Source organism: Miniopterus natalensis, chromosome 16 (assembly GCF_054644295.1).
Source record: "Miniopterus natalensis isolate mMinNat1 chromosome 16, mMinNat1.hap1, whole genome shotgun sequence".
In the NCBI taxonomy this organism is placed as follows: Eukaryota; Metazoa; Chordata; class Mammalia; order Chiroptera; family Miniopteridae; genus Miniopterus; species Miniopterus natalensis.
In genome coordinates, this window is record NC_142096.1 from 32,876,094 (window position 1) to 32,938,584 (window position 62,491).

The 62,491-nt window shown below is 35.6% G+C and overlaps 1 protein-coding gene across 3 annotated transcripts; it reads right to left on the minus strand.

Moving 5' to 3' along the window:
- Positions 1-2,215: 2,215 nt before the first annotated feature.
- On the minus strand, positions 2,216-55,997 carry ATAD2 (ATPase family AAA domain containing 2). 3 transcript variants are annotated; one of them, XM_016216041.2, is made up of 29 exons: positions 55,724-55,997; positions 47,202-47,350; positions 43,295-43,344; positions 40,983-41,148; positions 40,583-40,685; positions 40,247-40,334; positions 38,678-38,860; positions 37,962-38,079; positions 29,964-30,071; positions 27,959-28,067; positions 27,586-27,701; positions 24,717-24,891; positions 23,765-23,853; positions 20,016-20,175; positions 18,974-19,064; positions 18,039-18,353; positions 16,577-16,709; positions 16,041-16,227; positions 15,223-15,408; positions 13,135-13,270; positions 11,716-11,912; positions 10,998-11,157; positions 8,834-8,956; positions 8,539-8,682; positions 6,622-7,008; positions 4,957-5,090; positions 4,013-4,141; positions 3,257-3,308; positions 2,216-2,828 (listed from the first exon to the last, which is right to left on the minus strand). In XM_016216041.2, exons 1-28 carry the CDS (start codon positions 55,889-55,891, stop codon positions 3,264-3,266), a joined length of 4,149 nt encoding a protein of 1,382 aa, XP_016071527.2. In that variant the 5' UTR covers positions 55,892-55,997; the 3' UTR covers positions 2,216-2,828; positions 3,257-3,263. The 3 variants fall into 3 exon arrangements, with proteins under 3 accessions (XP_016071527.2, XP_016071526.2, XP_087681598.1); XM_016216040.2 differs by having other exon boundaries at positions 2,216-3,308; XM_087825472.1 differs by lacking the exon at positions 55,724-55,997 and adding an exon at positions 51,221-52,418 and having other exon boundaries at positions 2,216-3,308.
- Positions 55,998-62,491: the final 6,494 nt, after the last annotated feature.

The window sequence follows — 62,491 nt, forward strand, 5'->3', positions numbered from 1 at the left end:
GACCTTGATATGATCACTTTACTTTTGTGAACTTCCTCCCAAAATTCCAGTGCAGAAAAAAGACTAATTCCAATAGAGGGGCATCTTCCAAAATACTTGACCAATAGTCCTCAAAACTGTTAAGTCATCAAAACATCCACATCCATTACATCCATTGGCTCTTTTTATTGTTGTTTTTTTAATCCTTACCCAAGGATATGTTTTTTTATTTTATTTTATTATTTTTAATTTTATTTTTTATTATTTTGTTTTTATTTCATTTTATATATTTTATTTTATTATTTTTAAATTTTATTTTATTGTGTATATTTTATTTTATTTACTTTTATATTTTAGAGAGGAGAGAGATGTGAGAGAAACATCGATCAGTTGCCTCCCATATGAGCCCCGACCCAGGATCAGACCCACAAACTTTTTGGTGTACGGGACGATGCTCCAACCAAATAGCCCTTTTATGATAGTATCTGTAGAAAAAGCACAAATGTTTTATATTTTGATCAAGTCCTACTTATCTAATTTTCCTCTTGTTGCTAGTGTTTTTGGTGACACATTTAAGAAATGATTGCCAGATTTAAGGTCATAAAGATTTGTCCTTGTGTTCTTCTAAGAATTTTAGTTTTAGCTCTTAAATTTAGATCTTTGATCCCTTTTGTTAAATTACTTTGTATACAGTGTGAAATAGAGGCGCAGCCACATGTCGATATCCAATTTTCACAGCACCATTCTTTCCCCTGTTGGAAGGTCTTGGGCACCACAGTCAAAAATCAATTGACCATAGATATATGAATTTATTTCTGAACTCTCAAGAATATTCCATTGGTTTATAATGTCTGTCCTTAAGGCAGTACCATGTTTTATTTTTATTTTTTAAACAATTTTAAAAAAAAAAAAAATGTATCTTTATTGATTTCAGAGAGAGAAAAGGAGAGGGAGAGAGAGAGAAACATCAATGATGAGAGAGTCATTGATCGGCTGCAGCCTGCAACCTGGGCATGTGCCCTGACCAGGAATTGAACCCTGATTGCCTGGATCCTAGGTCGACGCTCAACTGCTGAGCCATGCCCGGCTGGGCACATGTTTTATTAATGTAGCTTTGTGTGAGTTTTAGAATGGGAAAGGAAGTGTGAGTCCAACTTTCTCTTCCTTTTCAAGACTGTTTTGGCTATTCAAGGTCCTTTGCAATTCCATTATGAACTTAGAATTGACTTTCCTATTTCTGCAAAAAAGGGCATTCAGATTTTAATAAGTATTGCACTACATCTGTAGACTTCTTTGGGGAATATTGCTATTTTAACAACATTAAGTCTTCCAATCCACGAATACAGAATGTCCTTCCATTTGTTTAGGTCTTAGTTTCTTTCAGCAACACTTTGTACTTCTCAGTGCATAGTCCTGCACTTCCTTGGTTAAATTTATTTCTAGGTGTTTCATTGTCTTAGATGCTACTGTAATATATAGCATTGCTTCCTTAATTTCATTTTTGTATTGTTCATAGCTAATGTTTAGAAACACAAATGATTTTTATGTATTGATCTTCTATCCTGCCACTGCCAAATTCGTTTATTATTAGCTTTAACAGATTTTTGTGGACTCTATAGAACTTTCTACATATAATATATCATCTTTGAATAGTTTTACTACTATTCCCATTTGGATGCCTCTTATTTCTTTTTCTTGCCTAATTATTATAGACTGACTGCACTTTCAAGCAAATAATGAGAAAGACACATTCCAGGCTTGCTATTTCAGCATGGTTTTGAAAGTCTACACAGGAATGTAGACAATACTACTACTTCCCATGTCTGTAGACAATATGTCAATATGTCATGAAAAGGACAGGAAGCACAGTAGTCTTTGTAGCTAAAAATCTATACCATATAATAAACATTCCAATGTCAATAGTATTATAAATTATAAACTAATAAATTTTGCACCTGTTTTGCACTGAATTATCTTTAAGACATTTAAAAATGATGAAATAGAGACAAATTTGAGAAACAATTTTCACATTTAAAATTTATTACAGAAATTATACATACAAAATGAAATCCTAGTTATAAAAGATGTATCTGGAATAAATTATAATAAACTTCAATAAAAATAAGCATATATATGTATGTGAGTATGAATCCAGGAATATATACATACTCAAATGTTATCAATGACTGGCATTGCTTTATGCATTACTGAAGAGAGTATCTATTAAGGTATCTGATTTACTGGGTTTTAGAACACTTTAAATACAATATCCAAATAAATCAACAAAAGGCAGCTTAACTTTGGAGCTACTGGAATCCAGAATCTCTCATTTGAGATTATTACTCCCTATCCCTTTTGAAAGTTTTCAACAGAAGCTATTTTACAAATATTAGGGTGGCTCCTAAAAAGAAGAAAAAGAAAAAGAATAAGCATGGTGGTGAATGGTTTATTCCTTTAAGAAAGAAATGTACTTTTGGTATCATTATTACAAAATTTATAATATTTATATAATTGTATATCAAAGATATCTATAGAATATAACCTAAACACAAATTTGAAAGGATATAAACATTTTTCAAATATAAAAACTTTGTGCTATTAAAAAGCTGTTCAACAAAGTAGTTATACATGTTTGTTGCATATAGTTATAAAACTTACTAAAAATATTTAAAATATTAACCCAAATTAGACTTATAAAAATGTTATCTAAAAAGCATTAATTTTGATATTCAAGTACAGAATTGTGGTGCAGCTAGGAATCGTCAGGGGCCCTCTAGCAAATCATGACCTGAACAACTGGATTTTGCGTGAATGGACAGGGAAAGCGAAGGGCAGATGAGAGACGGGCACTGAAGAAAACAAAGACAACAAAAAGGTTGGCAAGACATCATAGTTAAGTTTCTAGTCTCATACAGGAAACTATTACAAGAAGGGTAAAATTAAAAGTGCTTTAAACAAAAAATGTCATGTCACTAATTATTCTTCAACGCCATAAAACATTAGCTATCAATAGCTTTCTATTAAGAGTTGTCCACACTTCAATTACTGATATGCCACCATGCCATACGATTACCATAGTGCCTTGTTCAGTCAAACTCCCAGTACTTTCAGTTATCTCTGTAATTTACACATGTACATAAATACTAAAAAAATTTAAATAATTTTTATTTACTCTTTTAATTTTTTCCTTAAAGATGCAGGATTTCATCTTGCATCAGTTAAGTGAACATGACAAAGGTGAACTAAATAAAAACAGAAAATAAAGAATATTCGATACCATGACATCATGATCTGGAACAAATGAAGTTTTCTACCTCTTGCTCCATTTTCTAAATAAAGGGTAGAAAGGAAAAGTAGTAAGTTTCAATATAGACAGCTAAAGAAACATTACTCTATTGCTATTTTTTTCTTCAGTAAACACCCTTAAGAATTTATTACTCATGTATATATAGTATAGTGAAAACAAAAATTTAGTTCAGTACTTAAGACTATCACATAAACTGAGATCACTGATGGAACTTCATTATTTAAACCCCTTTTAAATGAGTCTGAGATGCGATCATCTTATGTTAAATTCAAATAGTTATAATCAAAGTACTGATGTATTTATAGATATTAATACTTTATGGGTACTAGTAGTACATATTACACCACATAGGTTCCCCAGTACACTTTAGTAGGTATACTAAATACTGTATATATACTAGTAGGTATCTAGTTGGTACCAGTAAAATTTACATTATACTATATAGGTATCATCCAACATCTGTTTTGGTTGGTTGGTTATTTTTTTTCTTTTTTCTAGTATCTATTTTTAAAAGTTAGGACTCTAATGCCCACAGTAAAGCTAGATTAAGTAAAAACAAATAGGTATATCTTAAAAAGGAGCTACATATCTTCATTAATACATACAGAAAATAAAGATTTTCCCATAACTTACTGATACTATATAGTTCCATTGTTTGCACATATTAAACAATGGTCTTTAAAAATTCTTACAAAATCAGTTAATTTCTTATACAGATTAGTTTACCTGAATAAGTGTTGTTTTGTCATAGTCCCTGCGATGCTGATAAATGCACTGGCTGATTACTGCATACAAATTTTCCAACTGAAAAAGATTGTATTTCTGACTCTTTTTAACAACAGTCTTCAAAAGATTCTAAAAGAAAATGTAAGTGTTTACATGTGAGAGATAAATTCTATGAGATATTTTAATTTAGAAGATTTAGAGAATTTTAGCATATAAACCAGAGAGGGGACCAAGTCATTTGATACGATACGGCAGCCTCTGACAGTGACTCTGTAATTTGGCTGTAGTTAACTTTATCAATATCCTATGATCCTGGTCTCTGCCCTAGGTACCTCCCACCCTAAAAACTACAGCTAAAGAGGTTGCCAATTTCAATTCTAGTCATAAATCTCTACAGACGAATTAAAAAATAATTTCAAACTAGATTAATGCGGGGGGGGGGAGCAATATTTTTGCAGGGTGTTTTATTGCACTAAAAGTATATAATAACTAATATCATTATGTGAAACAAAAGAGAAAGAACATATTTTGATGAATTACCTCACCACTTTAGGATTCTTTTTCTTACAGTGTTTTTTCTCATGACTAAACTGGACTTACTGGATTTCTGTGATTCTTCAAGTCTGGCCCTACCAGGATATGTTATTACCTCATAAAACATGCCATTACGGCTAAGTGAAAACTTACTAGTCATAGGTAACAGTCATAAAAACAATGTATGGGATAAATAATGCAGATGAGCCTGTTAAAACTATAATATCAACACACTAGCTACCTCCAACCACCACATTTATGAAAGTTATTCCATACCAAACTTATCCTTTCATAAAAGATCATTATTTATCACATGCCAAATTGACACAATATACCATACTGCAGTCCTCTTTTGGTGGGTTATATTACTAAGCTGCACAATGACAGCATTACAATTTCAATTTACATACTTTTAATCGCTCGTGGTCAACAACAAGTGAAGGTGTAGGCTGTGAAAGAATTGCCAAAGCCTGCTCAGCACTCATGAGCTGCTGTTGCTCTACTTGGGAACGTCTAGCTTGAGTCATTTGCAGAATCCACCTTTCTAGAATGAATAATTAAAGTTATTATTTGGTTCATGACATTATAATGCCTAAAATAAATACTAGGCAGATTAAATTGCAGGACATATTTACTAAAACACAAATACCAATTCTAGTATACTGATTCTCCTATAAGATTAAGATGCTGCCACTTACACACTCAAAAGTTAAGAACATTTGAGAAGTATTTCTCAAATTGAGTATTTCAGGGGATCCTCAACTATATTCTACTTAGGGATAAGACTCACATAATTCAAGAGCTGCAAGGGACCTCAGTAAATCTAGGAGTTACAAACCACCACCCACAGACCAAATCTGGCCTACCACTATAAATAGTTCTATTAGAACACAACCACCCCCATTTTACATATGCATATAAGTGTGGCAGGTTTGAGTAGTTGTGACAGATACTTGTATGTATGGCTAAAAATTTAGTATATGGCACTGTACAGAAAAGGTTTGCATATCCCTGATGTAGAACAACCTTCTCACTGATAAGAAAAATGAGGCCGAAAGGTGAAGAGACTTTGTAATACCTTGTTACAATAATCCCAGAAAAGAACTCGAATCCCCTGATATATAAACAAGTATATGTCACACTAAATAGTATCCTTTTAAAGATCATAATAAAAGAAATATAAAACAACTCTGAACCCAAACAAAGCATACTAAATTACATAGTCAGAAGATTAACACTTAAATTATCCATACTGGAAAGGCTGTATCCTAGTCCATTCTGCTATGATTATTCAAATACACTGGAACTCATTTCAAGACAGTCCTTGAAAAAGATTTACATACAGCATATAAACCACTGAAGAAAACCAGCCCCATTAACTTAACTTATTATTGACCAAAATAAATGTTTACCCTATTTCTGCTTTTTACTTTGTAAGAAGTAAATAATGTTTGCCTTTTCCAAAGATCAAACAAATCTACTTCCAAAGATCTAAGAAAATCCAGATGAAGACAATTCTCAGTGAAAAACATTGGAAGCAGGATTAAAATATATATAATCTTGGACTTAACCTACAATATGAATAGAGGAACGATGGGGAGTTACAGTTGTTTTACACCACTCATCAAGAATTACAGGAAACTGCTTATCTTGCTTAAAAATGAGAGGGTATCCTGCCAGCTTTTAAAAACTGCAGAGCCAAATCAGTTTGCTGCATGCTTTAGATGAATTATTTTATTCAACCCTCAAAATGTCTCATTACCCACAACTACCTACCCCAATTTTGCAGATGAGAAAACTGAGGTCGATAGGTCAAGAACCTTGCCCAAGGTCACAAGCTACTAAGTAGTGGACTAGGGGCTCAAATCCAGTTCCGTCTGATGCCATAGTATGCTTTTAACAATAGTAATCTATTAGCTTAATAGTTATTGAACAAAGATAATGCTATCTTTCCTAATGAATTAACACCTGCACTATGAAAGACAAGGGCAAAGTACTAAATTGAGGTGGTTAATTAGTCACTTAAGAACTCTGAGCAAAAATTTTTTAAAATTAGTAAATTGTTTGAGACTTACCTTTTGCTTCATTTTCATCAGAAACATTTATTTGAGAGCTAAAAGCGTCTCCATTGCATGCGACCTTATCTTTCTTCAATTCTGTACATGCGGCAGCCTTCCCAGATTCAAGTTCATTCTCCATACTACAGGTACTGGAGTTATTTCCCAAATCTATTTTGTTTTCAGAGGCACTGTGCTGCATCTCATTCTCTTCCATTGAAGACTCTCCTGTGTTTCCAGTCTCGATGTGGTCTACACTTGTATCATGATTTTCCTCTGTATCACTCTCAACTTTGTCATCTGTGACATTTTGGCTACCATCTTTTGTTTGTGAAATCTTCCTTCGTTTCGTTATGGTGCCCAAGTACCACTTCGACTTTTTGCGAATTTTTCTCTTCAACTGAGCTTCAGAGAATTGAAAGAAAGATAAAAGAATATTCAACAATTTTCTAAAGTCTAAGTAAGTGGGGGAGATACCTCCTGAGATATAAGAGGATACGAGTGTTTGAGAACCATCGTAGTTTTGAATGGCTGAAATATAGAAACAGAAGTATATAGTGCTATGAGAAGGTAGAGAAGTGGGCAATGAGTGACTTGTCATTCTGAGGAGTTTGAATTTTACCTTGAATACTTTTTTAAAAAAACCTTGAATACTTTTAAGGAGGGCAATGAATGATCTGCGTGCTGCATGTATTACAAAGAACACTGGCAGTAGTCTGAGGAATGAACTAGAGAGAAAAGGCAAGGTTAAAAATGGCTTACAGTTAAGTGCCTACCATATAGCAGGAACTCTTCTAAAAGTCCTTCATGTGTAATAAAAGTCATTGCAATTTCACTTTAACCTGATCAGGTTTGTTACCATTATCAATGTCATTTTACAGATGAAGAAACTAAGGTATAAAAGATTAAACTTTCTAACTAGACCAGACACAGTATATAACCATACTATAACATTATGCTTGGGAGATTCATCTATTCTGTTAAATACAGTTGAAGTTTAATCATTCTTACTGCTGTATAATAATCCACATTTTCCATTCTGTTGTAGATGGTCATTTGGGTTGGTCCAAGTGTTGGGCTACTGTGAGTATCTGTCCTATGAACATTCTTGTATGTGTCTTTGGCGAGCATAATGTATGTGATCCTGCTGGGTACATAGATGGAATGAACTGCTTTAAGGGAGTCATTTTTCATGTCCACAATTTATTTATTTATACACACACACACACACACACACTTGCTTAGGGCTGATTTGACTGAGAAGCTTCTGGTAGTGGAGGTCTCTTGCTAGTTTGCCTTTTTCATCCTTCTTTTCCCTCCTGCCTCTCCCATTTTTACAAAAGCAGGGCTTACTCTATCTATCTCAAAGCAATTAGCCCAGAATGGACAAACCTGCAATACAATAAGGGAAAATTCCAAGCCCAGTAAAATACACACACACACTTTTAAAATTTCTGTTTAAAAGCACTGGAGATGTAATAAGGAATTAAGACAAATCTGGGAAAACAAATGAAGAGCTGAGAGGCTAAGAAGCTGACAGTATCACATTCATGGGGCTTAAAGAACAAAAAATGGAATTAAGAGCCTACCAAGGAAGGGAGGTCTTTGGAAAATCCACAGGCTTTGGGTTGGTATACCCTAAAAAGTTATATCCTAAAAATAAGGAGGAATAGGAAATGACCAGGATTTTAAGGAAATGAAAATCAGTTTCAAATCAAGTCAATCCACAATTAGATGAAGGTGAACTGGGACTGCAAGTGGTACATTATCACAACCTGAATTTATTTCAAGAATACAAAGCTGCCTCAATATTAACAAAATCAATGTAATTCACTACATCAATATAAATAAAGGAAACTGAGGGAGAGTGTAAATGGCACTGGAAGAGCATAAAGGTTACAATTTCATAAGTAAAAATTACCCAAGTTCACTTACCAGGAGTGCTGCAAGCCACAGGACTATTGAGTGCCTTTAGCTTTTCATTCTGCTCTGGATCTGATCTTTTATCACCAGCAGGAGTGGAATTTTGCTTTGGCATCACATGGTAATAAGATGGCGCATATTTGGAGGAGCTACAACCTTATAAATAGATGTATGAAACATCAAATCAATTTTCCATATTTCAAAATTACCTGAAGGATTAAAAGGACTCACACAAAAAATAAATAATAAAAAAGGGACTCGCACAACATCAAAAGTATCTTTTTCTGATGCCAAGTAATTTTCCTACCTCTCTTCTTTCTAGATTCCTGAATTTCTTCACAAAGCTGCTCAAAGTCTTCATCAAGTTCTTCTTTAATTATTGCATAGGCAGTATCTCTTAAAGCACAGGCTCTGTGCCTAATAAGACGATCTGAGAAATGAATAAAGGATTTAAAATTTCTCCTTTTAATAATTTACCAAAAGTAAACTCAACATTTTGGGTTAAGATTGGAGCCATTAAAATTCCTTTTTTAATTTTATCATGAATAGTAAGTTACTAAAATTGCATAATTCTTTTCTTTGTGCTAATCTAGTGTTCTGCATATCTAATTCAATATGGCAGACTAAATCCAAACAATTTTATTGCTATGTCCTATCCAGATTCCTCTGAAATATCAGGAAGAAAAAAAAAAATCTAAGAATCAATCAATAGCAAAACTAAACATAATGACAAAACAAATAAAAACAAAACAGAAAGGAAGTCTATTAGTGTCATTAGTGAACCAGAATGTAAAATCATTTTGGAAGAGATACAAAGAATATTAATGAATTGACAGAGAAATAAAGCAAAGACCATGAAAGAGCACCCTACACAGGAAACAGTGGAAAAAATCCTCAACTGAGTCTACCTACTGTAAACTGGAATATGCTGAGGCAGAAGGCAGATAAGAAAATACAAGATTGACTGAATGGTTGTATAAGTCCCTCTCACAGAACAGTAGGCTGCAATATTCACACCCAAGTCAGTTGACAGCAACAGGTACCATATCTGGGATGTCGGAGGGGGCTTCTAACATGGCATCTGGGTCTGAATAAAGGAAGAGCAAGGTTGAAGCATTGGTTTCTGAAGTGTGGGAGCACGAGAATCACCTAGGAACTTGTTGGAAATGCAAATTCTTAGGCCTTACCTTCTATCTATAGAATCAGAAACCCTGGAGACAGGGTCCAGCAATCTGCATCGTAACAAGTCCTTTAGGAGATTCTGATACTTGATAATTTGAACACAACTGGTCTAAGATAATTTTAGGCTGCCACATGAACAGAAAGGGAAGCAGCAGCAGCCTGACTGCAACCAAAAAGAAAAAACCCTCTGCATCCATGGTAAATGCTTCCTTCCTTCTAGTTAAGGGGCATTCCCATCTTGGTAGCCCTGTTTCCCACTACTTACCACCAAAACTCTGAACTATAGGGAAAAACCTAGGGAAAGTGAAGTGGAAGACAGGTGAGCTTTTCAATCACACTCAGTAGGTCCCTATGCTAATCAATCTAACTTATAAGCACTACCAACTGTAAAAGTCAATGTACTGGAGGAGAATTAATGCAGCAAACAGACTGTTAAAAAATATACTATCATAAATTTAAAAAATTAATTAAATAAAATGTAAGAGGAAATGTAGCCATTTAGAAAAAATACACACACAACACTATCCACTGAAAGTGTTAAGGACACTGCATCCATTAAAACAAGAGGAAGCTAAAAAAAAAAAAGAAGCACTTGAGAAAAAATATTTTTGGAAATAAGTTTATCTCAAATATACAGATATTTGAATGCATTATGTATATAAACAAATATATAATTTTTAAAAATTATACTTTATAAATTTAGTTTTAAAGACTATAAATTTTATTTTTAATAGGTTGGGTAAGTGAGAGTAGAATGGGTATATGCATATAAAAGGTCCGGAAAGAGATCCTCAAACTTAACTGTCCACCCACCTCTGAAGAAAGAAAATGGAGTTTTTAAAATATTAGCAGGTATTACACTGTATTACTTTTGTAATAAAAATTACAATGGTCATAACCAAAAAATTCTTTCAAACCTATTTTATTACAGAGTGTGTTTATTTTTCCACTTTAAGAGCATTGATATACAAAGGAAACAAGCTAAGCTGCTATGCAATGCTGTGTCTCATTAAAGGACATATCATGTAATAAACACAAAGATTTTGGAGTGAAAGAAACCTGCATTCAAATTCTGCCTCTGCCACTTCCTGGCAGTATAACCTTTAATAAGTTTTTTAACCTGGCAAAACTTCATTTTCCTCAATTGTAAACTAAGGGTTAAGGTTGGTAGGAGGACTAAATGGCACTGTGAACTTAAAATGTTTATAATATAGCACCTGACATAAAATCAGCCCTTTTAGTTAGCAACCCCCATTCCACCCCATGAAAACCCCCCAACTAATGCTTACCTCCAGGATCTCTATCTGGATTGTATTCTAAAGCATTACTACAGATTAGATCAATATCACTCAAATAGTCTTTCACAGTCAGATACTTGTGGAGATCAATTTTACTGATTACAGATGAAAGGTCCATTGGTTGCTTTATTACAGTCACATAATCAGGAACCTAAAATTCAAGCAAATGACCAAGTCACCAAGTCACTAAGTTAACTCTAAACTTAAAAGTTTCTTTGCCAGGCAATATAGAAGAGAGAATAAATACATAAGAGAAATGATAATATATTAGTATGAAATCTTTGACTCTATTGGAGGCTTGTTTTATTTTGTATTTTTTCTTATTCTTGGGCAACTATATCTCCAGTATCATCCTATACCTCTTTCCTCAACCAAACACCATCCATCTTTCAATATAAACTTAAAAGCTCGCTCTCCAGCTCACTCTAACTGTGTATGTAATAATAATACATAGCATTATGACATTTACAAATTGCCTCTAGAATGTTTGGGTTGAGCAGACAAATTTAGTTGTCTATGCTCTGTAGGAAAGGAAAATGTGTTAGACAGCTCTGGAAGTTTCCATATGCTTAGGACATTACTTCGTACATTTCCATATAGAAAAAATAAGTTCAGAGTGTAGGCAGAGAACCACATAAACTACTTAAATAGTCTCTAGTTTTGAAGCATTAGAGTTTATAACACATTGATCCAAAGATTAAATTAATACCTCATCAGGGTCAACAGGTTTAGTAAATACTCTGAATCGCTTGTCAATAGCAAGCCTATGTGTAACATTTCTTAAAAAAATCCTCAGTTCTCTAAATGTATCTTCTTCTTGTTCTTCTAGTCGTTTCACTTCTTCTGCTGTCAATGGTCTTGGCTCAGGTGGTGGTGCTACTGGAAGTACCTCCAAGGCCTGCAAAACTTCACACAAATGGAAGACTTCAGTTTATTACCCTCCCATCATATCGAGTGTGATAAATGATTCAGTGCACATATTAGCCAGGCTTTTGGGGCTTATCCTCCTTCCATGTACCAGGAATCAGGCTTTGGAATACTGAAGTGGATTACATCCCCCCCAGCAAAAACTGGTAACATGTAATGTGGAATGCTAACTCCCAAGTCACTGCCAGGACAAAAAATGTTCTAACTATTAAAAAGTCTTGCCTACTGGGTGTGGCTCAGCGGTTGAGCATTGACCTAGGACCCAGGAGATCGCAGTTCAATTCCCGGTCAGGGAGCATGGCTGGGTTGTGGGCTCAATCCCCAGCAGGGGGCGTGCAGGAGGCAGCCGATCAATGACTCTCTCATCATTGATTTCTCTCTCTCTCTCTCTCTCTCTCTCCCCCCTCCCTTCCTCGCTCTGAAATCAGTAAAAGATATATTTAAAAATTTTTTTAAAAAAAGTCTTTACTAGTTAATTTTTGAACTAATGAAAAACTGGTATGTTTCAAATATAACAGAAGTTTCATTTTGTTTCAAGAGTACTGAGTACTCGGGACAAAAATAGGAATATGAGAGTACTGCTCCAATAAGTTGGCAATCTATTATTAAGGGAGTAAGAGACATAATTACAACATCAATGTAATATCATATTAGTAAGAAAGAATATAAAATTAAATTTGCCTAGGTGTGTCAAGGAAGGAAAACTGAGTCATACTAGGAGAACAAGGAGTTTCTTAGGCAGAAATGGGGCATGAGGACAGAAGCATTACTGACAGAGAGCAAGCATGAATGAACTTATGAGAAGGCAGAAATATGTCCGTATGGTTTAAAGATAGAATGCTTTGTAAGGAAAGAAGTGGGGGTAAGTGAGAGTAGAATGGATATGTGCATATAAAAGGTCTGGAATGATATCCTCAATAAGTTATGGTACATTAACAAAAATGCCAAAAATGGACTCAGGAAGACAGATTTGAGCTATATTATGAATTCAGGCTCAAAGCACACACAGATTGGAGCTATACTTGAAAGGCTGTGTGGGCTTTAAGAACTTCAGTCTATTTTAATGGAAACAGATTTTTAAGCAGTAGAGGTATCAGCCTCATACCAAGGTTTTCAGCTTATATTATTATAAGGCCATTACTAATATTTTATTCCCACTTTATCAAAATTATTATATATTAACTTTGATATAGCAACTAACCTGCTTTCTTTTTTGATATAGGAGGCTTAGCAGCTTGTTTTAGAATTAAATCTTCAAAAAATTTTGCCCGTTCTTCTTTACCAGGTAACTGGACATGGAAAATTTCTCCATAATCATGGATAAATAATTCTTGCACCTTAAAAATAAGTAAATGCAACAGTACATTAGTATACACATTTTTTATGACAATCTAAACTGCTTAATAAAGAAATGATTTTTAAAACGAATCTTTTACATATGCTGATTTTATGAATAAACCAGGTATGTAACAAATTAAAAACCAAAAAAAATGAGATCTTCTTTAAAACTTAAGACTCTGGTAACTGACATGGTAATATTTTACTTAAAGGGTTTTGTTGAAATCAATTCCTTTTCACAGCCCAAAGAGAGGTATGAGAATGAGAAATTGTTCAATAAGAATAAAGGTTGAAGCCCTGGCCAGTATGTTTAGTGGTTAGAGTCACAGGTTCAATTCCAGGTCAAGGGCATATACCTACTGAGTTGTAGGTTCAATCCCCAGCCCTCATCGGGGTACTTTGGGAGGCAACCAATCAATATTTCTCTCTCCCTCCTACCTCCCTCCCACTCTCTAAAAAAAAAAAGAAAAAAAATTATAAAAACCAGAGCCACGAGGGACATCATCTGGTCCTTTAACAACTCTGACCTAATTTCCTTCTACTCTGCCCTTTACTCACTCTGCTCTTGCCACCTTAGGCTTCTTGCTATTTTTCCAACACACCAAACATACTTTTTTTGCTTCAGAGCCTTTGTACTTGCTTCTCTTCTGTCAGGAATCTTTGTCCCGTGCATACTCATATGGGTAAGGATACCTTAACATTTTTCAGGTCTTTGCTCAAATGTCATCTTCTTAGTGAAGCCTTGCCTAGCCTATTTAACACTGGCATCCTGCCACATTCTTTTGGCACTGCTTAGCTAAATTTTTCTCCATAACAATAAGTTAGTATTATATATTTATTTGTCTCCCCCTCGACTAAAACGTAAACCCTAAGAGGATACAAATCCTTGTCTACATATTTCATTGCTGCATTCCCAGTGCCGAGAATAACTCCTGACAGAATAAGCACTCAGTAAGTACTGTACTTCTAGAGAGTGATGGGCAGAGGAGCTATTGCTGCAACTGAGAAACTAATCAGTGAGGCCTCTCTGAGATGATATCTGAGCAGAGACCTGAGAAGAATAAAGCATCATGCTAGGAAAATATTTAGAGGAGTACTCCAGGCAGAAGCAGCATGAACTTTTGTTATTGGTAGTTGTCTACATTGGTGTAAACTTGGATAGTCATTTGGTACTATCAAAAATGTTCAATTGGCCCTGGCTGGTGTGGCTTAGTAGGTTGGAGTGTCTTCCCATGCACCAAAGGGTTGAGGGTTTGATTCCCAGTTGGGGTGTGTACAGGAGACAGCTGATGGATGTTTCTCTCTCTCTCCCCCTCTTCCTCTCTCTGTAAAAACAATAGAAACATATCCTTGGGTGAGGATTTAAAAAAAATGTTCAATGTGCATACTTTAACTAAGCTACAGTTATTTTACTTTTAGGAGTGAATGCTAGAAACCACATAGTAATGCTCACACAAATTAAAACCCAAGGATACAAAATGAATGAATGAATGAATGAATGAATAAATAAATAAAACTCAAGGATGTTCACTGTAGCAGTTCAATAGAAAAAAACTAGAAAACAACCAAATATCTATGAACAAGGATTTAAATAAGTAAGTTATGGTACATCAAGACAATGGAAAAAACCATGTTGCTCTTAAAAAGAGTAAGACTTATGTATTGAAGAATATATAAAAAAATATAAAGCCAATTGCAGAATAGTACGCATCATATAATTTCTTTTTTGGAAGAGAAAATAATTTATAATGTTACCTTAGTATACACATACACATATACATACACCATCCTGCCTAACAAGCAAATATACCAATAGTTAACAATGATATCTTTGATAAAAAAGTTATCATTTTATTAACTTCTGAAGCATTTGGAATTCTTACAAGTTCTTATTTTAATACAAATAACTTTCTTTTTAAGTATAATAGTTCCCCTCCCCCACACAAATTACCTCTTCTGGTAGAGCAGAATGGGGTTTGTCAGAAGTTGCAAGTAGTAAAACTGGAGCAAATGAAGGGATATTCTGTAATAATGTGGTAAATGTGGCTTTGAGTGTTGGTCCAACTATTTCCCACCACAAGTGGATATGAGGAATATACACTATACTTGGTGCTGCTCTCTTAGCTTCACGAATCATCTAGTACAGAAAAAAATTTGCATTCAGTTAGAGTCAGCATCAGCAATGCTAGCTTTATTTGTCTGGAACAATGTTTAACTTCCCAGAATTATAACATAAATCCATCAAATTTTTAAAATTTTTGCTTCCCCTAATCCCACAATCTTGCTTATAAATGTTTTGTCTCGTTAGAAAACATAATTGCTTTAAGCAATTAGAAAACAACTCAAGAAATATAGAAGACCTTTCTGCTATAACCAAGGTTAAATATAAAAATACATATTAAAAACTTTTCATTTAAAAATTTAAATAGCAAAACCAGAAGCAGCACAGAATATCTGAGTACTTACAACACAGCAGTCACTGTTTTAAGCACAATTCTCACAACAATACAAGGTAAATACTATTATCTCCATTTTGTAAATGGGGAAAGTGAGGCAGAAAGATCTAATAACTTTCCTAAGGTCACTTAGACATTAAGTGGCAGAAATGAGATTTAAACCCGTATACTTTAATGACTAAGAAATTATCCATTAGTTTTATTTTTTAAACCTAAAGTTACAAATCAGTAAACAAACAAAAAAATGAGGCAATTCTAGATTTTGTCTCTGGAAGCCTCCTTTTTCTTACAGGTCTAGGCAACAATGAATTACCTGGGCACACGTTTCTTCAGGAGATGTAGCACTGACTCCAAAAAGAACAGGAATGTCTAATGTATATACTGCAAATTTTTCCAAAGCATGGATGACAGCTGGTGCCAAATGAGAACCTTGCCCAAATCCTGGTTCTCCCACTATCAATATTCTTGGCCGAAAAGACATAGGTTGATAACAAGCATTTCTGAAATAAATGAGTGATAAGCTGTTTTAGAAAAATAAAGTTTTTCTCCCAAATTACCAATTATGAACTTACATAGTCAAAAACTTTGAATGTTTTGTTGGCTAATCATAATTGCATGGCTAACATTAACCTCCACAGATTTTTAAGAATACTTATACAGTGGCATTTCTACTATAGTTACAATAGCAGCAACAAAACCTTTTTTAAAAAATATTTTAATTAAAAAAAAACAAAACAGAACAAAACATCAGTTGGAATCTTTTATCTTACAACCACCATCTAGTTTAGCTTTAGGGAATTTACAAACCAAAAAAATATATATATATATTCATTTGCAATGGAAACGTACCTATTCAAATGAAGAAAATTAAGATTTTCTTTTGCCTTATTAAAGGAATTTTGAGAAGGCCCATTTTCACATACTGATGGAATATCATCATCACTGTATGCCAAGTCACTTTCTAGCAGAGGACAAGAAACATCTAGAAAACAAACAAAAAATTGTACATTAGTAACTTTTCTGGATTGCAAAACAAATTTTGTGTGGTTAATCCTCACCAGAGGACATTTTTTCCATTGATTTTTAGAAAGAGTGGAAGGGAACGTGGAATCTAAAGAACTTAATAAATTGACGAGCAGAATAGATTCAATGACATGGAAGCATAGTTGAGACTGACCAAATGTCAGAGGGATGGAGGGGGGCGGGGGGATTGACGGGGAGAGAGTAACCAAAGAATTTATGTGCATATATACACAACCCAAGGACACGGACAATGGTGGGGAGAGTGACTGGGGAGGGGGAGGGAACGGGGGGGAATGGGTCATTGGGGAGAAAAAGGGACATCTGTAATACTTTAAACAAAAATAAAAATTATTTAAAAAAAAAAAAAAGAGTGGAAGGGAGCAAGGGAAGGAGGGGAGAAATTTGGGGGGGGGAGACGACATCAATATGAGAGAGACACATTGATTGGTTGCCTCCCACACCTGTGCAAACCCAGGCTAGGGATTGAACCAGCAACCCAGGTTTGTGCCCTTGACCAGGAATTGAACCCACACAGCCCACACTCTATCCAGTAAGCCACACTGGCCAGGGCACAAAGCAAATTTTTATGTAATGCTTCAGTTAGCACATCAGTATACTTCAACATTTTTTTGAGAATCAAAAATATTGTTTAGATATGAATAACAGTTAAGTCCTCACTTAACGTAGTTAATAGGTGACTTTAAGCAAAACAATGTATTAAAACAATTTTGCCTGGTTGGCGTGGCTCAGCTGTTGAGCTTCGACCCAGGAACCAAGAGGTCACCAGTTTGATTTCCCGTCAGGGCACATGCCCCGGTTGTGGGCTTGATCCACAGTGAGGGGCTTGCAGATGCAGCTGATCGATGATGTTTCTCTCTTATCAATGTTTCTATCTCTCTATCCCTCTCCCCTCCTCCCTCTCTAAAACCAATAAAAACGTATTTTTTTAAAAAAAAAAAAAGGTTCTGACTAAAAAACAAACAATTTTGCCATAAGCTAACTGATATAAATAAGAGTGTTCCTATAGCATCTCACCATTGTTATAATGAAACAATGTTGAACAAATCTATGTTATTTGAAGACCTACTGTAACTATAAAAATGCATTCCAAACTTAAAATAGATTAAGTTAAGGGCAATTCATGAAGTAAAGTTCCTTCAAATATCCATGCAAAGCATGACCAAATTCCTTTCAGGAGGCTGTGTATAAAGAAACATGTCTGGGATATGTAAAACATCTAGCTTTACTGATTATGAACATTAACTATATAATCAATCAAATTTCATACCAGAGTCTAATGCTTTATTTGTTCTGATTTCCGCATGTGGAAACACTCTCTGCAGGGCTTCTAAGATCTTGTGAACAGTGCTTTGCAGAAGTGGTTTCACAATGGTGGACAGTGCCTGCCCAGGTGATGTCACAGCTCTTTGGGAGGCTGGTATCATCTTTTGCATAGCTACCTCAAAATCCTTAGCTGAGATAGTAATTGAAGAGAGATCCAACTGTAGTTTCTCACTAGTGGTATAGATCTGCGGGTAGCGTCGACGCAGAGCACATAAAGCAGCCTCAGAGCATATTGACTTAATATCTGCACCACAGTATCCTATCCAAGGCAAAAAAAAAAGAAAAAAAAGTAAACTACTACCTTATTAGCATAATCATGGTTAAAATTAAGAATCAGCCTAATAATATAGCAGCAAAATATTTAGTAGTAGTAACAAGGCCTATGTGGTGGTGATAACCACTGACAAATCAACTTTTGTGATCGAAATAGGCAAACACTAATACAGCATAGAAGTCAAGAGCAAGAGTTTTAAAATCACAGAAAAGGTTCAAATTCCAGTTCATCATTTCCTAGATGTATGAGCTTTGGAGATTTATGCTCTGTCAGCCATTTCTACATCTGTAAAATGGGGATAGCATTACCTACTTTACTGACTGATGTGAGAATTACCTGAAATATATGCAGAATGTTCAACAGGATGACTAGAAAAATGTAAACAGCAAAAGATAGATATTACTGTCTACTTTGTTCTCAAAATCCCCAACAGCCAATTTGTCAAATACCTCTATTTCATATCGGGAACTTTGTAGGAACAGAACAGGTAGAGATGAGAAACAGATATAACCTTGTATTTCTTTTAACTATAACCTTGCAAGACTACAACTTGTTCCATCTTTGAAATGCATATATTTCTTTCAATGATTAAAAGCAATGTTTACCAACACAGTTTTCTGCTAGCTCTTCTAGAAATATGTCCAGTGGTTTAGGATTCCAATCCCTTGTGTGAATCTTTAGAATTTCTTTCCGAGCCTACAAATAAAAACATTTTTTTAAACATCTATAATAAAAAAGCGCTATTCAGATTAGAATTTCAATTTAGTATGTTTTTAATTATCTACAATGTTAGCTATCAATACCTAAAAAATATGAAACAGTAAAAAAAGAAGCATTTGTAAAAGTTTAAGGAACTTATATTAAACAGATGTACATTTATAGTACTCAAGTTCCATTATCATACATGAGAATGAGAGAAAGTAAATAACTACTGAACTATTGTTCATCCTGGTACATATTAAGAACTGTTTTTAAGAGTACTGACAGCCCGGCCGGGCGTGGCTCAGCGGCTGAGCATTGACCTAGGATCCAGGCAATCGGGGTTCGATTTCTGGTCAGGGCACATGCCTGGGTTGCGGGCTCAATCCCCAGTAGAGGGGTGTGCAGGAGGCAGCCGATCAATGACTCTCTCATAATTGATGTTTCAATCTCTCTCTCTCCCTCTCCTTTCTGCTCTCTGAAATCAATAAAGATATATTAAAAAGAGTACTGACAGCTCTACCATATTTTCTTGCTTGGTTTTCAAAAAGATTAAGTGGTTTTAAAATAACATGGTAGTACCCATGAAAAAGCCAAGGCTAACAAATTGGCTAAGGACTGACTGTTCATTAGGCCATGCGGTCTGAAGCAAAACAAAGTTGCATGATTAACATCCAAAGGCTGTTCTCAAATTTAAAGAATTTTAAGAGTAATTTTAGGGAGGCATTATTTATATAAAAAAATAATAGTAAATTATCTGACTTATTTTCCTTAAATAGAGTAATATCTCCCTAAAAATACATACATACATATTTGGGTGTTAATCATACAACTTTGCTTTAGAACATACAAAACTCAGCCTTCAAATTTTCAAAGTACCAAGACTTGTTCATGATAAGGGCAACAAATTTTGTCCAATTTGAGTGCTGTTAAGATGTAAATTCTTACATCTTTATCAGGTAAGCTGAAAAGGAATTCTCTGTCAAAGCGACCAGGCCTTCGTAAAGCAGGATCAATAGAATCCAGTCTGTTGGTAGCACCAATGACCACAATTTCTCCTCTGCTATCCAATCCATCCATAAGAGCTAGCAGTGTGGAAACAATAGAACTAAATTTAAAAATGAGAGAGAAAAGGTTAATCAATTGGATGCTGAATATATCATTTCTTCTTTTGGGTAAGAGTTAATACATTAAATGTGAACTAATCTTCTTAGGGTATCTCACCACTTTCAATAGATTTTTTTTTTAAAGTTTGTAAAATAACATATTCAATAATATGTTCAAATAAAAATCAATAGAAAACATAGAGGGCCTTTAGAATGCCATGAATGGATCCTGAAAGCCATTTCATAAAACACCATTTTTCAAAGGAACTTCAGAGTTTGCAAAGAAGGCATATCAAAAAATACTAGTAAGTACCAGGTAGACAGTTATCTAAAATTACAAAATGTTCCACTGCATACAGATTATCAAACAAAAGACTCCAAAATACAACTTGTAATCAGATCCAGAAGCTTAATGAACACAGGTTAAACTACTTGGGATAGCATATTTCATAGAAATATACCATGTGTTTCCTACAGTATACCTCAGGAGGTACATAATACCAGGCTTTCACTTAAGATCAGTGAGTTGGGTTTAAGGGAGGTATTGTCAGCTTTCTCCACTCACCATAAACTTGAATGTGAACCTTTATACTTTACTGTTTTAGCAGCTACTGATAGTTATTGCTTAGATAACTGTTTCTCAACCTTAGCAAAACTGACATTTTGGGTCAGGTAATTCTTTGTGGTGGAGAGCTGTCCTGTATATTCTCGGATATAACAGAATCCCTGATCTTCACCCACTAGAAGACAAGTGCTCCCCTCCCCACTCCACAGTTGTGACAATCAAAAATGTCTCCAGACGTATGTCGCCTAGGGGGCAAAATCACCAGTTGAAAACCATAAGTAGAGATTCACCTTTTCATAACTGGTTGCAAAATGCTGATTTTTTAAATTTAATAATTTCCTTTGCATTTATTAACTATAATTTTCCCATAAAGAACATTACTTCATCAACTATGAAATTACCCTGAATCATGGTTACAAAACAGGAAAAATAAATGCTTGATTCATTTTCTTTATCCAATTTTCAGAGTAATGAGTCACCGTCTTAGCAACCTCAGAGTAACCAATGAGTTTTTAAAAAGATCATTAAAAACTGACTTTTAAATGTACTTTATGCATTTCAATCTATAGTACTCATTATTATTTTTGATGTTCAAACTGTTCCATCTTTGGCCAATGGAAACTCCTTCAAAATTGGCTCCTATTTCATTCTGATAAGACCCTAACAGTCTTCAATTGCCTCCTTGCTTCCAGGCATGACGAGGTGTTCCAGACTTGTCTTGCTTGTTTCTTGTCTCAGTTCTGCAATCTATCATCTATCCTAAGAATGCTAGTATTTAGAGCCCACAATGTGGGTGGCTAGGGGTACGAATTGCTACTGAATTGTGATTACTTCTAGACATATTTAGTGTCCAGAGCTAGTAATTATTTTCTTTAAAAAAAAATTTATCATGAAATCATAATATTTTTAATTCAAAGTAAAGGTTTTAGGGCGTTAATTGAACTTATTTTATATCTGCATCCTCTTTTTCTTAGGCTAAAATCTTATTTTCTAATGCATCAACATAATTACTTGTACACTTAAATTCTCTTAAATATATATATTTGAAATGGCATGTGCTTGCTAAAATTACTCCAATCCCTTTACAACTGTTCCAAAATATAGTAAGTTCTCAATTATTTGATTGCAAAGTGATGTTAGTATTGTCAAATGTTTCTCCCTATTAACACAATACAGTATGGGTGGTGATGAAATGTGTCGTATATAAAAAGTGTGTATGATTACTGGTAGGACATGTACAGACATAACTACTTTCACCATAGTACTTGACATTTCCATTTTTTACTAAGAGCAACAAATGAAGTTGTAGAGCATCAAGTCAAAGAAGGCCACCAAAATACAGTAAATATTGTCAGGTATTAGAAAAGTCAAAACCTACCTATTACATTATTTCTTATTCCTCTTTTATGTCATTTACAATAAAAAACAATACTGTCATATATGAAGGCCTGCAAGCATTTGCTTTAAGGTATCCCAAATTAATTAAGCAGTTACAGATAATGTATGAGATTCATTAGAAAAGAAGCTCTGAAAAACTGAAAACGAACTGGGACTGAGTTGAGGCAGTGGCACTAAGGAAAAGTGCTCCCTTGAGTAAACAGCTTATCATACGGGAGATTCAATTTAAATAGTTTAAACTAGTCATGCACTAGGACATATTTGTTTGGCTCAGGAAATGTCTTAAAAGCATCTGAACTGGTTGGCAAGATTTAAAAGATATTTAACAATTTTAATATAAAATTTAAGAAAGAGAAAATTTAACTTTCATGTCTGAAGTGCTTCTGCATTTCAAGAGGCAGGAGATAAAAACAACTGGTTATGCTTTTATGACTGAACACTTGACCACATTCCCCACCACAACCCCACTCTTACCACTGGCTTGCCTCACTCATTTCATTTGCCTTACTTCAGTGGCCAGTGGGAATTTAAGTTTGTATCACGAATTAAATCTGTAATCAAGAATTTTTTAAAAACATCACAAATAGTATATTTTACTTGTCACTATTAAAAGTCTGAATTTTAGACAGATTCTTGGACTGGGGGCTCATATCCATCAGCTCATTCAACTTGCACACCTGTCTCATCTCCAGTAGCTTTTCCAGAACTGCTACCTTCACTATGAAGCTCAGTGAGTTTTCCCAATTCAAATTTGGGCTTCTTCAGCATTTCATTTTTCTAACAAAGACAGCAAGGAGCAGATAAATAGACTGGCAAGCTGTTTCTGTGTCTTTTCCAATGCCAGCTGGAATCAATATACTGACCACTTCCTTTCAAGTCATTTGCACCTCTCAGGTCTTAACTTCCATGATCATCTTCTGGATTTGGCAGACCTGTTGATGCCGAGCATTAGAGGTCTTCCATTTTTAGTAAAACCAACACAGAACAGAAGAAGCAAATAACCACTTGTTAGTCTTGACATCAACATAAGCTTCAATCATAGTCTGCCATTTCTTGACCATGGAGCACATTTTGTCACAGGTAAGATCCATGCCATGGAAATTAGGCAGTTTTTGCCCTGGACATCCTCAGTAATTAGCCTGAGTTTCTAAATGCAACTTCATGATTCTGCAGATCATCTAGGTTCACTTCAAAAACAAGACCCTATCAGATGTGATTTTGGTTCCTAGAGTTCTCGTGAAGTGTTTTTTCCAATATTTATGTTGAACACAGCTGACGCTTTTACATCATACCAGTCTTTCTTAGAAAATGAGTCAACCACTTTCTTCTTGGCTCCCTTTTAGCTGCCTTTTGTAAGGTGCTTGTTCTTGCCGAATAAGCCACCCAGAGAGCCAAAAAGCGTAACCAAAATTGTAATGCTATGCTTGAGAATACCCTGCCATCCAGAACATGTTCACTTTTTCTTTTTCCACTATACAGTATATTGGGGTTTTACTACCAAAAAAAAAGGAAACTACTGGTTTGTAAAGTTTCTTTCACCATTTAGCCAACCATTCTATTTCTCATGCAATATCAATACATCTCAGAATACAGGGAAAAAGGCAGAAGTGTCATCAAGCAAATTTTACCTGTGAATCTGATCTTGCCTGCTTGATCGTACTGGAGCCAGACCATCGATTTCATCAAAGAAAATAATTGATGGACGCATCTGATAAGCCTAGAAAGTAGGTTCCAGTGGTTGCATGTTATCATGAAAAACTTCAAATATGCAGACTTAATATAAACCCTTTAATCCATTTTCATTCCAACTTGCTTACAAAATTTATAAGTTATAAACCTAAATGTAAAATCCAAGAACTATATTTTAAGGATTCAGGCTAAATTATAACATATAGTTTAATTTTATTTGCATTTCAACTAGAAATATTCAAAATATATACTTTACTGGTTATATAACTTAGATTTCATACAGCTATAGTTATTGGGACATATAAAAAAATCTATAAAAGACCAACTGTCAAAACAAGATAAAGAACAGAAAGTGATATAGCCTTCCCTACATGTCAGGATGGGGAAACAATTAGAAAAATGCCAAAGTTTAAAAACAAAGCTGAAACCTCAGTAAAATTAAAACAAAAATTCTCAGTGAGTTCCATAAAGAGATTTAAAAGCATTTGCAGCAATATGCCTTAGTAGATCAGAATGTATTATCTCACAATGTGCTGTCAATACAATCTGGGATGTAAAGTTAAAGCCAGTCTAGGGCAGAACTAATAGTCTATTGAGATATAACTCACTACTGTTGTCTTCCTAAGTATGAAACTACCACTCTCTTTCTAGGTTCTAAGAGTCTAAAGAACTTTGATCCAATTATTCCTTTCTCTTCTTACTATAAAACTGTTCCTTTTAGGTCAGTGTTATCTTGATACACAAAGAAAAACAATCTAGGAAGATTATATGTTTGGAGTAATTCTTCTGAATTTTTGTTCTATGAAAATTAAATTTAAGATTTATCTAATTCTTACATACTTACAACCTACATTGATTAAAAATCTAGATAGGTAAGTTTTAATATCATACCTGATCAAATAACAAACGTAGCTGTCTTTCAGACTCTCCTACCCATTTACTTAGACAATCGGCACCTTTTCTCATGAAAAATGCTACTCTCTTATCCCCTTGACTGCACTCATTGGCAAGTGCTCTAGCAACCAGAGTTTTTCCAGTTCCAGGTGGACCATAAAACAAACAACCTCTGTAAAAGAATAAGTATTATTTTATTAGTACTACACTAAAAAGACTATTTAGACAAAATTACAAAGCAATTTCATGAGTGCACTTAATTAGTGAATAAAAAAGTAAATGAGAAATGAAATATTTCAATTCACAAAGCACAGCTTAAAACCTGGGAACTGATATTGATATCACAAGATTAATATTGGAAATAAATAAAACCCTTTATTTAAAACATATTTTCTTTTAATTGCTTCTCAGCTTTTTGGCTAAGATGAAATGTAAAACCTATTTTTTTAATTCATTCATTATGTTCATCATATTACTTTTCCTTGCATAAAAGTTACACTTTAAAAGACTTAATAGTTTACAATCTTTGGTCTCAGTCTCATAATATAACACCAAAAGTTTTGTAAGAAAATATGTTGGAGCTGAATAGGAGAGAAAGATAAAAGAAGAAAGAACTTAAATAATGGTGGGTGGGTGGTAGGGACTAAGACAATGTAAATAATTTAAACTAATTTTTGTGGCATCACTGCCATACGGTAACCTACCGCTTTTTCACACAGTTCCAAAGTTATCTGTTGCTCTTAGGGAGAGAATTCTGAGAAAATGGACTATAATCATAATTGTTAATAGAAATGTAAAAAAGGTGTAGAAATAGAACATGTCATAAATTAAATTCTACCAAAGTAGTATGAAATAATCAATTTTAGATCATCAAGTAACTACTCTTGAAAAGAAACACTTAAAAGAAAATCCCAGAAAAACAGAAATGACAGAGTAAGAATGGCAGGGAAAAAAGTCACAAGTGATGAATGAAATCTATTAAAAGTTAAAAGCAGTAAGATAGGGACAATCAAATGCAGATTAAAATACAAAGTACCTGGTAAGAAAACAATTAGACAAACAAATGGAATAAACAACGATGATTTCAACATACAAAAACCAAGGCAGGTACAGATATTAAAAACGTATCTATTAAACCAACAATCTAATTTGTAAGATTACATTTTTCTCTTAATTGGTTGACTTTTTTTTTTTAATCCTCATGCGAGGATTTTTTTTTTTAGTTGCTTTTTTCAGAGAGTAGAAGGGTGGGGAGAGAGAAACATCAATGTGAGAGAGACACATCAATTGGTTGCCTCCGGCACGTGTCCCAACTAGGGCTGGGGATCAAGCCTATAACCAAGGTATGTGCCCTTGGCCGGAATCGAACTTGGAACCCTTCAGTCCATAGGCTGACGCTCTAACCACTGAGCCAAACCTGCTAGGGCTTGGTTGACTCTTAAAAAAATATTTTTATTGATTTTAGAGAGGGAGGAAGGGAGAGGGATGGAAAGATAGAAACATCAATGAAACAGAAAGATCATTAAAGAGAAACATTAATCAGCTGCCTCCTGCACATCGCCTACTGGGGATCAAACCTGCATCCTGGACATGTGCCCTGACAGGAAATTGAACAAGTGACCTCTTGGTTCCTGGGTCAACACTCAACCACTGAGCTACACCAGCTGGGCATACGACTACATCTTTTTTCTTTTTTTTTTAATATATCTTTATTGATTTCAGAAAGAGGAAAGGAGAGGGAGAGATAGAAACATCAATGATGAGAGAGTCATTAATCGGCTGCCTCCTACACGCCCCCTACTGGGGATAGAGCCCGCAATCCGGGCATGTGCCCCGACCGGGAATCGAACTTCGATCACCTGGATCCTAGGTCAACGCTCAACCGCTGAGCCACACCCTGCTGGGCAAGACTACATCTTAAAGAAGAAATTTAAAAATTCACACAAAGAGGAAGAAGCAATGAGATGTTCATGATATTGACATTGTGATAATGAAAAGTTAGGAGAAAACTAAATAGCCAGCAACAGCAAAACCAGATAAAATGTGACACAACCACATAATGGAATATTACTTAGCCATTATAATACAAAGAGAATATATATGAAAATAAGTTTGCACAATCACATATTTGATTTTTGAGAGTAAATGCATGTTGTAAAGGAGGAGAAATAAAGAGGAAAAAATTCAGGGAGTTTGTTCACTAAATTACTTTAACTAGATACTTCCAACATTTCCTGTAAGAAATGCTATTATTGAATATCTGATTTTAAAAACTTTTTATGGCAGAGTAATATTCCATTATACACTTAAAGCTAATGTACCACTGTGTGTCAACGGTAACTGAAAAATAAATTTTAAAACCACACTGAATTCACCAATGTTTTAACTGTTATTGTTTTATAGGATACAACTTTTAAAATGCAAAAGAAAAAAAGTTTATTAATTTAAAAAATTGACTTAAATTGATATTTCCATAGAGGTGGGAACTGAAATGCAGAGAAGTAGAGGAGGGGGCTACTACCTTTCTTTAAAGACTTACAGTGTAATTTAATATTTTAAATTATGTACATGTATTACTATGATACATGTAAACTAAATTTTAAAACTGAGAATAAAGTATGTATAGGAAGAATTTCACTAAATACTTGAAAAACCATGGAGAATCTTTTTTTTTTTAATGTAGAATCAATTTTGAAACATTTTTCATGTTAAACATTAAGTAAAAATATTCAAAGCACCCAGGACTTGCAGGAAAAATGTACAAATTACTGTAGACCTAAAAAATTTCAACAGAGAAGCATTATCTTTCTGGACAATAGTAGCATAACACAGGTTTTGGCTAAAATAAAATGTATAATTATATTACCTTGGAGGTTGAATTTTGAATTTTTCAAAGACTTCTGGATAAAGTAATGGAAATACCACCATCTCTTTTAGAGCTGCAATATGATTAGACAGACCACCAACACTATCAAATCGTACCTGGTAATGGAAGGGAAACAATGATAATCTTAGATTTGGAGTCAAAATTAAAATCTCTATCCCTAAACTATAAACAGCCTACACACAGTCAACTGAATAACACTATCACAGTTGTAGCCTGAAGATTTAAAAAAAAAAAACAACAGAAAAAAGTCTGTAAAAAAATTAAAGTTTCTGGTTTAAAAAAACCCTTTAAAACGAAACTAAAACAAAGAACACTATTACAGTTCAAGCACACATTTCAGGACAGTACTCACTGAAGAATCTAACTGCATTGGATCAACATCAGCAAGGCTTGCTCCAATTTTAATTCGATCTTTATAAATTCCTTTTAATTCATCTTTCCGAAAGTTTAGTGGGAGACACCTGTTTTTAAAAGATTTAAAAAAACAAACAAAATCATCAACTCACCTTTCTCCCCCGAATGCCATGTTAAAATAGGGGCATTTTTCTTAAGAATTTAAAAAAAAAATTTTAATTTCAACTAAAGCAATCTTAAGATTATGTATTTCAACTTCCTCATTTTCTATATAGGTTGAGAACTTGTTAGAAAATAGTTATATCTGAAGCTTTATTATTAAAGATATACAATCAAATGAAAATAAGTTTTCAAGAAGCCACACACCACTGTAAGGTAATTCATGGTTGAGAATTCAGACAGTATCAGTACACATTACACCTTTCAATGATCGTGTCTAATAGATATATTAATTCATTAAATCCTCCAACAGTCTTATGAAGTAGATATTATTTTCCCTCTTTTAAAAGAAAACCAAGCCATAGGTAAGGTAAACTAAAATGCCCGAGATCACAAATCAGTAAGTGGCAGATGAGAAATCAAACCCAAGCAGTGTGTCTCCAGATGTGCAACAATTCTGCTATAATACCTCTCAGCAAAATCGTCCCAGTCCACCAGCATCTAGATCCACATCAACCCTCTCAAGCAAGAATGAATCACTACTTTCAAAAACAGTTATGACATGTTACAAAGAATATGCGTAGAAGAACCTGCTTGTTTTATCGATGGAAAAATGAAAACTGCTTATGTTAGAAGTTAAGATAACTTGTACAAAAATGCGTAAGCAAATAACTGCTGCAACTAAACACAAGTGAAAGCACCATGCTCACTCCAAATGACAATTCTTGCTATCTCCAAACTCTATGAGAAATTTATACTGTGAAATCTAAGATGAACAAGTTTTCAATAGCAGCTTTTCAAAGAATATGCCTTAAGTAATTCTTAATAGAAATATAACTGAATATAAAAATCCATAGGTTTAAATGCATATTTCTATGAACGAAAGCAAAGAAAAATGCTAGCAGTCTAAGTATATAGCTTTCTGATGATTTAACTTATTGCTGTCCAACAGAAATGAAATGCAAGCCAAAAATGTAATTTAAAATTTTCTATTAGCCACACTAAACAAAAAAAAGGTAAAATTTTAATACTATAGTTTATCCCTATATATCCAAAATCCTGTATTATCAACATGCAAAAATCAATTTTAAAAACTGTGCTATTTTACATTTTCTTCTTTTATTAAATCTTTGGAATTCAAAAAAGTGTTTTTCATAAAAACTTATAGTATATCTCAATTCAGACTAGCTACATTTCAAGTGCTTAATACACATGTGACTAGTGGCTACTATATTGAATAGGGTAGATTTAATGTGATAAAAGAATAAAGTTTAGGATATAAAGAATGATTGATATGCATGCCCATTCAATTATTATGTTCCAATTACTTTTTTAAGCATTTGTGGTCTACTCTAAGAACATATTATTAGAATCAAAGACCTTCATTTTTCAATCATTCACCCACATCTGTAAAATGTGAACAATTTTTGCCCAATCTACTTTATATAATTATTGAGACTCAAATTAAGTTGATTAGTAAATGTGAACTTATATTACAAGGAGTTATGAAATAAGTAAACCCTTTAATTTCCTTAAGCATTCTACAAGAATGTGTTACTTTTTTTAAAAGGAGTGTATTTGAAAAGAAAAAAAATTATTTCCTCAAATCAGTGTTTAACAAGCACCATTTTGAGCTGTGTAATGGCTACACAAGAAAACATGTCCTAACCTGTTATTAGTTTCAACTAGATATTTCAAACAAGATAGCATTCTGGTTTTATATATTAACCTGTTGTATAATTTTTTAATCAGTCAAGCTGTTCCTATTCCCAAATTATTAAGCTTTCTCATCACTTTTTTTAAAAAAAGGTGGTAGTTTTAAAAGGAATCAATATAAGACTTACCTGTTGATAGCTCTATTACGGCTCCTTTTCCTCCGCCTCTCAAAGTGCTGTTCATCTTCAGAAGAGGAAGAAGAAGTGGAATCACTACTGTGAATGGCATGCCTTCGCCTGAGGTAAAGAAGAAAACTAAAATCATGATGAAGAAGGGTAGGGGGAAAACGGCATAAGATGCAAACATCAGAAATACCTAATGATCCAAAATGGTTTATCCTAAAATTAATACATTTGCTGAACCAATAAAGTAAACTTGGTTGGCTGAATCTTCTGAAGGAATAAAAGCCTTGGATAAGTGAGGGGAAGAGGAAAACATAAAAGGCTGTGGTAGAGCTGACCATCAAACATTCACTAAGACAGCACGTGCTCTAGGGAGCGTAACTTCTTAAATGTTATCTTCAAAGAAAGGTGAAATAAAGAGTATTAGAATCTTTGAGACTGCAATTTTAGAAAGTTATTTTCAATATTATAATATATATAATTTTATATTTGGAAGGGAATCAACTACTTTAAAATGTCAAATACCCTTAAAAGGAGAACATGAGAATTTTTATGTAAACCAGAGGGGACCAAGAAGGGTAAAAAAAAAAAAAAAAATGCTAGGGCGCTAGCCAGTTTGGTTGAGTGGTTAAGAGCGTTGGCCCGCGGACTGATGGGTCCTGGATTCGATTCCAGCCAAGGGCACATACTTCAGTTGCAGGCTCAATCCCTAGCCCAGTTGGGGCACATGTGGGAGGCAACTAATCAATGTGTTTCTCTCACATCAATGTCTCTCTCTCTCTCCCTCCCCCTCCTTCCCTTCCTCCCTCTTCCACTCTCTCTGAAAAAGCAATGAAAAAAATATCCTTGGGTGAGGATTAAAAATAAATTAATTAAAAATGCTAGGAAATGGGGATGAATAAGATGGTCTTTTATCTATAGTATATCATTAACTAAATTCACAACTGCCACTTAACCGCTATGTAAATGTAAATGAGTTATCAAACCTGTATCATATAATTCTCAATTCTCTCACTTCCAAAAACATTAAAATATAATCAAATTTTTAGCCTGGTTGATAGTATTAAATAAGATCCCAAATGCTACAAATATTCAAATAATTTTTAAATCACTTCTTGTGATCACTTCTTGTACCTTTGGACAATTACCAAAGACCCACAGGGGAGGGAAAAAAATAATAATAATCTGGCTGGAAAACCTTTAATTATTCCATTGGCTCAGGGTCTAGAGCTTTTTCTGTGTCAGAGTGCAATTACAGTAAGTAGGTATTTCCAAAAATATAAAAGGTTCACAATCATCTGCATAACGTAGGTCCAAAATCTTGTACCTAAAAAACTCTGAAAACAAGCTTTTCCATTATACATTTAGCAAAGCATGATTTGAAGTGTCTTAAAGGCAATTCAGACTCCATTTGTCCCACTTACTATGATTATTCATATGTTTGCTATAGAATTAACGTATTTTAATTTTTTTTTTTTATCCTCACCTAAGGATATTTTTTCCATTGCTTTTCAGAGAGTGGAAGGGAGAGAAGGAGAGAAACATCTACGCAAGACACATCGATTGGTTGACTCCTGCACAAGCCCCAACTGAGGCCAGGGATCAAGCCTGCAACCAAGGCACATGCCCTTGACCGGAATTAAACCTGAGACCCTTCAGTCTGCAGGCTGATGCGCCAACCACTGAGCCACACCGGCCAGGAAAGAATTAACATACTTCACTAAGCATTGCTGGCCTAGATACCACTGGAGATGTTTATCTTGCATGTTACCTTTGTAAATCCCTCCTAAAAATTCTGAAACACAAATCGACCCAGGATTTTGGAAAAAGGGTTGTGGAAACAGACATAATGAGGAAATAATCCTCCACTGTCCACCTACCTAAGCATATCCAAAGCACTTTTGTGATCAGGCTGAAAGTAAAACTATATAGTACAAGTCTGAAATTTTATATAAAAAACTAATTTATTTAATATTACCATTAATACTACAAGGAGACTCTAACTTGTAGTCATATAATTCACATAATTGCATGTAAATTCAGTATGCATTTACATATAATTAAGACGAAGTTCACAGTTTTAAAAAGGGACTACCCATTTTTTAATTGGATTGTTCGTCTTCCTTTTGTTGAGTTGTATGCGTACTTAATATATTTTGGAAATTAACCCCTTATCAGATGTATCATTGGCTAATATGTTCTCCCATACAGTGGGTTCCCTCTTCATTTTGATGGTTTCTTTTGCTGTGCAGAAGCTTTTTATTTTGATGTAGTCCCATTTGTTTATTTTTTCCTGTTTCTCTTGCTCTACTCATTGTATCAGTGAAAATTCTGCTATGTGAGATGTCTGATATTTTGCTGCCTATGTTTTCTTCTAGGATTTTTTATAGCTTCAAAACTTACATTTAAGTCTGTTATCCATTTTGAGTTTCTCCTTGCGTATGGTGTAAGACGGTGGTACATTTTTTTGCATGTACCTGTCTTTACTCCATTGTATGCTCTTGCCTCCTTTATCAAAATTTTTTTTAAATATATCTTTATTGATTTTAGAAAGAGGGAATGGGAGAGGGATAGAGATAGAAACATCGATGACAGAGAAACATCGATCAGTTGCCTCCTGTACGCCTCTTACTGGGGATCAAGCCCAAAACCAAAGCATAAGCATGACCAGGAACTGAACCCGTGACCTCTTGGTTCATGGGTTGATGCTCAACGTCTGAGCAACTCCGGCCAGGCTCATTTGTCAAATATTGAGAATAATGGCTTGGGTAGATTTCTGGGTTCTCTGTTCTGTTCCATTGATCTGTATGCCTGTTCTTGTGCCAGAACCAGGCTGTTTTAATTACAGTGGCTTTGTAGTACAGTTGATATCCAGTATTGTGATCACTCCAACTTCGTTCTTCTGCACAGCAAAAGAAACCAGCATCAAAATAAAAAGGGAACCCACTGTATGGGAGAACATATATGTCAGGGATACATCTGATATGGGATTAATTTCCAAAATATATACAGTACTCAAACAACTCAACAAAAGGAAGACAATCCAATTAAGAAATGGGGAGAGGACCTAAGTAGACACTTCTCCAAAGAGGACATACAGATGGCCAAGAGGCATATGAAAAATTGCCCAATGTCACTAATCATCAGAGAGATGCGAATTAAAATGACAATGAGGTACCAACTCACACTACCAGAAAGGATACCATCAAACAACAAGTGCTGGGGAGGATGTGGAGAAAAGGGAGCCCTACTTCACTGCTGGTAGGAATGTAGGCTGGTGCAGCCACTATGGAAAACAGTATGGTGTTTCCTCAAAAAATTAAAGATGGAAATGCCATTTGACCCAGTGATCTCACTTCTAGGAATATATCCTAAGAAGCCTGAAACACTAATCAGAAAGAAAATATGCACCTCTATGCTCATAGCAGTGCTGTTTACAATAGCCAAGATCTGGAAACAGCCCACGTGCCCATCAGATGAGCGGATAAAAAAGCTGTGGTAGATTTCTACAATGGATTACTATGCAGCTGTTAAAAAGAAAAAAGGATCTCTTATCCTTTGAGACAACATGGAGGGACCTGGGGAGTATTATGCTAAGCAAAATAAGCCAGTCAGAGAAAGACAAGTATCACATGATCTCACTTATACGTGGGATCTAATGAGCAAAAGAAACCGACAAACAAAACAGATCCAGATACATAGAAGCATGTAACAGACTGATGATTCTCAGAGGGAAGGTGGGGAAGGGGGGAGAGAGATTAACCAAAGAAGTTATATGCATATATGCATAATCCGTGGTGAAGGCCTTGGGAAGGGGTGGGAGGGGGAAGGAGGGGTCAATAGGGGAAAAAGGAAGACATCTGTAATACTTTCAACAATAAAGATAAATTAAAAAAATAATTTTAAAAAAGGGGGGGCTTAACATTTATTAAGTGCTTCTTTTACCAAGTAGTTGACATATTATCTCATATAATCTTAATTAAAACTTTGGAAAAGTACTTATTGGTAGACACATTTTACAATCAGAGCCAATGTGGCTCATAGTTTAAGTAACTTGTTCAAAATATCAGACTTAGTCAATGATGGTGTCAGAATTCAAACTCATGCTTGTCTATTCCAAAAATTTGCATTCTATGCACTACTATACTGGTGATTTCCAGTTGTTTATTTCATAAACCAGTAAAGTATGACAGTCCACAAGCAAACAAGACTCTCTGAACTGTCATAAAGTTTCCAACATTTGATTTACAAGTAGGGATTATTTTATTTTATATTTTTTTAAAAACTTAATTTTATTTTTAAATATATCTTTATTGATTTCAGAGAGAGGAAAGGAGAGGGAGAGAGATAGAAACATCAATGATGAGAGTCATTGGGGATCGAGTCCTCAACCCGGGCATGTGCCCTGACCGGGAATCAAACCCCGATCGCCTGGATCCTAGGTCGACGCTCAACCACTGAGCCACGCCAGGCTATGCGTTAGTAGGGATTATTTTAAAACATTATAGTTATAATAACACATGTAGCCCTTAATATGTGTCAGATACTACTTTAAAAGCTTTACATGTATTAAGTCATTTAATTCTCACAATACTATGAGATAGGTGCTATTATCCCCATTCCATGGGTCAAAAAACTGAAGCATAGAGAGGTTAAGTAACTTGCCAAAAGTCAATAATAAGTGGCAGAACTGAGCTGGCAACCTAAGCTATCCCAGTCATGGGTCCAGGTTCTTTATAATTACTTTATCGTAAAAAGGCCATTATTTCAGTTTAAAAAAGATTGTAATACACATGCCCACATTTGGTTCTCTTTCATTTTACCAAAAACATTTGGAAAATTTCGAATGGACAAGCACTGTGAACCTAACTAGAGCACCTAGAGTCACCAGTTGTAGTTCCTCGACAAGGAAGGAATACTTTGGAATACTGGTGACGCAACTGTGCTATTGTGTTATCTTCTTGTTCAAAGGGACTAGGCTTGTTCCAAAAACTGCAGACTGAAGCTAAAGAATAATCCTTAGATGACTAGAGGTTATCAACCAGAAGGAAGAAAGAAAATCCTGCTTAAAGGCAGGATTCCTGAAGCTCTGCTATAGGTTGCCAAAAGACCCTTGGAAACTCCTGCACTATGGTTGAAAGGTTTCTTAACCATTTGCCATGGATACTAAAAGCATTGTTCAAATGATTCTTTAGATGTGTGCTTTGTTTCTGTGCCTAAGTAGCTGCAGGAGAACATGAACTATAAACAGAAGCTGGTCTCTTGATTAAAAAACTAAAAAGGTTAAGCAAACTATCATTAAGGTTGTTAGAAAAAAATGAGATGTTCACACCACCTTGAGAAGGGGGAAAAAAAAAAAGGTTTAAAGGGGTATTATAAAAGGCCAGATAATTACAAGTGCTAGAAGCACATGGAGAAACTGGAACTCTGGTACACTGCTTGTAGGAATGTAAAATGAGGCAGCCATTTGAAAAACAACCTGGCATTTCCTCAAAACATTAAATACAGTTAGCATTTGACCAGCAATTCCACTTCGAGGTATATGCCCACGATAAATGAAAACATATATCCACACAAAAAGTTATATACAAATGTTCACAGTAGCATTTTTCATAACAGCCAAAAGTGGAAACAACCTAAATATCCATCAACTGATAAATGGATAACAAAATATGGTATATTTGTACAATGGGATCTCATTTGGCAATGAAAAGGAATGAGGTATGGATGACTATTATACCAAGTCAAAGAAGCCAGTCACAAAAGATTCCACTTATATGAAATACCCAAAATAGGCAAATTTATAAAGACAGAAAGTTGATTAGTGGTGGCTTGGGGCTGGGGGGAAGTATTAGGAGCAGGGTGGGGGTGGGGGAGGTGATAACTAGAGTACAGGGGTTTTTTTGAGGCAAGAAAAATGTTTTAAAATTATTGTGGGCCCTGGCCAGGTAGCTCAGTTGGTTAGAGTGTCATCCCCATACACCAGGGTTGCAGGTCCAATTCCCAGTCAGAGAGCATATAGGAATCAACCAATGAATGCATAAATGAATGGAAAAATAAAACTGATGTTTCTCTCTCTCTCTCAAATCAATCAATAAAAATTTTAAAAATAAAAAAATATTTTTAAAAATTTAAAATATAAAATTGTTGTGGTAATAGCTGCACAACTCTGTGAATACATTAAAAGCTATTGAACTGTATACTTTAAATGGGTGAACTATATGTATGTGGATTATGTCCCAATAAAATTCTGATCAAAAAGAAAAGTTTAAAGAGAGTTATCAAAACCAACACCAAGAAGGTTATCAAGTCAAATAATATGACTCTAAGGATTCAGCTTAAATCTTAGTTCATGCTTTAAACATGTCAGGATCTTCCACTAGGTCTATGATATCCAAGTGCAGGAATCCTGGCTTCATCACTTTTATATTCATATTACTTGGCACATGGTAGTACTCAAACATTTGTTAAATAATTGGCAGGGGGGCAGACACCCTGGACCCAAGGAGCTATACAACAATGTGAGACACTTTATATAGAGAAAAAGTACTCTGTGAACCAAAAGGAGTAAAAAAATTCCTACCTGCTACAACAGACACTGTAGGTGGTGACTGTAGAAGTAGTCAGTCAATAAGTATGTTACTTCCAGAAACATACATCCAGTAAAGATGAGAGAAGAAATTAAATCTCAGAGTAACTGCCAGCCTCTCACTTCTGCTGAATCAAATAGAGGCCTGTCCCTTAAATTAAGCAATCAAAAGCTGCCCTGGGACCTATAATTGTTGGGGATTCCAGGGAGCAATACACCTTACTCTCCTTTTCTGAAGATCATTAAATTTCACTATCAAAATATCAGTTTTTAACAATATTCTAAGGGGCTTTTGAAAAGTACCGACAGTGTGGCCTCCTTTCAAGTGCAATTTATATTGAACCACCATGGCAGGCTGAGTTTGCCTTCCTGGTCCTCTAGCTGTGAGAAGAGGGATAATGACACAAAAAATCTGGAATGTACACTTGTGATTTGGGCACTCTGAAAATGAAATTAAAAGACCCAGGGACACAGTTGTGTTTTATATTTTTCCTAGAAGGAAGGAAATTTGTCAGCACTTACAAAGGTGTTGCCTTCCATGACCAAAACATGGTCAGATAATCTGCTTTTAGGAGCAGGCTTCCAAGAACTGTTCAAATAGCTGAAGTCTCAGAGGATTTCAGTCTTACTTCTAAGCAAATTACTATTAGGAAAAAAGTGCCATTTCCCAAACCAGTGTCATTTTTTCCTTCCTTTTTAGTCTTCACCAACAAGCTCTCATTCACAAACTACTATCATGCTACTATTATCCAGAAAGTTCTAATAGATCGGAAAACCTTTTATTACTCGGGAGAATGAGGAAATAATAAGAATTACCTTTGGATTTAAATATGACAGACAAGCAACAAGTGTTGGGATGTGGAAGAAAAAGAAACCCACAAATAATTTAAATACTCAAAGAAAATTAATCTTCCTACTATGTATGTAAGAGAAACAAATTTTTAAAATCGACCCAGAAAAAGATGGTCAGTCATGAGAAGTCTAGAAGCTATGTAACTTAGAATGCTTGTCATCATAGAAAAATATATCTGTGATAGTATATGAAGACAAGATTAAACCTATGCCTAACTTAACATAAAGATTACAGCAAACAGTCTACTTAAATAAAATGCTTAATACCAAGCCAAGAATACAGTAAACACTGAAGCAAAGGTAGCTTTCTATTATTAAAGCGTGGAACAGTGGAGTAAACTACTTTACCATGGTAGTTACTAACAATTCCTATTAGCGGAAGCAAAAGCAAAACTAGTCAGTGGTAGTAGAAATTAGAGCACTAAAGTCAAAATTAATTACTGTCCCAAATATGATTCCAGAATTCTATCCTGATAGCTCCAATCCTAAGACTCTAGAATCTTCCTACCTTAACATAGCCACAATTGTGTTGTCATAAATCAATCACTATTTCAAAACCAAACCTGTTCATTCGTTTACAATAAGGACTTCTTGGTCCAGCAGAAGATAATCGATATCTTGGTCTTGTAGGAGAAGCTGGGCCACTATAAAATATGTTGGGCTTTCTCTGGTGACGAGGTTCTAAAAAAAGGAGTTAGATATACATGATGTATAAATACGTTTGAAGGTAATTTTGCTCTTCAGATACTTATAAAGGTGCTGCCCTTCCATGAAAATACTAGTACATATATACTATAAAATATTCTACAGATCACATTTTAAATCATTTATGTCTGCAGGGTTGCTACTGAAAATATGTACAGTACAGACACCAACAACCAAACATATACTGGCCATAAATAACCTTTATGATTATACTGATAGGTAACAGCTGAATTATCAGCCCTGCATGTATATGCTCATAAGTATTGAGGTACAACTTTAACATAAATCAAAAGCAGCCCTATTTATATAAACTGACAAATTAAGTAGAAAGCTGTGAAATCTAAAATAATTAGAGACAGACATGAAATTTCAAAACAGCCCAATCATTTGCTTTGGTTAAGGCTAAAATTTAACTCTCTTTGGAAGACTTGACTTCTTACACTTTTAGGATAGGTTAAGAAAGGCAAAAGCCATGAGAATTATGCAAAATAAAGACTAAAAAATAATAAAAGATGAAGGACAGTAACAACAAAGGTAATATAATTACATCTCCTGGAAAAAAATTCGTACTTACTTTCCAATGGAGCCTGGTAGTAAACGGTAGCTTTTCTCTGTCTAAGATAATATCGTTTCTGATTATCTTCTTCTCCGTCCTCTTCATCATCATCTTCATCTTCACCGTCATCTTCATCTTCACCATCATCTTCATCTTCACCATCATCTTCATCTTCTTGGTCTTCACCCTCTTCAGATGATTCTACAGTTTAAGAATATTTACTTTCAGGATACTCACACCAAAATGTTAACAATTTTTAACATAGGGGAACTGAAGAAAAGACCTTTCTGTTAAAATGTATTTACTTCTAGATTATGCACAGAAAGAATCTAATTCTTTCTTTAAAAAAATTTTTTTTTATTGATTCATTTTAGAGAGAGGGGAAGGAAGAGACAGAAACATCAATTTGTTGTTCCACAAATGCATTCACTGGTTGCTTCTTACATAAAAAATCAGATTCTTTTGCAACATTAAAGATTTTTTTTAAATGAAGCAAAAAAATTATAGAATTAAAAAAAAACTAGAGGAAGAAAAAAGGAACTAGAGAGAAATGTTTAAAGGCTACTGTCAGCCCTGGCTGGGTAGTTCAGTTGGTTACAGAGTCGTCCTGATATGCTGAGGTTGCGGGTTCAATCTCAGGTCAAGGCACACACAAGAATCAACCAATGAATGCATAAATAAGTGAAACAACAAATCGGTGTTTTGTTCTCTCTCTCTCTCAAATCAATAAATAAAAATTTTAAAAATAAAATAAAAACAAAGTACTCTAAGTTCCAAACTAAAGTTTATGGTATTACTGCTAATTTCATTAATATAGGTGATTACACTTAATGTTGCCAAGTACATATAAACATGTTGACAAATTTCAGTATCTCCTCGCTTAGTTTTTGCCTTTTAAATTTAAGTTTGAACATTCCATCCAGCCCTCTGGCTGTCACTGATTTACATAACGGCAAACTTATTATCACTCAAAACGACAAACATTTAAAATAGATCTCAGAAAATTGGTTTTCACTCAAGAAAAATTCTGACAGAGTACAGTAATAAGTTCTAAACAGAATAGCAAAACTTTAATAATTTCTTTTAAAAATTAAAATAGGTAGAGAGATATATGTGTTGTCTGTAGATGTACTACACAAACAAACCAGTTTTATTTGCTTTAGATTTGTTGATTTAAAATACTTTCCCAGCCCAGCCAGGCATGGCTCAGTGGTTGAGTGTCGACCTAGAATCCAGGCAATCAGGGTTCAATTCCTGTAGAGGGCACATGCTCGGGTTAAGGGCTCGATCCCCAGTTGGGGGCGTGCAGGAGGCAGCCGATCAATGAACATCTCTCTCTCTCTCCCTCTCCTTTCCTCTCTCTGAAATCAATAAAGATATATTTAAAAAAATAAAATACTTTCCCAAACAAAACATACCAACCTTTTAAGCTCTCCCCTGTCCTCATTTTTTTCTTCTAAATTATGACCAATCCTCTGATCTCTCCCAAACTACCATATATTTCACAGCTTCTGAATAGAAAGGCTACATCCTACTAAATAAAAGCACAAATTCAAACCCAAAGAGAGAACAAGAGAAAAGACTAACCCACACTGCCTTCTTGATTATCAGTTGTTTCTTCATCAGTTCTTTGAATACCTTTTTGTTTTCCTCTTGTGTACATATTAAGATTCCCCTAAAAATGTTTAAATAAAAGCCATTAACATTTTAGTACACTTATTTAAAAAATTCAGTACAACCTTCCAAACTTACTTAAAATAAAGGTATTTACAGCTATAAACTCTTACAACTCCAGCAATAACTAGCGACTAATCAAACAAATGCTGAATAAGATGATCAATTTAACCAAAAATGGACAGGTACTATAGAAAAAGTTAAACTGAAGGTTATTAAATTATCCCCTTGATGGAAGAATATACTTACTTCTTCTGTTTCATTAAACACCGTCAAGTCTTCCAGTCCTCTCATTCGCCGTCTACGCATCTTCTTCATATCATCCATTTTTTGAAGTACAGCTTCAGCAGTGCTTAAAAAAAAATTGATATAAGCTAAAACTGTAAAATAGTGCATTTTTAAAAACTTAATTTCCCTTCCATTGTATTCTTTGAGTGTTGGCATTTTAAATATCTCTACTTCTTGATTTACTTGTATAAAAATATTTTTTACATTTTTTCAAAGAATTTAAATATATATATGGAATCATAAAGTCCTCTAGTAATCATTCTCCTTTATGCAAATATTCAGGCTAGTCAAAATTTATGACCCTTCCCCAACAAAAAGTTTTGTCAACTAAATTATCTTAATCTAAACAATTTTTACTCACTTTGTTATAAGTTTGTCAAATAGCACGGACTGGTTCATACTACTATAACGACTTCTAATCCTACAACTGCGGCGAACTTCAACATCACCATTCTCTTCATGCAAGTGTTCTGGAGTCTGAACAATGTTTCTAGTCCTCAATGACCGAGTAACTGGAATCACTTTGTCTTCATAGATGTATACATAAAAATAAACGGGAAGATTTGAAATAATAGCATTTATAAAAGAAATAAACACCTAAAAAGTTACACTTTCACTTAACAAAATTATAATATCCTGAACTTAACCTTTATTAAAATATTAGAAAACAAAAATGAAGTTACAACATACTGCTATCATAGATCCAGCCATTCTGTTCTCAAGAGAAAAGGAAAGATATATAATACAAAGACTTGGACACAAATGTTTAAAGCAGTTTTGTGATTGCATAAAACTAGAAACAACCCAGATGTCCAACAAAAGATGAATAAAGAAATTGTGGGAAACAACCTAGGTGTCCATGGATGGATAAAGATGTGGAATATAGTAAATCCTCATGTAACACACTTTTTGATAGGTTCTGTGACTTTAAGCAAAATGACACATAATGAAACCAATTTTACCATAGCCTAATTAATTTAAAGAGTTAAGTTCCTATAGCATCTCATCAATGTCATAAAGAAACAAGGTTAGCCTGGCGGGGTGTGGCTCAGTGGTTGAGTGTCAACCCAGGAACCAAATGGTCATAGTACATGCCTTGGTGATGGGATTGATCCCCAGTAGGGGTGTGCAGGAGGCAACCGATAGATGTTTCTCTCTGTCACTCTCCCTTCCTCTCTGTCTAAAAATCAATAAAAACATATTTAAAAAACAATAAAAAGAAATGAGGTTAGTCATGGCCAGTGTGGCTCAGTTGGCTGGGCATTATTCCGTGCACCAAAAGGTTGCAGGTTTAATTTCAGGTCAGGGCACATGCCCAGGTTACAGGCTCGATGTCCAGTAGGAGGCGTACAGGAGGCAGACATTTGATGTTTCTCTCTCTCTCTAGAAATCAATGAAAATTTTAAAAAGAGGGGAAAAAAGAACCCAGTCGGCGTGGCTCAGTGGTTGAGCATTGACCTATAATCCAGAAGATCGAGGTTCGATTCCCAGTAAGGGCACATGTCCAGGTTGTGGGCTTGATCCCCAGCAGGGAGCATGTAGGAGGCAGCCTATCAATGAATCATCATTGATGTTTCTATCTCTCCCTCCCTCTTCCTTCGTCTCTCTCTGAAATGAATTAAAAAAAAATTTTTTTTAAAAAAGGAAAAGAAATAAACGATGTTAAACAAAGTGGCATTATTTGAGGAACCGCTGTATATACTACAATGAACTATTATGAGAAAGAAGGACATTTTGCCATTTGCAATAACATGGATGGACCTTGAAGGTATTATGCTAAGTGAAATACGTCAGATGAAGAAAGAGAAATACCATATATCACTTATATGTGGAATCTGAAAAAGTTAAACTCATAGCAAGAAACTAAAATGGTGGTTGCCAGGTGCTGAGAGGTGAGGGTTAAAGAGAGATGTTGGTCAAAGGGTACAAATTTCCAACTATGTGTAAGTTCTGGAAATCTATAGCATAGTGATTATAGTTAATAATACTGTATTATACACTTGAAAGCCACTGAAAGTAGATCTTAAATGTTTTCACCACTAAAAAGAAACGGTAATGATGTGACATGATGCAGGTGTTACCTAAGCTATGTTAGTAATCATTTTGCAATATATAGTGGATCAAATCAACATTCCTTGTACACTTTAAACTTACACAACATTGTATGTCAATTATAAATTTCACAATAAAATTGGTGGGGTGGGGGAACAGGACGAATTGTGGTATATCTATATAATGGAATACAACTCAGGAACAAAAAGCAACATCATCAATGATTCTCAAAGTAATTATGCTATGTAGGCAGACCAAGAAAGAATACAGGCTGCATTATATAATTCTGCTTATAGAATTATAAGTAGAACATGCTAGAAAATGCAAATGAATTGATAGTGACGAAAAGATTGGTGGACATTCAGAATTTTGGGGAGTAGAGGGCATGGAGAGGAGTTAGGGTGGACAGAAGGGATAATAAAGGAACATGAGGAAATTTCTTGCGGGGGGAGTGATGGTTATCTTCACTACCTTATTGTGGTGATGGTTTCACAGAATACTATGTCAAAACCAAGCAAACTGTACACTTTAAATAAAGGAAGTTTATTGTATGTATGTCAATATACTTGTAAACAAAATATTAATTACATTTTTTAAACATTCAAAATGCGTTTAACTTACCTTCTTTGCACTCTTCTTTTTTTTTATCAGCCTGCTGTCTGGCCAACTGCCTATTGAAAAAATATTAAATAATTCAAAATAATTGACATAATTTTAAATCCTATATTTCATAATATTCGAACTAGGACAAAAAGTTAAACCAGCTTGGAAAGTAAATACCCATAGATACATAAAAACCTAAAAAACACTAAATAAATAGCTTGAGAATATTTATGCTTATATAAATTATGGCTAAACAAAGTCTGAGAAACCTGTTATGAAACAGACTTACAGACTTTTCTCATAAAAAGAGCCCCCACCCATACCATGCAGGTCTACGTTTATAAACTGGGTTCCTATTAGATGCTAGGGACAAATGATTAAAGGGGTGTTTTCCTTTTCTTTTTGTCTATTGAGGAAGGTGATCACTATTCCCCTTATAGACGTTTTAAGTTGTTTCTTAAACAGATAATAAGTATTTTTAGGCTTGTGTGCCTTATAGGCTCTGTCACAAACATTCACACAACAATTCTAACACTGAAGCGGGAAAGCAGCCATAAACAGAATAAATGGGCATGGGTGTATTGCAATGGAACAATTTACAAAAACAGGTGCCTGGACTTTGAACCCCTACAAATCTAATGAAGGCTATAGATCCTTTCTCCCTAGAAAACTGCACACACACACACACAAGTTTAAACATTATTTCAGAGGTTTCACATGTCCCCTGAAAACCCTAATTACTGGATCCTAGTTAAGAACTCCAAAACCAAAGAAATATAGATCCTGCCCTCAAAGCACTTATTCAAATCTTTCTGTATATTTTAACAGTCTTAGTCTCTTGGTCTTTGAGCCTCAAATAGATTGAAAACAAAGGGAGTGGGGGATACAGAAAGAAAGTGAAGAGATTACTACAGTTGGGCAAACTACACAGCAAAAGGGTCACCTTGATAAGAAACAGGGTAATTATATAAAGAATTAAAAAATACTATAGGCCACTTTATATAATTCTTAACAAGTAGATCCTGATGTTATCATTATATAAAAGTCCTTGTAATAATGATCTCAATACAGAAAAATGTTTTTAAAGACAGAAATTCTCCACAGAAGACAAGTGGACAGCACATGAAAAGATATTCAACATTATTAACTATCAAAAAAATGCAAATCAGAACTACAATAAAATACTTCATACCCACTACAAAGGCTAAAACCAAAGACAGATGATAAGTGCTGGTGAAGATGTGGAGAAATTGGAACCCTCAAACATTGCTGGTGGAAATGTAAAATGGTGCAGCTGCTTTGGCCAACAGTTTGGCAGATCCTCAACATTAAAACAGTTGCCATTTGACCCAACAATTAACTCCTAGGTATATACAAAAACAAATCAAACAAACAAAAAAACGCAACTCTATGTCCACTTAAAAATTTGTACACTAATGTTTATAGCATTATTCATAATAGCCAAGAAGTGGAAACAATCCAAATGTCCATCAACTAATGAGTGGATAAAACAAAATGTGATATAGTCATACTATGAAATCTTATTTGGCAATAAAAAGAATGAAGTGCTAACAGATGCTACAATACAGATGAATCTTCGAAACAATATACCAAGTGAAAGGAGCCAGACACAAAGGGCATATATTGTATGATTGCATTTATATAAAATGTCTAGAATAGGCAAGTCTAAGGGATAAAAAGTAGGTTAGTAGCTCCCAAGGGGCTGGAGTTGGGGTATAATGGGCAGTGCTTCTTTTTGGGGTGATGAAAATATTCTGAAATTAGGTAGTGGTGATAGTTGCACAACATTGTGAATTTAAATTATATTTCAATAAAGTTGCTATTTAAAAATAATTTTAAAAATACAAATTCAATATATTTTAGAAGGAACCTAATTTTAAAAACCAACTCACTCATCTTTAAATCCAACTTAAAAAGCACTCATTTTAATAGCTTCAAAACATTCCTTTACAACCTTTTGAGCATAAAGCCCAACACCATGTTTCACAAACTCAAATAATATCCAGATCCTTTTAAAGGTAAAAATTCTGAGGACTTCTAACATTAAATTTTTTAACTATGTACAAGCCACACTAGGTATACAAATTCATTTATGTTTAATATAAACAAAACCATAAAACCAACCCTCAACAAAAATATTAACATAATGAGATTTTGGTGAAACAATATAGCAGTTTGCTATGTGAATGTCTTAGTGACTTTGTTTCTCTTGAGTTTGGTATGTTATGTTTGCTTGTTTATGTTTCATGATGACTCAATTCACCCACTTCTCTTTATTTGAAGTGCTTCAAACCTTCATTTGAATAGCAAGCATGTCATCACATTATCTTGGAAGCAGATGAATTTATATATTAAGGTCAGACTCAGTTCTTATCTCATGAACCTGAAGTAACTAAAGCAGCACTACTTGGTGCCAATTTAACTGTAAACACAAATACAGGGTCTGGCTATTCTCTATACGGTAGCAATTTAGATGATCCAGAATACTTATTTTTTTCTTCAGATCATAAAATAAATTTTAAAATTCTCATAGAGAATTCATGGATCATTCCCCCTACCCCAAGAAGGCTTCAAGTTTCAGAAATACTACTGGGGTAACTTATATTTCATCAATTCTAAAAGTTGTACATTTCCTCCCATTTTAACATCAATGAAACTGGAATATGTCTTAGGCTATGTTTTTTCCTTTTTATTGTTTCACAAATTTTGTCTTTCAATTGCTGTTATCTTAGACTCCATGAAATACAGTAAAAACTCCATAAATAATGGATGAAATAAGACGCAAATTAAAAAAATATGTGACAAAAGATGTGTCAAATAACTGAAAAAATAACAGTAACAAAAAAACAAACTTAAGCCCTGGCTCAGAGTGTTGGCCTGCCCACCAGAGTATTGTGGGTTCAATTCCCAGTCAAGGGCACATACCTGGGTTGCAAGTTTTACCCCCAGGCCCAGTAGGGGCACATGTGGAAGGCAACCAATCAATGTGTCTCTCTCACATTGATGTTCTTCTCTCTCTCTCCCCAACTCCTTCGACTCTCTCTAAAAATCAGTGGAAAAAATATCCTCATTCCTTGGGTGAGGATTAAAAAACCCATAACAAAACAAAACTTAAAAGGAAAATCCACTACACAAAATAAGAATAAAAATTCTATTTAAGAGTGGAAGGGTTCTAGTCTTCTAAGTTATGAGTAATTTATGAGAACTAATGTAAAAACAATTATTTCATCAAATTTCATTCTAATTGGAACTTTCCCCACCATGTTAGGCCCACCAAAGTGGGGAGAAAAGTGACGGCTTTCAGCTAATTAAAAGTTAGATCTAAATCTTCCCTAAATCAAACAAACCCAAGTTCAATGAACTACTTATTTTATTCAAACTAATTCTTTGAGTATTAAAATGGGATCCATGCCACCTACCTCAGGGGTCTTGAAAAACAAATTTAAATGTGTAAAAAGTATCTAGTCCCATTAGACTAGGAAAAAAAAATCATGTTCTGCCTCTATGTGAAGACTGCTTTAGAAGCACACCAACGCACAGAAATTCATAGATGACTTGTAATTGATTAAAAACTTGATAGCAAGCATCAAAAATATAACTACTGTTTTGAATAAAGGCATTGTACAGATTATGAAGCAGAACCACATACCATGAACAAGTCAACCAACCTTGTCAGTTTCATTTCACAAACACTGTCTTTGAACATGAAAATAAAAACAAACCTGTGCACACATTAAATTTTTAATTCAATAATACTCATTTGTGGCAATTTTATTTCAAATAAGTTGCATTTTATTACCCTGGGATCTCAATGACCAGTCAAGAATACACTTAAAAATTAAATGCAAATCCTAAATTATTATTTAAACCTATTTTGAATTAGCATTCAAATACCTTGTATTACCTTGTAAAATGCCTGCCATTAGCATGTTTCTCCGTTATTTCCATATTCTTTTCAAAACTAGAATCTGAAGAATTCTGTGCATTTTTTCTCAAAGTCCTTAAAGCACGTTTCCGGTGGTAGGTTTCAACTTCCTTAACTGAAGAACCATCCTTCAAGAAAAATTATGAAAGTCACCTATGTTTTTTAGTGAAAAGCCCCAAGTTAAACTACTCCAAGAGTGTTCTCTGATTACAAGTTTGTACAACTGCTTTTTGTTCAGAATCATTTTACATCGCCCCAATAGTTACTATCTAGAACAATGATTTTACGGTAAATATCAGCAATGTCTATGAAATGGCTAATGTAAGACTTATTGAGGCTTATAGTTCTTTTTCACAACAAGTAGTCTGGACAGTGAAGTTTTCTACCACTGGAAAAAAAGTTCATAACAGTAAGTACACCTTTATTTTAAGGCTACAGAAATTAGAAAGATACACACACACACAATAACTGTTAGCAATCTTAAAATAACTAAAATATCAGAATTATAATTTTGGCTTGGAAGATAAAAAGGAGTTTTTATTATCTATTTCACCCAGATAATGAAACAACTGAATTCAAAGACTGCTTTACATTAATTTGTACATTAATTTGTTGTAAAAACCAGAGTTTTATATAACTTTTATTTTTTTTAAATATGTTTTTGATTTTTCAGAGAGAGGGAGAGGGATAGAGAGATATGAGAAACATCATGGATCGAGTGCCTCCTGCACGCCCCCTACTGGGGATTGAGCCGGCAACCTGGGTATGTGCCCTGACCCTGACAGGAATCAAACCAGTGACCTCTTGGTTCCTAGGTCAGCGCTCAACCACTGAGACACACTGACCAGGCTGTAACTTTATTTTTGCACAATGGACTCTAAGTTAGTGGGCTGCTTCATTGGCAACAGAGGTTCTATCACAAACTATTCAAAACTTGATACGCATCTCTCGTATAAAGGATACTTTTCGTTAGAAGAGAAGGCAAAAGTACCTAACAACTCTATAATGTAATGCTTTATTACTATGAAAATTGATAATTTTAGAAAATCAGGCAGCGTTAAAAAATTAATCCCCCCTGCCCCCCACCAGCTTTACCCAGTTATTTCATTTTTTTATCAAGACATTTTGTCATTTAACTTTGTTTTGGGCAGAATATGTGATTGGTTCACAAGGTAAATAAAGATATGTATAGTACACCACAAGGATTTGTGTAAGAACTGGACAAGTCCTTAATAAAATATTAAGTGGCATATATGATTTGTTAGCACTTTTATCAGTGTACTTTTATACAATGCAGGGGTGGGCAAAAGTAAGTTTACAGTTATAATTCAAATAATAATACAATAAAAAATAAATAATAATACACAATAAACTGTTTCATGTACTCACAATTGTAAACCTACTTTTGCCCACCCATGTATTTAGGACATTTGAAAAAAAGATACCTACACTTTTAGGTAGGTGTATTATTTTTAAAACAAACACTTACATCTTGGATGCGTGTAAGGTAACATAAGACTTTCCAAAGAAAATTTGAAGGGAATCTATTTCCAGATTTCATCTTCCACAGGTACTTTTTCTTAAAACTGACCTGCCTAAGAAGGCAACCATAACTAACAAGGCATTCTCTTTCATTGACCCTCTCTCTCATTAATCCTGAATCTTACTATTGTGGACTGCCTCAAGGCATTAAAAACCTTCCTAAAGTCAAACAAAGAAAACCATTAGTGTAGGTGTTAAGTAATTGAACGACTAAGCTAGCCAACAAAATCCTTACCTTTGGTAAGTAGTTTCCAATTCTTTGTTTTCAGTAAAATTGAAAAGGACCTAATTAAGCTAAGAGACCATTAAAAATAAATTTTGGCATATGATTTTTGGCATAAAAGCCAAAAAAACTGAACAGCACTGCTAAACAAAACTTTCACTACTATCTTAGTTATATGAACATTTTCTCAGTGCTTAAAATTATAAAAACTATGGAACTAATGTCAAACACTGTCTACAGCGATAAGATTTATCTACAGATACATGAATTGGGTGGGTAGGATTTCACACATGAAATCCTAAATCTTACTTTCTATGCTTAATCATGTTAATCAAAATGTTTACATTATTTTGATCAATTCAATATTGATAACGATAATTCAATACACAAACATTTTATATCGGAGCCTTGTGAGCATAGAAAAGTAGGGATATTTTTCATATTTTGTTTTACCAGTATAAAAGTATAACAACAAACAAATTTAAAGCATAAAAATATATCAAAATAAAATGCTGTGGATTAAGTGGATTGGAAATACAAATTAAAAGAGGGGGAAAAAGAATCAAGGTAAAATTTCTGACTGCTAGAAAAGCTTATTCATGTATTATTTTAATGTTCTAAAACAGGTATCAAATAACTATGGTTTTTAGATTCCAGTGGATACTTGTAAAAGTCTGATGTAATAGTTTTACTTTTTAATGACAACATTAAAAGATGATAGAGCCCAACTGGCGAGATCTCAGTTCGATTCCTGGTCAGGGCACGTGCCTGGGTTTCAGGCTGGATGCCCAGGAGAGGGCATGCAGGAGGCAGCTGATCAATGGATCAATGACTCTCTTTCATCATTGATGTTTCTCTCTCCCTCTCCTTTCCTCTCTCTGAAATCAATAAACATATATTAAAAAAAAAAAAAAGATGACAGACATGATCTCCTTTGTAACTCTTTAAACCAGCTGGCGTGGGAGAAACTTAGCAGCTTAAAAATGTACAATAGAATACAGAGCTAAAAAAAATTTAGAAACTCTCAAAAGAACACAGTAAAATAAGCATTTTTTTGGTGAAAATATTTATATGAGGCTCCTAAAGTCATGAAATTCATAGAGACAAAACACAGAATTGTGATTGCCAGATGCTAGAAGGAGGGAAGAATGAGGAGTTAATGTTTAATGGGTACAGAGTTTCAGTTTTTGAACATGAAAAAGTTCTGGAGATGGATGGCAGTGATGGATGCAGGACAATGTGACTGTACTAATGCTACAGAGCTATACATTAAAAAAATGGTTAAAATGGTAAATTTTATGTTATCTGTATTTTAATAAAAAAGAAAGTAAAATGTCACCATATTCCTGGGGATAATAAAAAAGTATGTTTCCACAGGAAAAAAGATTTCTTGAGAAACTTACAAGTTTTAATGTTATAAGTGAATCTTTCATTTGTGTAGTGAGTTGCTTAGTCTATCCTTCCTAAATAAGCACTACGCATAAAGAAAGGCTCTCCTTAACAGTGTGGAGAAAAAAAATAAAAACAGGTTTTGGGGGAATCATCTATATAGAGGTATATATGAGGGAATTTTAAAATATCAGTAACTTTCAAAAATGTTTCCTATAAAAGATATTATGCTAAGTGAAATGAGCATTCACAATAACCACTGTTAACATTTTGGTGTACAAAGCATTCTTTTCCTATGCAAACATATTCATGATTTTAAAACTGGGATAATAATATTTATGTTTTGTAACTTTTTTCTAGTAACACATTTTCTGATGTTATGAAATATTATTCTAAAAATCTTTTTAAATGAATGAATAGTATTCCACACATTACACAAATCTAACAAATTGCTTAATACAGCACTCACTTAGGTTATCTGCAATTTTTATGTGTCATAAATAGATCAATTATCATGTGTATATTTGATTTCTGAAGGAAACTAGTGCAGTTATTAAGTCAAAATAATTCTCAAGAGTTGTTAAATGCCAACTCAGAACGGTAATTAACACTGAATGATAAAAATGGCGACTTTCACTTTCTAGTTTTTACATTTTTACAACGTGCACTACCAGAAAAACATTTTCCTAAGAAGTAAAAAACAAAGAGAAAACATACTTAATCTGAAAACTAAACCTAGAGATGTAGTGTCCTCATTTATTCTTCGGCTAAAACCTACTTACATATTGAGAGTACTGATAGTTCTTTAAAAGTGTTAAAAGAGGGCCCTGACCTGGTGGCTCACCTGGCTGGAGCATTATCCATACACCAAAAAGTTTCAGGTTCGATTCCCGGTTAGGGCACAAACCGGAGGCAACCTATCGATGTCCCTAATTAATAAACATATCCGTGGGTGAGGGTTTTTAAAAGTATTTAAAGAAGAAATATACATTCTATTAGATTTTAAGTCTATTATAATCTTGCAGAATCAGTAAGTTAGTACAAGGAGTGTGCAACAATAGAATAACAAGTTTTCCCTCAAGGTAGACACTGCTGCATAACAGAAATATTCTAATATGTTGTTTTCCCACAGAAAATCAAGCTTATTAAAGCTTTCAACAAAAACTATTTATAAGGGGTCAGTTAGTTAATTCAAGTACCAATTTAAGAAATGAGATTTAAGTGGGATTTTTTAAATCATAGTGATAATACTGACATTAAGTGTATTCATCCAGACTTTGGGCTCCTTGAAAGCCTTGAACAGCAGCATATTCTAATGCACAATATAGTTGTAATATCCCTCCTTAGCTTCATCTTCAAACATAGGTGTGGTCAATTCCTCACCATCAATCTATTCCAGGAGCTCCAACAATTTGGTTTCTACCTCTGAAGTGCTTTCAGTGGATCTAAAACAATCTCCCAATAGCTAATTCCAAAGGCCTCTGCTCTACCTTATTGCTTTCTATGGAGTTGATCACTCCTTTCTTTAAATGCTTTGATCCTTTGGTTTACATGATACTCCTTCCTTTTTACATAATTCATTCTCTTCTCATCCTTAATAGAGCCACTACTCCAGATCTTAAATATTTTTGTGTTTTGCTATGTTTTCTATTCACATTCAAGGATTCAACTATCACCTAAGTTACAGAGTGCTAATCTCTCACCAAACTCTGGCATTGTATTCCCAATGACCTACTGCTCACCTCTTTAGCTGGAAATACTACTGCCTTTCCTCCCTGTATCTGAACAACATGCAGGTATCTTGCTATGTTATTCGGCATTTTTCTCTCCGTTCCTCCTAGTACCATCTTAATTTAGACTTTAGTTTTCTCTGCTTTGGTCTGTTGTAATAATAGTGTACTAATTAAGGGCCCCAACTAAGTCAGATTGCCTAGGACTGATTCTTGACATATCACTTACGCTGTATAATCTTGTCCAAGTTACATAAGGTCTCTGTGTTTTAGTATTCTTATCTACAATGAAGATAATAAGTTACTTTATAGGGCAAGTGTGTGTGTGTGTGTGTGTGTGTGTGTATTATGTGCCTTGCCTAGCATATAGCAAGTGCTATACAATTAATATAATTTTTTAACTGGTCTTCCAAACTCCAGCTTTGCTGACTATAATCCATTCTAAACACTATGTCATTAGATCGCTGTTATAAAAGTTACAATTTCCAAACCTAAAATCAAGGGTCAGACAAAACAAGTATGCTCTCTCAAATGCAGAGCAGCCATGTCAACCAACTCTAGGAAACAACATTCACCGACACATGTCAAAATCTCCCTATCCATGCTTTGTGATACTTCACTCAACTGTACACTTTCATTTTTCTGTGTCGTGTTATGCTTCAAGTTTTAAAAAAATCTCCCATATGTTGTACACATCAGTGTTGACTTTAGAATAATCTTTTCCAACTTTTAAATAAATATACAATAAAAAAAAAGGTACCTTCTACAGGCTACAGCATGTTTTACTTTACCTAACAACATACAGAATAAAAAGCATACATAAACACAATCCAAAAGTAACATACAATCATCACCAAACAAATTCCTTACTATCCATCCTTAACTAAATTTTCAGTGTAAGAGAAAACCCTAAATTTAATAAATCAAAGAGCCCCAGGCCTGTGAAAACACAGAAGTAGACAATGGCTAGTCTAATTCTGGAGGAAGAGGAAACCACAGAGGGGGCATCCAAACTCGTAAGGTTGGTAGGACACAAGTAAAAGTTAAAATTAAAACAACAAAAAATTCAGAGAATCCATACAACTCAGGGGAAAAAAGTCCTTAAGCCCAGTTGAGTGAGATCACATTCAAAATGTAGAATGCTGTTAATAAACAGATGACTACAGATAGGTACCTTCAGAACTTGAAGATAAAGTCAGCCTCTGAGATTAGATGGAAAAAAAATCCAAGTTAATGAATATGAATAAACTTAACCATCTTTAAAAGTAACGTACCCTAAGAAATGCTCTGTCAATGACTGTGGTTGAGGAGGCTAGGAAATACAATTAGACCCAAATATAATCAGGGTGCTAAGTTTCTGAAATACATGATAGATGTAAAAAGCAAGCTATAATTTAATCAAATGTATTGAACGTAACACTCCCAAATTAGAAATAGTCTAATCACAAAGGTATGTTTCGTATTTGACATTGGTGGGCTTTGTCAACATGAATACACTGCTCCTCAGGATTATCCATTTCTTTTGATCCAATCCCTGGCTCACTTGGTCCACAGCGGATTTACAGAAGAGAGGAATACTATGTCACAAAAAGATATAATCCCTACCGGAAATCCAGGCCTGGGAAAAATGTCTTTACCCTACAACTAGCTGAGTGCTAACTGCTCAACCCCCACACGCCACTGATACAACATTTATGGCAAATAATCTCTGTATATGTATTGCTGTTAGGTCTCCTCTGCTAGACTAAGTTCTGTTAGAGCAAGGACAATCAACAACACATTCGTACATAAGGGTGGAAAACAGGAGGCCAGTCAAGAATCTATTTTAATAATCTAGGCATTAATGTTCTGAATCAGCAAGGCAACAATGGAGAGGAGCTGAGAAGTGGTCAGATTCTGAATACACCGTGAAAGCAAGACAACAAAGTTTGCTAATACAAAATGAAAGAAGAATCAAGGATGCCTCTTAAGTTTTTTGGCCTGAGGAACTGGAAAGACAGAGTGGCCATTAACTAAAATTGACTGTGGTCTTAATAACACACAATACTGAGTCCTCACTACAGTATATGCCAAGTGTTCAGGTAACCTCCTTACACGCATGATCACATTCAATTCTCACTACCCATGTGGCAGGTATCACCTTTTAACATGTAGAAACCTGCTGATTATTGGTAAATTGAGATTCAAAACTAACAGCTGCTTTAAGCACCTATGTTATTTAGCCTGTACTCAATACATTATTACCATCACAGGATCTAGCATTGTCCTGAAGATAATAAACATTCAACAAATACCTACGGAAATAATTAGCTTTTTTGAACATAGGTTAATAAAGTGACCTGAGTTCAGTGCAGAAATGTCTGGCCTCCTCAGATCTCTACCAACTTCTGCACGTGATAGAAAAACAGATCCTGAAAGTCAGGGAACTGTTTTTACAATTCAGAGATTGAACAGGACTCTTCCACTGCCCTCGGTAGAGTAGCAACTAGTATGGGACATCTATAACCGAAACTGACAACTCATTTCAGATTGCAATCACCCCCTTAACTATGTTCTGTCACTCTCTCCCGCCACACCCCCCCACCTCTCCTTGGCCTCTCACTCAGACTGCCAGTTTCCAACCCTCTCTCTGGCCGTTTTCCCCACCCCCAAGTCTACCCTCCCTTCAACAGAACTAGAGAACTTCCTGCTGCCTTAATTTTACTAGTGTTGCTTCCTCAATTTCTCCAACCTTTTGTTAATGCTGTACCCTCCACCTGTGCCTGTTTGTGCCTTTTGCTGGGGTGGGGAGCAGAGGAACTCCCTCCCTCCAAGGAGAAGCACGTCTTTCGGGAAGACTTGACTGCTCCACCCCCTTGCAAACTTCCCTTACAAACACTGTTTATAACTGCAGCACGATAGCTAGAAAGGGAAAGGTTTTGGAAGCAGAGAATCCAAGGTCCAATTTGAGAGCTACCATTTACTGGTTACCTTCTTAAGTCCGTTTCCCCTACAAGATAAGTATTTTAACTCCCCATGCTCATGGAGCTGTTATGAGGCTTGAGTGAAGCGGCTGTGTGTGACATGTTGGTCTCCATTCCTCCACATTATGCAACCTGGTACAGTATTTATTCAGTGCACTCATTACGGAACCTCTCCGGATCACACATGGAGGTCGGGGAACCGGAATTACAATCTTTCTATCCCCGTGGGCCCTAAAACCTTCACTGTGCATACAGTTAACAGTCAGTACATGTGTCTTGCATTCGATTGATGCGAACCTAGAGCTGGAGCCTGGGCGAAGTGTGTGAGGTGGGGGGTAGGGCAGCCCCGCAAACTAAGGATCGCCCCTCAACCGCACTTCAGCTCCGGAGGGCTTAAGCTTCCTCTTGCGTAAAAGTGGGCAGTAACGGCTCTGCCCTGTTCCAGGCAGTCCGATCTCCTCACCCGACCCACACCCCTTGGGGCTCCGATCTTAAGGAACCTTCCATTTTACCCGTCCTCGACAACACTCCTCCCAACCGCCCCCCCAACTGTCACCCCGGCCGCGCTGCCCACTCCCAGACCCCACCCGGGCAACGGGCCGCGAGCAGCCCCTCCGGCCCGGCCCAAGGGGCCCGGCCCAGGCCGGTACTCACGCCCACGGCGGCCTCGGTGACGGCGGACTGCTCCGCCGCGCGGGCCGAGCGGAGCCGCCTCCGGCCGATCGGTTCCAAGCTGAGGAACTCGCTGGACAGGTCCAGGGAGCTCGTGGCCGAAGCGGCGGAGTGGCTGTGCAGCTCCAGACTGCTGCGGAGGACAACCATCTTCTCTCGCCACTGGCCCCGCGTCCGCGCCGGGAGACTGGTGCGAGCAGCAGGCAGCGGCCGCTCAGGCTCTTCCGCGCTCTGAATTCTGGCGCCACAAGCTCGGCTCCCGCAACATCAGCGCGCGCCCGGAATCCCTCCGCCGCCGGCCCGCCCACGCCGCCACGCTACGACGGCGGGCTCGAAACTTTCCCCCGCGTCTGTAGAGCGGAGGACTCCGGGCGAACTTGGGGAGGACCCGCACCGCAATGCTGAGGACCTGAGCGGGCCGGCGGGAGAGCGCCGTCTTCTTTTTCTTACATAGTTCCGGCCCGCTGACCCCGGCGGAGGGACACGGCGGGTAGCGGGCCAAAGTCCCGTTTGGAATTTTGGCGCGAGGATGTCGGGGGGGGCGGGGGGGGCTCCGCGCGCTCTGATTGGCTGGCGGAGGCCAGGCGGCTCCCGCGGCCCCTTCCGACACCTGCCTCCAGCTTCTCTCGAGCAGGATTCAAACTCGAAATGTTGAGCCCTTGCCCGGCGGGAGGTAAAGCCCTTGGCCTCTGCTGAATTTGGACTTGAATCCACACAGGCTTGTAACTGATAGCGTGACCAAAACAAGTTCAAAAGAAAACAGAAAAAGAGTTAAAAGCGCAGGTTCTGTACCCAACACTGCCAAAGCCCACGTGTGCGATCTTGAGCAAACTGTTCACCTCTCCGGGTCTTAATTTTCTTTAAATTAACTGTAACACCTAAAGTTCTGAAATATTACTATACTTTAGAACTGTGTCTGCACTTCTAAATGTTTGTTACTGTTATAGAATTACAGAAAAAATGGCTTCTTTAAGAACACAGCAGTTACTTGACTACTTTGAAATGGCAACATGCTGAATGATCAGAACGTGAGTGTTCTGGTGAAACAGAAACAAAAGCTATTTATTGATTTGGATAACTACATTTACTTAATTCGACATTTATTAAATATTTATTGAGTATCTATTATGTGCTGGGTACTATTCTAAGCACTGGGGATGCAGCGGTGAACAAAAAGCAAAAATGCTCCCACGGAACTTAAATTCTGGAAGGAGAAAGACAAACTAAATGATATGTTTGTTAAAAGGTGGTGTCACCGAAATATACAGTAGGGAAGAGGAAGGGGAAGTGGGCAATTTTAAACAGGGTGATTAGGGAACATCTCACCTGGAAGTATAAGCAAAGACCTAAAGGATATAAGGTATATCTGGGAGAAGAGAAGTGCAAGCGGAGGAAAGCGGAGGACAGTGAGATGAAAAAGGAAAGGGAGCTGCTGCTAGCAGATCCTGCAGGGCTGTGGGCCTCGGCTGTAAGGCTTTTTACTTTTTTACTATAACTGAGATGAAAAGACATCACAGGATTTTGAAGAGAGAAGTCACTTATTCTGACGTTTTGAAAGAATCCCTCTGGCTGCTGCATGGACAAGGCAATATTTGGGACATACTTATATTTTTAAAAAGTTGTTTATCTGAACTTCAATTTTAACAGGGTGTCCTGTATTTTTATTTGCTAAGCCTGGCAACCCTAGTTAGGAGGCCACTGCAGTTATCCAGGCAAGAGATGATGGTGACACAGCGTGAGAGCAGTGCAGGTAATGAGGAATGGTGGTTATAAATTATGGATATATTTGGAAGAAAGAGCCAACTGAATTTTCTGATTAATTGGATTTCAGCATTAAAGAAAGAGGAGTCAAGGATGACTCCAATGTTTCGTTTTTTTGTTTGCTTGGATTTTTTGTTGGAGCTAATGAAAAGATGAAGCTACATTTAGATGGAGAAGGCTACGGCTAAAGCAAGTTTGGAGGGAATATCAGGAATTCCTTTTGATGCACATTTAAGATACAGAGTTATTAGATATTCTACATTTAAAGATTTTACCTTTGAAAAGTTTTCAACACCTGAAACTAATATGAAATAAATATTGATTGTAAACTGCAATTGAAAAATAATTTAAATGCATATAAAAAAATATTTACCACAGAATTATTCATAATGTCAAAATTTGAAAACAATTTTAATGTCCCTCAGGGAGGCCTCACTTAAAAAGAATGATATACAGTCATTAAAAATTATGAATGTAACTGTTAATTACATGGAAAGTTTTAATTGTATGGAAAAGTATATTTGCACAATGCATTATAAATTGTTAAGAAACTACAAAGATATAGGACCATACAATTCCATCTTTGTTTTTTTAAAAGTATATGTATATATTTGCATTGGGAAAAGCCTAGAAGAAACTACAACAAAATGTGAATGGCTAATTTCTGCATGGTAATATTATGGTTGTTGTGTAGTTTCTTTGTACTTTCCTCAATTTTTATGACTTTGCATTGAATATATATTAATTTTAAAATAAAAGCAGCTTTAAATGGTTGTTTACCCAATATCAATGGAAGAGGAAAGAACAATATTTAAAGTCCCATAGTCTACCCTTCTGACATATTCACTTTTCTTTACCCATATTATACCTCAATAAAAACATATAAAAAAAACTTCCACCCAAAAGGCATATGCCTTTGTGATTTTGTTAGATATTACCAAACTGATGTCCACGGAAGTTATAACAGTCATCTTAGTTCTTTTAAAATAAGCAAAGAAATGGATATTTCAGAACACCCATAGACAGAGCCAGTCAAAGAGCCTTCCTGTTCCTTTATTCTCTCTCCCACAATCTTGAGTTACCACACTTGCTTCAGTCTTTGGTTGCTGTATCCCAAAAGGATATGTCCAAGTTCTACACTTTGGTACCTATCAATGTGACCTTATTTGGAAATGGGGTCTTTGCAGATATAACTAAAGATCTTAAAATGAGATCAGCTTGGATTTATGGTGGACCCTAAATCCAGTGATTGGTGTCATAAGAGAGAGGGAGATTTGCCACAACAGAGACACTCAGGGAAGGTAATGTGAAGATGGAAGCACAAATTGGAGTGACACATCAATAAACCAGGGACCACCAAGAATTGCCAGCAGCCACCAGAAGCTAGGAGGGAGGTATGGAATAGAGTCTCCTTCAGAGCCTCAAGAAGGAACCAGCCCCGCTGACACCTTGATTTCAGACTTTTGGCTTCCTGAATTGAGACAGAATTAATTTCTGTGTGCTTTTCTCCCCTCACCTAGTTTGTGGTAATTTGTTACAGCATCCTTAGGAAACTTAGAGGTGATCTGGAATTGGTCTTTGGCAGGTAGTACTTTCCTTTTCCAGTCTTTAGCTATTGCAGATAGGAGTGACCTGATTTAAGCAAAGAGGAAACTGAGGTTCTTTCCCACACTGCCTGACTGCAAAAGAGGGTCAAGTGTGACAGAAAAGAGGGCTGAGGTAAGAGCTAATCATAATTCCATTACCTCATTTGAGATGAGGTCATAGGTGGGTCCCTTTCTGTTTTTCTGGTAACAAAGTTAGAAAGTAAACATCAGTTTGCACAGGGATTTCTTTCAGGAATGTTATAAATCTGACCTTACTTAAATGTTATGGCTAACCTAATTGATTTTCCACAAAAGAGGGAAAATCGTTAGTCAGCCTCCCCTAATACCACAGGCATGGACTGGTCCATGGCAGAGGGCCCTGGGACTATGCCTGCCTCCCACCCCATTCTAAGTAAGATGAGTAATAGTATTATGTTCCAAGCCAGCCCAATATCTACCCCCAATGGTGAGGCGCTCCCCTCAGAGCTCCCATAGTACATTGCTGTCTTTGGACTTTCTGTTTTATGCTGAAATTATCCCTTTTAGTACAGGAAAGCAGTAATCAGTTAAGTGCAAATTAAAATAACAATGGGAATGCCCGTTTTATGCCTATATTTTTGGTTCTTAGAATAATAATGCTCCATGTAATATTGAGGTATAGGCTCCTTTTTAAAAAAAAAAAATAGGTTTAATCTTTATTGTTGAAAGTATTACAGAGGCCCCTCTTTTTTCCACCCCCCTGTTGGCCCCCTCCACCCTACTCCCAGCCCCCCTCCAAGCCTTCTCCACACTATCTTTGCCCATGGGCTATGCTTCTAAGTTCTTTGATTAATCCCTCCCCCTCCCCCTTCCCTCTGAGATACCCATCTGTTGCATGTTTCAGTGTGCTTGGATATGTTTTGTTCATCATTTTATTTTGTTCATTGGATTCCACATATAAGTGATATGTGGTACTTGCCTTTCTCTGACTGGTTTACTTCGCTTAGCATAATACTCTTCAGGTCCATCTATGTTATCCCAAAGGGTAAGAGATCCTTCCTTCTCACAGATGTATAGTATTTCATGGTGTAAATGTACTGCGGCTTTTTTATCCACTCATCTACTAATGGGCAATTGGTTTGTTTCCAGTTCTTAGCTATAGGCTCCTTTCTTAAAAGCAACATAGCAACATGTATCAAGAAACCTGGAGCCCTGGCTGGTGTGGATCAGTTGGTTGAGTGTCGTCCCATGCACCAAAAGGTCGCCAGTTGGATTCCTGGACAGGGCACGTGCCCGGTTTGCGGGCTCAGTCCCTAGGTGGGGTGCATGTAGGAGTCGGCCAATCTATGTTTCTCTCTCCCCCTCCCTTTCTCTCCCTCTAAAAATCAATAAAAACGGATTTATTTTTTTTTAAAAAAAAAGAAACCTGGAAAATATTTAAAACCTTTGGCCCAGGAATTCCATCTCTAGGACTCCATCCTAACATGATAATCAGAGCCATGGACCAAGATTTATGTGTAAAGATGCTGACTGCGGCTTTATTTATAATAGTAGAATCTGAAAACAAATTAATGCACAACAGTTGGGCAACAGTTAAGTGAGCAACAGTATGTCCATGCAACTCTTTATATTAATGTTGATATATTTAATAAAAATTTGTTAAAAACTAATGAGAAAAATTCGAGTACAGAAATGTAAAAAATAAAGGGACAAGTCACTCTCTGTGATTGCTATGAGGAAAAAGAAGTTTTGTCTTTCCACCTGGGTTGCCAAGCCTGGAAAATGTGAATATGGGGCTGCCAGTGGCCATCCTCCCACAGTGAGAAGGGAAGCCACCTGAGAATGAAGCCAAGCAGTGAGGAGCAGACTGACAGGGGAAGAAAGGAGGCCTCAGAGGTGAGTTCTGCTTCTGGTCCCTTGAGACCCTGGTTTCTGCAGCTCACTCTTTGTGAGAGGCACTTTAGTGCTCTGTTAAATGACCTAATAAACAGTTTTTCTGCCTTGGCTTTTAACTAAACAAATAAAGAGTCACAGCTAATAAAACTGGGCCAGCTGCTTTGCTGGAATCAAATGATATTCTGTTTGTACTATAATCCAACAATCAATTAATTCTTTTAACAACTTGAAGTCCATTTGACATGAAATGAGCTTTGTTAAACCACTAAAGGCCCCTAAATAATCGCCTTTCTTCATGGTCACAAACCATCCTGGGAATAGGTATCGAGTTCACTAGGGTATAGTGTCTGATACACATTTCTTCCTTTTATGAAATTCAGGACAGTGTTTATATTTAGTCTTATGTCATTTCCTCCAACATATTTTCTAAGATCCGTAAGAAAAGCTTTGGGGTGATAATCTAAAGCACTTTCAGTATCCTGAGATATAACCCATCTGGGTCTGAAGATTTTTAACTCACTTAAGGCAACTTGGTGCTTTCTACCACTGAACTTACCTTGACTTTAATTTCTTCTTACTACTATTTTTCTTATCCTTTACAGCTTGAGGATCATCTTTGATAGAGCAAAATAGTTGGCTATTTCTGTTTTCTTTCAGTTGTCTTATCATCTATTGTAGGATCCCAAGCAATGGGGTTCTCTCTTCCTTTTTCTTCTAGCCCCTAATATTGAGCATTACAAATACCCCCTCTCAATAAAAAATAAGATCTTTGTTATTAAACCTCAGTGTGTTGTGTGCTGTAGACTTCCTGACTCTCCCCTTTCACATCTGCGCCCTTTTTATACCTTATGTGTCCCTTCTCCAAACCCTTGCCCATTAACTTGATTTCACTGGGCAGTGGCTTCTTTGAGTGTGTCTCTGATTTCTCCCTTATCCAGATCATTGGAGTTAGGTCAGAATATGGTCCTAAACACCTTCAACTCCTCTGAAACCATCTCTCTCTTTATAGTCTCTACCATGAAATCATATGAATTTTTAAAATATGCTCTAGCTTTTTTAATTTTAAAAGTAATTCCTTCTTATAAAATAAAGTTTAAAGCATAAAGAAGCACATTATGGCAGACACTGCTGGCTATCCTTCACCCCTTCTCTATTGTTTGCCCAGTCACTCCAGACCACCTCCCGCCTGGGTAAACCAGTAAACTTCTTAGCTACTGGTAACCAACCCACACCATCTCTAATGAGGTCCAAACCCCTCTCAAATTTGTCCTTCTTGAGTACTCTTCCTCAGCCTTGTACCATGTAGACTTTCCTTATATCTTATAGTTACACTTTTATCACAATAAATTCTTCTCATTTAACTTTTCTTAAGCAAGGTAGAGAAGTAGGTAGAAGGGAATGATCACCAACTAGTGGTGGGAGATACCATAGGAGTCTGGGGGCCAGCAGGGGCAGAAGGCCTCAGAATGCCTTGGGGGGAGGCCTCAGAATGCCTTGGGGGGAATGGAGGGGGCCGAGAAGGAAGGGA

What these genes read in the sequence shown, in the direction of transcription:
- ATAD2 (XM_016216041.2), bottom strand. Translation starts at nt 55,891, where the DNA reads ATGGTTGTCCTCCGCAGCAGTCTGGAGCTGCACAGCCACTCCGCCGCT. An exon ending in TATTGTAAACGAATGAACAG is followed by an intron (nt 30,072 to 37,961) that starts GTTTGGTTTTGA and finishes TCTTTACCTCAG; the next exon opens with GCGAAGGCATGCCATTCACA. An exon ending in TATATCAAAAAAGAAAGCAG is followed by an intron (nt 11,913 to 13,134) that starts GTTAGTTGCTAT and finishes ATTTGTGTGAAG; the next exon opens with TTTTGCAGGCCTTGGAGGTA.